Source organism: Molothrus ater, chromosome 8 (genome assembly GCF_012460135.2).
Source record: "Molothrus ater isolate BHLD 08-10-18 breed brown headed cowbird chromosome 8, BPBGC_Mater_1.1, whole genome shotgun sequence".
Taxonomy (NCBI): Eukaryota; Metazoa; Chordata; class Aves; order Passeriformes; family Icteridae; genus Molothrus; species Molothrus ater.
Genome location: NC_050485.2, coordinates 30,834,647 through 30,906,735, shown reverse-complemented (window position 1 = coordinate 30,906,735; position 72,089 = coordinate 30,834,647). Strand labels below are relative to the sequence as shown.

General features: G+C 40.4%; 1 protein-coding gene across 2 annotated transcripts; it reads right to left on the bottom strand.

The window, feature by feature from the left end:
* Positions 1-18,968: 18,968 nt before the first annotated feature.
* PLPP4 (phospholipid phosphatase 4) lies at positions 18,969-65,674 on the bottom strand. 2 transcript variants are annotated; one of them, XM_036385588.2, is made up of 8 exons: positions 65,275-65,498; positions 49,818-49,926; positions 45,888-45,978; positions 42,491-42,554; positions 41,161-41,285; positions 25,649-25,819; positions 21,741-21,929; positions 18,969-20,421 (listed from the first exon to the last, which is right to left on the bottom strand). In XM_036385588.2, exons 1-8 carry the CDS (start codon positions 65,328-65,330, stop codon positions 20,411-20,413), a joined length of 816 nt encoding a protein of 271 aa, XP_036241481.1. In that variant the 5' UTR covers positions 65,331-65,498; the 3' UTR covers positions 18,969-20,410. The 2 variants fall into 2 exon arrangements, with proteins under 2 accessions (XP_036241481.1, XP_036241483.1); XM_036385590.2 differs by lacking the exons at positions 18,969-20,421; positions 21,741-21,929; positions 41,161-41,285; positions 42,491-42,554; positions 45,888-45,978 and having other exon boundaries at positions 25,694-25,819; positions 65,275-65,674.
* Between the last annotated feature and the right edge of the window lie 6,415 nt (positions 65,675-72,089).

Genomic DNA, 72,089 nt, shown 5'->3' with positions numbered 1-72,089 from the left:
TTCATGCAATGTTTACCAAGAAATATTTGTACCTTTGGAAATATCTGTACTTTGATTAGACATAGCAGATCATTAGCTACTGTATTAGTCAGTGGGAAGAAGAACTGTAAGAAATATCATATTGTTACCTAGAGAGAATGCCATGGAAAAACAAATCAAATTTGTTGAGATTATTTTCAGGCATTTTACCACTTATTTTGCATAACTTTGTGTTTTTACCTCTTCTATTCCTCAGATGTTCAGATAATGAATGAAAATAATAATGTCCTCTCTAAGCCCAGCAAGGTTCCATGGACTCTTTTTTCGTCCAAATCAGTTAAGATAAGAGAGAAAATTGTGTCACTGAAGGGCAGCCAGTGAAGGATTATTTATTATTGAATTAAATCACACGAAAGTTCATCTGTGTTGCCTTATGTAAAAACAAGAAACACTTTGAAGCTCTTAAAGTCCACAGAGAGAAATGGGTGAACACATTCACAGGCAGAGAAGGGGAATATATCCATTGTAGAGCACAGAACTAAAAAAAGGGAGTCATAAATCAACCAAACCCTTCCCACAGACACTGGGAAACCACTGAGCACCAGTTCCTGTAATTTTGGACAAGATCTTACTATTTATGGAAAGAAAAGCCCAGATTTCCATGAAGAGCAACATTTTGTGCTCCACAGGAATCATTAATCCAAACACCACTGTAGTAAAAGAAAAAAATCACAGAAAAAAAAAGAATATTAAAAAAAAACAAAAAAAGGGGGTGGGGGAATAGAAAAGAAAGAACAAAAGCTTCTAAAAGTTCTCTGAGCAGCTTATCAGCTACATAAATAAACATTTGCATGGAGCAAATCTTGCCCCAGCCTGCCTGTACTTGTCCTCCTTAAGACCTCTGATCAGCAGCTCAAAACTTTGCAGATTCTTTTCCCTTGGTGTCCCACGTCCCTCCAGAATCCATCCAGATCTTTGGCATTACAGATCATTTCAGCTGTGTTTCCCATGGCTTTCCCTGCTCTCCAAGTGTAATATTCTGCAGCTGCTGCCACAGAATGAGTTTTCTCTTTTCCTGTCTCAGAGTGAAGAGCTGCCTGATTTCTGAGGTTCCTTTGCATCCTCCCCATCCTCTGAGCTTCTTTTTCTCTGGAGTGTTTCACAGAGGGCTGCCTCCAACTCTGCATCCATATCCTGAAATTTCAACCCCATCTTCAGAAAATGCAAAGAATAGCTGGTGAGGAAGTGAATGTTCTATAATTCCTACCATAAGTGTAAGTAAAAGCTCATTTGGCTTTAATCTTTCAGTGCCTCCTTTTCTCCATCTCAAAGCAGGATGCAGAAAGGGCAAGAACTTGTGGTTCAGAAATAAATTATGGTTAATGTTAACCCCTACCACCACCGTGTGAAATACTGTGCCCAGGTCTTAAATACAGAATATTTCTTTCATATATAAAGATAATACCCAGCTCTTGTGCAGTGTTTTCCACCAGCAGAGTTCAAAGTGGTTTATAGAAAAGCAAATAACATCTGAGGCTAATTTGGTTAGTTTGCTTAAAGGGAAGAAGTTGACATTAAAATGCAATAGTATGAGATAAATTGGAACTTTGCCACTGAATTTCCACAATTTCCAGGCTGCTCGAAGTTTTATCAGTGTGACCAGGATTTGAGGCAAGCTCCAGAAACCAGCTTTCTGTGGCTAGAAAGGGAGTTACTAGCAGAGGAAACCATTTACAAGTGCACTTCTTACAAACAGTTTTGTGAATTTGCCTTTCCAGCCCTGAAATTTATTCTCCCTCCATCCCAGGGGCAGCACCAGCCTGCTCCTCTGCCACTGGAGGGGGAATTCTCCTACATCAGTGAGCTCAGACTCCTGAGAGTCCCACTGGAATGTCTTCAACTCCTTTTCCCTACTTATTTTCCCCTGTTTGTTTTTTTTTTTTTTCTTTTAACACACAGATGAAAATTGCCATCTCTTTCTTGTGCAAAGTAACAGAAAGAACAATTCAATTATTCTTGCTGTTGAGCTATGTTTTTCATTTCTATTGAGTGTTCTGAGCTGAAGTCTGCAGGAAAGGCTCAACACAAAGGAAATTTTCATGCAGTGGCACAAGGCCTTCCTTGAAGGAGCAATTGTCATGCATAAATCAATGGACTCATATCCAAGGTGCAGAGACATCCAAGTGGAGTTCTGCAAATCTTCATTTCAAAACTGAAGTTAGGGTCAGATGTGTTTTCCTGGGCTCTTTGCCTCATTGTACCAAAATTTTCCTTTTGAAGCTTCTCTCTTATATTTGGCATGGGTAAATGATTAGACCCTCAGCTTTTACCCTCACATGAATTTACATCCCTCCTTTCTCTTGTAAAACGCTTTTTGCCTTTTCAAGTAGCATATTTGAGGTGTTTGTGTCCAGCTGTTCTGGGAGTTACCAATTACCATGAAAAAGATAAAGAAAATATCCCTTTGAAAAGCACAGAAACACAGAAGGGAAATCAGACCTTTCCCAATAATGTCTTTATAAAAAAATGTGTATTTTGGCAGTAACCTCTGGAAACCAATTGTATCTCTATTTTTGGTATTGTGCAGCCTAAACACATCTAATTATTAATTAATAACTGTTCACTGATTAACATCAGTGTCATTTTTTTCTGTACACTTGCAGAAATTACCAAACTTGTTATTGAGTCCATGCACATCCTGAAGTATCACAAGGTCATGATTCCCCATCTTTTCCCCCATTAACTTTCAGTTTTATCCTAAGTGAATATTTTTAGGCTAATCAGTATCTGTTAAATCCAAGGAGCCATTCCCTCTCTCATGAGCTCATGCAAGCCTTCCCCTGCAGCAGTTCTCTTGCTTATCAGCACTACCTATATTTAATGTAAGTTCAGGAATGTTTGTCATTTGAGGACAGAATATGCCAAGAAACTTTTTCTTAACATATGCAGCATTTTGCAACAAGAGAGCAGAACAACCTCAAATCAAAATACATTCATTTCTTTTCCTTTATGGTTTTTCATCTATAAACCTTTGCAATTAAAGAAGCTGCTGCTCCAGTGTGTTTAAATAATGCCTGCAATTCAGAGATACAGAGATTTTATGGATAGAGTGATAAATTTTTCATATACACAAGAGAAGATGCAGCCCTACAACTATGAAAAACTGAAAAAAAAAATAAAAATCATTGTTTGGATCTGATTTGTGAGGGCTTTGGGCACAGTTAAATTCCAGAAATGATGGAAAGTGTCAGAGAACTGGGCTGTTGACTCAGCTACTGAGGAATCCAACAGAGCTGTGTGACAGGGTGAATTACAGATCTGCATCTCTTGGTTCCTTCTCTCCACACTTGGACATCTGAAGGTTTGTACCAAAAAACCCACAAAAATTGAAGTGTATCTGTTCCTGTGTGTAGCTGTTCAGTCTTAAAAGGCTCCCTGTAAACCATTATGATATTTGTGCACAAAGAAATTATTCAGTTTTAAAAGGCTCCCTGTAAACCATTATGATATTTGTGCACAAAGAAATTATTCAGTTTTAAAAGGCTCCCTGTAAACCATTATGATATTTGTGCACAAAGAAATGATTCAAAGTGTCAGTATTAACTTGTCCCCCCTCTGCAGATGGCAATTTTTCACCCTCAGCTCCTCACAGTGCCATTAAGTTGGTGGCAGCTCTGACTGGAGAGATCACGAGATGAGCAATGGTGTTAGCCCTGTGATAAATCCCCAGGTTTTGTGCTGAGCTGGTGGAATTAATACAACAAATTGCAAGTGATGGATGTAAATGATCCAAGGAATCCCAGCCTGGAGTAATTGCCTGTAAATCTGCTGAGTGTTCCTGCCTGGGAGAGTCCTGCAGAGCACAGGGCAGCTGCAGGCTGGGCTGCAGCCTCAGACTCCTGCCATGGCCTCAGGTGACTCCACTCACTCTTCTGTACCTCAATTCCAGTCTTCACCTGGTCAAATTAATCAATTATTAACAAAAATCACCTTCCCAATCTAAATCAATGAAAGGCTTCCTTGTATTTGGTCTTCATTTCCATAAACATTTTGAAGAATTATTTCCCATTCCCTGTTTAGCTTTATACTCCATACACTTGTTCTAACATCACCTTATTTAATATTTGTTTTTAAATTAATTTATTAAGCTTGTTTAATATTTGGAGCTTCATTCTTAATCTGCTTAAAGACCAAGATAATGGCAGTATAATCAGAAGCACTTTCAGAGGAAAATCAAAATCTGAATACTTTCCATTTTCCCTTTCATGAACCTCCTATGACACAAAACTGCTGCTAAGCCACTTGGTGTGAAACACTTACTGAAGTGTTTGGGTGAACTCTCAAGAGCTTGCTCCATTTCAGATATTCTGGTGAATATCTCATTTATACCATTTATGGTGAATATACCATTCATGGTGAATATACCATTTATACAACTTATGGTGAATATCCCATTTATGGTGAATATCTCATTTATACCATTTATGGTGAATATACCATTCATGGTGAATGTACCATTTATACAATTTATGGTGAATATACCATTTATGGTGAATATACCATTCATGGTGAATATACCATTTATACAACTTATGGTGAATATCTCATTTATGGTGAATATCTCATTTATACCATTTATGGTGAATATACCATTCATGGTGAATATACCATTTATACAATTTATGGTGAATATACCATTTATGGTGAATATCCCATTTATGTCACCAACCTTAGCTCTGTAAGTTATCTTTTGTCCCTCTCACGGGTTTTAAGTTTTTAAATCAAATTACCTGATACAAAGCTATGGCTTATTTTTACAGAGGGGTAAGTTCATTCAGTCTTTCAACACAAATGAAGAACAAATCTGTATTTGCAACACAAATCCCAAATCCACCCAGATATTCTGAAATTTCACCCAATTGCCTATCAATTTCAGGAGTTCCAGGATTTGGCTGCTCCACATCACTTCCTTCAAAATAAAATATGTGGGTGCAAGGCTTTGAGCTACCTTATTGAGATCTATATTTACAAAGAGGTTAAAGGTTTGGAAGCTCTGTGTGATACAGGTTTGCAGGATAAAACCATAGGAGACAAACTCAGGAAGCTGTTTAAAACAATTTACACCCAATAACAGCAATTCACATCACACAACTGATGACATGAATGACATATGTGTTTCCCAGGTAATAGATTTTTTAAAAATATTGCTACTTTCAACTATACAAGAACTACACCTCTCCTAGATAATGATGAGAGAACAGAAGTGTTTCAAATTTCTGTATAAACAAGACAGCAAAAGAATGAAAATCAAGATCTGAAATAAAGTTATTACGTGAGACTGAAACCTGGAGAAGCTTTTTAGTTTTGTTTTTTTTTAATAGCAAATTTCAAATAATGTATTAGAAATAATTCCTAATTCAAATATCTCTCAGATTGGAAAACTTTACAGGAGGAAAAAATACAGATTTTGTTCTGTTAGCATGATGGACAAAGTTAAATATTTAATGCAGACCTTTTACAGACTGTAAGAAATTAGAGATAAGAGACTATTAATTAAGTGCAAATTTGCAATAGCCTGAAAATTGAACGTTCATCTGTTTGTTTTGTACTGGAGCCCCTACGTGCAAGCTCAAAAGAGCTGAGGAGGATTTAAGTCCCTGTTTGAATACAAATGTGTCACTAGAAGGGAAATTATCCATTTGGAACATGTAGGCAGAGGGTTCCAGGGCCCTAAATCATGCACTCACCAGAGCTCCAGGTGCATTATTAAAGCTCCCTTATGAAACTGGCTTTCAGCACTTTGTCAGTTCCCTTTTCTGATTTTAAATATGTTCCTGTAGATTATTAAAGATGTCTGTGTTTATTTTGGGCCAAGCTTTGAGATGTTCTTTGACTTGCTGGGAAAATCACCACGGCTCACTTGACACCACTTCTACGGCCCATGGTGGGATGGCTTAGAGCTGTCCCTAAAACCATTTTCTCCATTCAACCCTTCCCTGATTTTATGATAATATTCCTTAAGAATAACATCTCCTTAGCCAGTGTATTTATTAAAGTATCAAGATCTTTATAATTAGCATTATTGGCAAGGGGAAAGGATTTCTTCTAATTAAGCTATAAAGCTAAGCTAATAAAACCAATCATCCTGTGCACTTATGTAAAACTTTAATTTCATGTTCATCAGTTTTTAGCTCCCTTATAAAGTCCCCAGTGAGCTAATAACCTTTTGTGTGCTCTGGAAAGAAACATCCATCTTTCTTGGGGTTACTTTGAAATCCTCACACTGAAAGCCCAGATTTTCACCTGGGCCATTGCTTTATTGGGCTGTTCAGTGGCAACTCTTTAGTGAGCCCTCCTGGCTCTGGAAAAACTCAGCAAAATTCGCTTTACAGGAACCTGCCAAGTGCTGAAGGATCAGACTTTCTGTCCCTGAACCCAGCACACTCCCCAGTGAGGTTTGTGCTCTCTCACAGCTTCCTTGGCTGTGCCAGCACCTACAGCCAAATTCTGCATTTTATGCTCAATTGTGCATTTTATTCAAGCTCAAAACTGCCTCGGGGCTTAAGCTGATTGAAATCAAACGTTGCCTGGTGTCTGTTCGTCCCAGGGAGCATCTCCAGGCTTCACTTAGAGTCAAGGTCACTCCTCTGCCCTGACAGATGCTGCTTCTCCTCTAAAAAAGTCAACACAAACTGCAGAGGGAGCCTGGTAAAAGGACAACTTCCCAGTGCTCGTGGGCCTTAAGGCTGCCCCTCCAAATTCCATAATTACAAAGCACAATAAACCCCACATGTTTGCTTTCTCAGCATTTTATATTTTACTGAGCTAAAATGGCACAACTGGCTGTGTTAGGCGGGCAATAATCAGCAAAAGATTTGCATTCAGACCAAGATAACCCAAGATCCCTTTTCTGGGGGTAGATGCCATCTTTCCCCATTTATTCCCCCTCAGAACCACTTGGCTCCTTCACACAGGGAGCACACACCCTTTGCTTTGCAATGGGAATGGGACTTTGTTACAGAATTTGAAATTCGCTCTGCCAGAACAGAGAGGAATTTTCAGCTCAGGGTGTGCAGTTCTTCTGTTTGAGTTGGTGCTTCAGCAAGCACAGTCAATAACACATTTTTAGAGGGCTTGTAGATAATTAGATTAATGAGTTGACTCTCCTCAAACAGAATTTGCAGTAAGCCTTTCTGCTCATCTCTTTATTGACTGGCACAGTAATAATATCTATTGAACTCCACTCAACCATCAGGTAATGCAAACATATTTTTGCCCTTGGAGGCAGTCAGAAAGCACAGGCACACTATCACTGCAGTACATATATTTTCTGAGACAATTAGCAACCTCAAGGTGGTGTTAATCAGGAGGAAATAGGGGCCAACTAAGTATTAAATTATCTCTTCCTACACTAGATTTCCCAGAGGTAAGATGACCATGTTAGAATTGTTTTGTAGGGATCCATCTCACTCTTTGTCTTTCTATGGTAATGGGATGTCAGACAATCCTCAGGGTAAAAATCCTGCTCCCTCTGAAGAAGCAGCCAAGCAACAGAGATGGAAATGGCAAGATGCCTTTTCAAAGCATCTCATTCACCTCATCCCAACCCCTCAGCTGAATTCAGGATTTTAGCATGGAAACCTCTGCCAGCGTCCTTTGGTGGTTCCCAATGAACACCCAGGAGGAGCAAATCTCATTGACAAGAACACTGTGAGTGGAAAACTGTAGAAGTAGCAGGATGGCAGTTAAGGCCTTGGAAAAATGGAAGAAAAGGGGATGCAAACAGCTCCATCTAAATTGAGCCAAAGAAGCACTGATGTTTTCTTCCATTTCCCAAGGAAAGTGAATGGAAAAAGTCTTACAACATTGGCTAAGCAAGCCCTTTCTGGGACCTTACTGTGGTGAGAAAAGAAAAAAGCCCCACAGGAATGCAGCTGGTCCAGAATGAGCCCCTAGGAAGGCAATCAGCACCTGCAAGGCCAAGGGGACACAGCCCTCACAGACCAGGGACTATGAATGCAATGGGACAATAAAAATGACTCAGTGGGGAGGTCTAAGCTGAGCACATAATGGAAACCTCATTAATACAACAGAAGGGAAAGTGAACAAACAAACACAGGCTACACCTGGCAGTGCCCTAAGTGTAGAAATCCAAGAGATTGACAAGAAAAGCAAAGCACAAACCCCCAAACAGAAAAACTGCAGCACAGTTGGCTGCCAGAGGGGTTAATGACAGCACTGCCTTCTTCCACCAGCTTCTGCAAAGCTGCAAGGCAAAAAGCATCTGCTTTAGTGTGCTGGAAAGCAGCAGAGAGAGCAACACTGGGGCTGGGAGCACTTGTTTCTGAGGGAACCAATAAAACAGAGAGACTGCTCTGCACCCAACGTGACATTCTTGATGAAAAGCAGCAAACACTGCTGCAAGTGATGATGAGTGCAAGAGCAGTGGCTTGTGTGATGGGCTGGATGCTGGGGAATGTACCAGGGGGAGGAGAGGTGCCTCAGGCAATAGAGAGCAAACAGCCAGCTCTCGCTGAAACTTGGGAAATAAATGCTTATTGAGGTTTTGTAAAATATGGTGGCTGCCATGGGGAGGAAAAGGGTTCATTAGAACCCTTAGAGGTCGTTAGAAAAGCAGGGAAATAAAGCTTCCCATGCAGAGGGCAAGGATGGGTTCTGGGAGCAGGCAGAGAGCAGAGCTGAAGGGATCTCTGTGCTTCCTGAAGCCCCTGACTCCCCTGCCCCTAAAGAAAAAGAGCCTGATTTTTTACTTACACACTCAACTGGATCCCCAGCACAGAGGAACACATTCTGCTGCCTCCAAAGGCAAAAATTCCAAGAGGGAATGAAATTACCTAAAAGCAGCACACTACTGGGGTGTGGGCACAGTTCTCTTCACAGAGAGAAGCACAAGCGTCCAAGGATTTCTCCTAAGGAAAGGCAGTGGGAAGCTCAGAGAAGAAGAGAAAACAATTCTTATCTCTATTCACTGTTCCTGTTGTTTTGCACATGTGTGTTGTCATCTTATTGCAGGGGTTCCATGCTGTTGTCTCCTAGCACAAAAGTTCCACACCTGCTTGGTGTTTCTCATGGGAATCTCCTCAGAGCACTGACTCTTTCCTCTTCACAAAGCAGCCACTGAGTCCAGTTGCCCTCTCAACCAGCCACCCCACTCTTTTATAGCATCTGCTTCTCATTGGTTACAGCTGTGGCCTGTTAAAATCAGGCTTGTTCCTGATCTTTGATAATTGGCCCAGCTGCAACTCCTGAGGGGTAAGATTACTTTCTACACTATTTTTATTTTCTTATATTCTATCCCCCTACACTGTGGAGTGTGTTATGGAGATTGTTTACCAAAGTGATTTGTTGATTGGACACTGGTGAAGGCTGTTTTGATTCCTTGGCCAACTGGATCAAAGCTGTGTCCTGGCTGTCTCAGTCACAGGTTTTTCTTTAGTATCTCTTTCAGTGTAGTATTCTTTAATATAGTATTTGTTTAGTATGTAATTTAATATAGTATTAGTGTAATATAATATAGCTTAATAAAGCAATTTATTCAGCATTCCTGAATCATGGAGTCAGAGCACATTATCCCCTGGCTGGGGGATCACCTGCATCTGCTATACTGGGGTTATGGATGGTATCCCTAAAAAAAAAAATTTAAAAAAATTATCAAATTCATAGTATCTATTTTGAGCTGTGCTTGGTGCCCCAGAAAGGAGTGTGGCAAGTGGTATAAGAACAGGCAGGAGCCAAGTACTCCAATAATGTAAAAAGCTGGGAAGAGCAGCTTTGGGAAATGCCTGAGTTGTTAGGCTTCAGCAGCGATGGAAAAATCTCTTGACAGATGTCAAAACGCTCTTGAGGCAGCACTGCAGCCCCTTCCAGAGCTGAGGGCAGCCTCAGTGCCCAGAGCTGAGCTGGGCTTTGCTCTCCTGCCCCAGGCACACGCAGCAGCAGGTGCAGGTGGCACCTCCAGTGCTGGCACCTGCAGGAGCTCCAGGGAACAGCTCTGGGGGCTGACAGAGCCCCAGGATGGTCGGGGTTGGGAGGGACTGTGGTGGTGTTCACAGGGGTCACAGACAAGGGAAGAGATGAGGATCTGACTCCATGTTTCAGAAGGCTGATTCATTATTTTGTGATATATATTATATTGAAAGAAAATGATATATTAAAACTATACTAAAAGAATAGAAGAAAGGATTTCATCAGAAGGCTTGATAGGAATAGAATGGAATGATAATAAAATCTTGTGACTGACCAGAGAGTCTGAGCCAGCTGGGCTGTGATTGGCCATTAATTAGAAACAACCACATGAGCCAATCCCAGATGCACCTGTTGCATTCCACAGCAGCAGATAACCATTGGTTACATTTTGTTCCTGAGGCCTCTCAGCTTCTCAGGAGAAAAAATGCTGGCAAAGGGATTTTTCATAAAAGATGTCTGTGGCAAGGGACCTTAAATCCCACCCAGTGCCACCCCTGACATGGCAGGGACACCTTCCACTGTCCCAGGTGCTCCCAGCCCTGTCCAGCCTGGCCTTGGGCACTGCCAGGGATGCAGGGGCAGCCTCAGCTGCTCTGGGCACCTGTGCCAGGGCTCAGCACGCTCACAGGGAGGGATTTCTCCCATAAATCCAGTCCAAACCTACTCAACACAGGTCTGATAGCAATAAGTGAGCTGAGATGCTGCTTAAGCTGCTCTGGAATGCAAGAGCTGCCCTATTACAGTGATTGCTCTGCCACTGGTCATTAAAATTCACCAGTAAATATTAATGTTGGCTACTTAGCCAACTTTTCCAAGTAATTGATGGATTTTCTTTCTTGGGTGTTTCCAGACTTATCACTCTGGGGACTTAATTTTCAGTATATAATCTGTGCTGGATAATTCAGGCCAAATTAATGTAGGGGAAATGAAAGCTGTTTGTACATTAACTGTTGGTAAAATCTCCAGAGGTACAGAAGCACCACTTAAGAAGCCAAAATTTACAGCTCCTGCCAAAACCCATCTGGTGCCTTTGCTGCCCAGGAGGCAGAACCCCCTCGAGCACAGGATGTCTGTGCCCAGCCTGCCCAGGGGGGACCAGGCTCCTCAGGATCTTTGTTTTTGCCAGCCCTTCCCTCTCCAGAGGCACAGCAATGATCAGTTTTCATAGCACCATTCAGGCTTTCTCCGAGTAGAGCTCACATAAGCAGGCTACAAAATGTGCTGCCATGACAATGTCACTCTTTGAGCAATTGATTTTGGGTTTATGAAGTAGTATTCTCTTTAAAACATCCTGTTCTGGGGGTCAGTATTTCTTGGAGAAATACTGGTGTCACCTGCAAGGGTTGACTGGAGAAGTGGAACATTTGGTTCCATTGGCTTGGTTCTATGAAATTTAATATACAAGAAAAAAAATAAATTAGAGATGCCTCATTTCTAGTGCAGAGGTACTCAGGTAGTTCCATTCTGCACTGCCTTGGTTCCTGGTATTTTATTTTATTTTCTCTTCATTTCAGGCTTTGCCAGGTATTTTACAGGTCCAGGGTCAGATTTCCTGCTGCAGTCACGTTGTACAACACTATTGTACTTTACACATTGCTCTGATTTTAATTTTGGCCAGCAGCTAGAGAGACAAAAGGAAGCTTCACCATATCCCAAAAGGCCTGGAGCTGGGAGCCAGGCAGTCACTACAGGACATCCATCCAGCCAGGCAGAGACAGAATCATTTGCAAATGAGCAGCCCAGACTCAGTCTGCATGGTTTGAGGGATGGAAAAAGTTTGCAGGATAATTTATTAGTGCCATTGTCTGCAGCTTTCCAGATGTTCTTGTCCTGGAGCATACACAGAGGAGAAGCTCCCAAATACATCAATAAAATAGTTTAGAGATGTTTTTCTGCTAGGAGGCATGAAGCTGGAAAAATTAAAGGTGTTATTCCAGAAGTGATTTAAGTTAATGAATGACTTCATATCAAGGCCAGAGGGAGGAAAAAATGTCAGCACAGCCCTTCCTGCTTGTATCAAGGTAGAGCAGGTCTCTAAGCACTGCTGCATGTAGGGAAATGAGAGATAAAAATAATGAGGTAATAGATAAAATAATAAATAAATATAAAATAATAAATATATAATGATAAAAATGTGGATAAAAAATAACAGATAAAAATAGATAAAATACTAATGGATAAAAATACTAATAATAGATAAAAATTAATCTGTCCCATGGGATGGGAGACACTTCCCTAAATGCCCAGAGAGTATCCCAGGGATAGTTCTGTAATACTCAGTGCAAACAAATGCTCTCTAAGCTGATGATATTAATGCAAATATTTTGTTAAATGCTGCCACTCATCCAGCAGGAAAAAAAATATTTTCCTTTAAACACACCATTGGAAAGAGGAAGGCATTTTCACTGGACTCATTTAAACAAATACTTAAACAAAGAATGAACCAAAAACCAGCATCTGCCTGTTGGGGCTTAATGCCAGAAGAGTGAAGGGAAAGATGAGAGCTACTTTCATCCCTCAAGGCCTTTTCATGTCCTTTGGATGGCATCAGGAATCAATAAAAATCAGAAAAAATAACCCTCAGAGGTAATAAAGGTGATTCAAGGCATGTCCAACCCAGATGAACATCCATCCCTCACCTGCATTTACTGGGTAGCAGCAAAGAGTGAAAGCCTAGATCAGACCTTGAGAACCAGGTTGAATAATTGACATTGAGATTTGTTGAAATGGAACAATTTGACTGACCCACTTTTGGACTTCAGGTGAGTTTATCTCACGTAAAGAACTATTTTGAGTTTATGCTGATGTTTTTAGGAGCTCTGTCATGCCTGCCAGCTCACTTTCCTACAAATTCACAGAAAATAATGCACAGTGTTAATGCCAGGATCCCCCAGCTTGATTTGGCCCCCACTGATTTCAGCATTGATCAAAGGAAGCTCTTTTTCCTAATCTCCACATTAATTTTACTATAAACCTTTCATTGTCAGGTTTGTAGGCAGCTATCTGCATTTGCCCTAATCAGGGATTCACTTGCAGCTGTAGGTTTAAAACTCCCTCTAGAGCAATGCAAGTACGGAGCTGTGTGCTGGTTATGAAAAAAGCCCAAGGTCCCCAAACCTCATTTAAGGGCTGATGTTGACAGAAACCTGGCTCAGACCACACTCACATGAGCCAGTTCCAGCTTCTCTGGGTAGACCCTGAGCTGCTCAGCTGTGTGCCCTGCACTGCTGAAAGCAAAAAAAGGAAACCATCATTTAACTGAAAGAGTGAGAGCTTGCAGGAGAATCTCACCCTCTCAAATAATCCCCTTGGGGGATCACTGTTTAATAACAGAGAGCAATCACTGCACACTACAGATACTGAGAGAACATTTTCAAACCTCACACCTGAAAGCTCAGCTTTCAGACTTTATTCCTGTGTCATAGCCCTAACTCACAGAAGCTGCTGGGGGCACTAATGCAAGGGTTTAGAAATGACCCAAAACACAAACACACAATTTATCCTGAAGAAAAGCACGGGGTGTTTCCTGAAAGCACATCACTGGGCCAGAGAATGTGAGCTGTGATGCTGCATGGGGGGCAGGGACAGAAGAGAGAAGAGCCTGTGAATGTCTCTACTTCCCTGAGCATTGTGTGATTAGCTGCCCCCTTTGGACATAACCTTTATTCCTTTAACAAACCCAGAGACTCAATTACACCTCTTGCCTCACTTTGAGGCTAAGTGAAAATACATCAGGACAGGGAAGTGACAGAAAAGCTTTTAGTCTACTTCAGCTGACAACAAAATGTATTTTTGTCCCACGCTCCCAGCAAAGCCATTGAAATTCACGTCAGGGGATGGTTTTAGATCCTATTGCACCTGTTAGTTCTGGTGTTTAAACAAATTCCTCATGATGCTGATGTACCTGGGTGAATATCAGCAAAGACAGAGCAGAGGAAAGCAAACCCAGCCCCTCCTGTAGGATTTACCTCCCTAGGTTTGGAGGGGGCTGCAGATCATGCAAAATTCTGCACAGCAATATTAATTATTGCACTGACTCGGCTATTTAGTGCATTATCACAGCCCAATGAGGCACTCCTGCTATGATTTACCTTGTAAGATGTAAGCACATCTCTTCAGAGCTGCATTTACTGCTTTGTAAATGCTTCTTATTGCACAGCCATTACCAGTGCCATTAAGCTCATTTAACCATGCTCTCCCCACTGGAGTGTTACAGAAATGTGGCAGCAGAGGTAGTGTAACTTTTCCTCTTTATTTCTGCAAGGACAGCATTATGGCTAAACATGTATTTATTTGCATAACAGTTCTTTATAACTCCTGAGAAATGTCAGTATTAAATACTGTAAGTACTAAATAAATAGGTGTTCAAAAACCCAGTTGGCCTCTTCAGTATAATCACTTGATAAAAGTAAGGATGGAAGAGATTAATAATATGGATTGGTAATAAGCCAGTGCACCTTGTGTTAAAAGCTAGCCCTTTTTAATGGCAGATAAGAGAACACAAACACTGATTTGAAGGAAAAAAAAAAGCTATAAAAGTTTCTTAGGTGATAATTCTGCATTACCACCTGCTGCAGAAACCTCTGTCAAAGTAAGGGCCCTACAGAAACAAGGTCAATATTTCTGCTCCCTCCTTTAGCCATAGCAAAGAAGCTGCTCCACAGTTTCTCCACATTAAATCTTGCAGTCCTTAAACTTCACAAATTCCCAGCTGGAACGCACTCACAACTGATTTATTGCCATTTACTGTGGGAAATCCCAAATACAGCAGAGGCTGCTTTCATCACTTCATGGAAAATGTAAATCCACTTACTGATAATGAGTTCCTGTGGCATCTCTTCCTGCACCATCCACAAACTCTCTGTGCCTCCCCTGCCAGCTCTCACCCAAAATGTTGCTGCAGGAGCTGGGTTTTTGTGTGAAAATCCTTGTTCTCCATCAGCCTGAAATTAAATCAGCTGTGCTCACCCCTTTTGGGGGGGCAGTAGCACAGGAGTTCCCTTTCAGTGTTTAAAACGAGGAGACACCAGCTGGTGCTGAAAATAAACTGATCAAAAATCAAAATGAAACCATTTCCCATCAGGGCAATTCACAGAAGCAGAGGTGTTGCACTGAAGTTCCAAGGGAGGTTATTCAGACCAGAATGGAATTAGGAAAGGAGCAAATTAGGAAGGAGCAATTCACCCACTCAAGAATAACTCTGTTACTCTGGGCTTTTCTTGACATCAGACGGTTGGGAGCTTCAAAAGAGCAAGGGTGGATGCAAAATTGTACCTGGCAATCATTCTCCCACAGGCTGGCAAAGTCTTTATCCACTGAGATGTAACAAGAGATTATGGTTTTTCCATTAGCATATTCTTAAAATTATGAGTTTTATTAACACAAGAAATTAAAAATATTTCCCACCCTTTATGAAATGGAGTTTCTGTTTCCCAAACAAGCCTCAGGAAGAGGATCTCTCTCCCCTTACCCTGTGCAATGATTTGTTTGAGGGAGCCAGCTCCATTCTTTTCCACACTCAGTGATAGAGGATGTTTAAGCTGCTTTATCTTTGTTGAACAATGCTGCAGATATGAATCCCATCACATTCACTCCATGGACAAGTTTACACTTCTTAGATTACAGTGACACTGTGACATTGCTGTAATGTTCTTTTCCCCTTTCCTTTTTTACTGTGTTATATTGGTTTCAGCAGGAGCCCACATCTGAAACTTTCATTGTGGCTTCAACCTGTAGGGCTGGGAATGAAGATGAAATGGGTTTTTCTATACACAAATGCTCTGTAATGCTGATAAGGGCTGTGAACAGAATACAGACTAACAGAACAGAATTGTGTATTCAGCCTGCTTGGTAAAGGGGATATTTTTCAACAGTCTGTTGAGTAGCAATAAATTATTTGTAAATATCACCCTCAATGGAATGGGGAGTCCTTTCTCCTAATAACACTGACAGACACAAAAACAACTAATAAAATTCTCAAGGAGATTTTTGACAATAATCTGCCTCTTGGGAGCCTTCAGAGCCCCCTCCTCTGTGTGTCCAGCAAGGGGCACTGGGCAAGCCTGTTGGAACTAACAAATCAAACTTTCCCTGGCTGAGATCTCTTCCAGCAATTATGTGATGGGCTTGGATCTTAATTAGCAGCTCTTCTCTCTTAGTCTGAATGGTGTCAGAAGGCCACTGAGAGTGATGCTAGCTAGAAAGTTTTGAGCTGTTCTCTCCAAACCAGAAGTGTGACAGGAGACTCACCAGTCCCTCCCAGATCAGGTGTGAGTGTGCTCAGCCTATAACCTGAAAAATGGGAAAAACAGAAATCTGCTTTTGCTCCAGCTGTGAATCAGGGGGAGAATTCACTTGAACTCAGGAGTGAAAGTGCATTTGGAAACTTCCCTTTACTGACTGCCCTTTCTCACTGCAACACTAAGCATCACTGTCACATTTTCTGGAAAAATCCCCTTGCCCAGGATTCTTCTCCTGGGAAGCTGGGAAGGCTCAGAGAAAAAGGAAAACAATATTATCTCATTTGCTTCTCCTGTGTTTTGCTGCTTTGGATTGTGGTTTGGAGATTGTTTATCCAACGGGTAAATGTTTGCTTGGTTTCATGTGAATTGTTTTAACTTAATGACCAATCATGGTCCAGCGGTGTCAGGACTCTGGAGAGGGTCACCAGTTTTTAATTATTATCTTGTTAGGCCTTCTGTAAGTATTCTTTCTCTATTCTTTAGTATAGCTTTAGTATAGTATTATTTAATATAATATCATAAAATAATAAATTAGCCTTCTAAGGCTAATTGGAGTCAAATTCATCATTTCCTCCCCATGATGGGGGACCCCAAAAATACCACAACTAAGAGCTGCAAAAGCCTTAAAATTCTTTAAATGCCCTTTGGCTTAAAAAGTGAGAAATTCTGTGTATTGGACAATGGCAAACTGAGCTCTCTGGCTGGAGCTTGTCTGGATTCAGTTGGGCAATTCTGCAATTTCATCTTGTCCTTTTTGGAGCTGCACTCTGTCTTGTGGGTGAATGTTGCTTATATATTAGTGCATTTATTAGACTTGGAAATCTAATTAAGATGAAAAAGAAGGAAGACAAACATCATCCAGAAGAAGGTGTGTACATGTCACCATCAATTCTCTTCCCCTTCTCATCACCAGGAGAGAAGCTGCTCTGCAGATGGAAAGAGCCAGGCACCCAAAGGAGCTCAGAGAGCACAGTGCTGTAGGATGTAATTAAGCACAATTACATCTGTGAACAAGAGGCCAAATAAAAGCAAGCCATAGATAATCACTGTTATAAAAACCAGAGTGTCCTTGTGCCCCATCTACTCCTAGAAATAAACTTGTTTTAGACCACGTTAAAATCTAGTACAATAATGCATGGCTGCTGCAAATCTGCCAGTCAAATTAAGAGCTTTTTTGGCAAACTAACAGAGAGACTCAGTCCAAAGGTTTAAGGTTTCTGGAGCTGCTTCAATTGGGTTTCATGCTTGACTTTCTGCAGTCCTCCTGAACTGGCTGAACACATCACTCTGCTGTTTGCACCCAGCCAAAGCACTGAGAGAGGATTTTCTATTTCACGCCCCATTCATACCTTGCTACTCAGATTATGCAATGTGAGTTATCCCAAATGCCTCTTGCTTTTCCCTTTGGAAAGTTTTTTTTTTTCAGAAAATAATACAGGGCAGATCTTCACTTCTGTAACTTCAGCATACATCTGTTGCAGCTCAGATGTTTTTATTACAGTTATCTCAGTTCAAGGTTTGGACCAGTTTGAATGCTTTTTCTTTTTCTTTTTGTTATTTCTGCAAGTTTCAGCAAAAATCCTGTAGCATCTGCAAAAAGAATCTCAGTTAATTCAATGCATTTGGAGTTACCTATCCGGTCCTGTCATTTTGATTTTATATATGTTGAGCAAATTTTAATTTAATGGCAAAATGATAATGTTTTTTCTCTGTTCAGACCATGTTCCTGAGCAGGGAGTAATTTGCGTACCTGTAGAACAGGAGTTCTCTGTATAATAAACTGAATTAAACTGGGTGCATCCCAGTGGAAACGTCTAATTTAATTTTAGCCCCTTAGGACAGCAATGTAGGCATTCTGCTTATCAGATGAGTGTGAAATGTACTCTGGGTAGCAGGTGAGACTATTTATCTTGTAAAGATGAGTAAGAGTAATAAGAAATTTGATTTCAGATAATGCCTGTGGATGCTACTCCTAACTGTCCAACAACATGGTCCTGTTTAGCAATTTTAAGACAAAAAACCCATGTAAAGGCTTTATTCCACCTCCAGAATGTGATGTGCTCAGTGATCCAGAGCTATTCTCCAAAAATTATTAGAATTTTAGTACCACAAAACAAAAATATGGCTTTTCCATAGGTTTGGGCTTTTTCCCCCCACAGTCCACAGCCAAGTATTTTTTGCCATGGATAGAAGGAAGGAAAATGAGGTTCTGTTTTCACATTAAATAAAAATAATTTGTTCTATGCACAGGGGAAAAAAAATAGAGGGCCAAATTAGAAAAAGCAACAAAATCTGAATGAATCAGCACAAATGCTTTATTCCTAACCCAGAGCCTGAGATTTCAGTCACTGTGGGGGCATTTTGCTGGTTGCCAGTCTCTCAGGATATCCCTGCTGTGTTTGATTTGATGTTGTCCTCCTGTTCTAGCCCAACCACGTTTGTTATTAAATATGGCATTTGCAGGGTTATTTGGGATATGGAATGGGAGCAGGGGAAGGAACCTGTTGGGTTTAGCTGGGTAACAATTGCAGAATTTCAGCCTTGCAGTCTTACACTCTACCTTTGCCTGGAGAAAAGCTGAAGAGCATTATTTTGGTTAAAGGAGGGAGGCTGTTCCATTTTAACAGCATCAGTAATGACTCTTTATCAGTAACACTGTTTCTTTAGGGCTTTTTTTTTTGTGTGATGCTCTGCATGTTTAATTAATGAGAATAACTTGCTAAATTATATTCTTCTCAAAAAAATGATAACACACAGATGTACAAACCCACATTCATGTGTTGTTTTATTGGTGCATTACAACATTACATTTCCTTCACACTGAGAAAGCATGAGAGTAAAATACATTGATCCACAAAAATGCCTTCCCTACGCTGACTTTGCACTGGTGATTGTGGCACCTACAGATCCCTCCACAAGTTTCATTCCATTAAGTCTTTCATAATTTTAATTACATTTTAATCAAACCTTTTACATTGTCTCCTTTATGACTCTCGATTGAATTATTCCCATTAAAATGTGTTATTCTTTACTGCTTTTCTGAGATCACCAATTACTCCAGCAATTTCAGGTTTTATGCTGTATTACACTTCATGTTCCAATCTTTTAGCAGCCACTACTCACTTGAGGGCTGGAAGAGATTTTCCTCATCCCAAAGACAGCCTGTCTGTACCAAAAGCCATTAAAACATTCAGAATGTGTACATCAGTTAGAAGGCTCCACTCCATTTTGAGAATAAGCCAGATCTATATAAAAACATGCAAAATGCTCTATGCATCAGTATTAAACTTCTAATTTTGATTGAAGATTTATTCTTTTTTTAACATTTGCATATAACCTGGAAGACTAGGGTTCCTGCTGAAAGAAAGAGCTGATGGCTAAACCTCACCCTGGCTTCTGGGGCTCTCAGTAATCCTCCCACATGAAGTAATAGAAAACTATATTTGTTACAGAATTCTGTAGGGTGGTTTAAAAACTTCGTAGGAAGATTAAACCTCCATTGCACTCTGTGGATTTCTAGAATAAGATCTCAACCACACCAGAGGAGTGTTCTGTCAAATCCAGTGCAAATGCCAAGTAATTTTGCTTTGCTGATGCTGGTATTGTGAATTACTGTATATTCACCAGGAAAACCAGAGCTAAGTTCAACTGTCTCTGCTGTAGACCTCAGAATTCTGTAAGTGAAACATCCTCCCTCTGGCTCAGTTAAACTGTACCAGCTTTGCTTTTTTCTGGTTTCTACAGAACCTCCCGGGTTCACTCCTGTTACCTTCTGTTCCTTAATGTCACTTCCTATTTATAGCCATTTCCAAATATCATATAAATTTATACACAGCAAGGTTGCATCCTCTTGTACACAGTTATTAGGTTTATTTTTAAGGGGACCCTCATTTACTTGCTTTTTATAAAAATTCAAGTGTTGCCAATCAGGAAGCAGCTCTTCTCAAAAAAAAAAAAATCTACAAAGCTTAGCTTTGAGTAAAGTAAATGACAAGCCTTACATAGAAACATTGAGCTGTTTGAATCACAAAATGTCTAGGAGGCTGATGCATATTCCAACAGGAACACAGAAATTATAATCATGGCAGCAGTCTCCTCCAGTCTGAAGCACCGTAATTGTGGTCGTTGATCAACATTATCTTGATTGCTCCAAGAAATGTTCAAATGCCAGGGTGTGGTCTGGAATATTTTGCCTTCATTTTTCACAGGATACCTAAGGAGAAAAAACCTGGAATCTGACATTCTGCCATCCAAAGGTACCTCATCTCACAGGAATGTGATTTATACTGCATAGTGCATACCTAACAAACAGAATCCTACTGATAATAAATTACCTTCGGTCACACTCTTGTCAACCTTCTCCATACCAGCAGTGGTTTGATTCAGGTGAGTTCCAATTCAGGTACCAACCTTGGCAAGCACCATGCCCAAGAGCATGGTGAGCTGAAAATGTGGGATGGGATTGGTGGAAAACTGTCTCCAGCCTTCCTCTGGGTATGTTACAGTGCTGGAAACCACCACAGGCATTTGTGGTTGTGTGCCCAAAGTCACAAATGAGAATCTTTGCATTTCCTCAGGTCACCAATGCTGCAGTGAGTCACTACACAAGAATGAACATGGCACAACGAGATCCACAGAAAACTTTGTGTTTCTTTATCCTCCCAGTTTTAGGGGGTTTTAAACATCTGTTTGAAAGACTTCAGCTTGTTAAATACAATGCGTGTTTTCTTTCAAATTTGTTTTGATGGTAAATACTGCAAGAGTTCTCAAAAATTGCTGATGGTCAATACCAAGTTTCTAATCCATCCTGTATGTTGTTGTTCTTAGTTGGTAATTTTAACAGCATGGAGTTTCTTGAAGGTGAGAATCATCCTGTGGAACTACTAATGCACAAGGCTTGGCTCTCACAAGCACTTCACCAGCCACACCTTTTGTCCTCTTAGTCATTAGTAGCTCAGAACGACCTTGGCAAAATTTGATAATTAATACAAAGTTCCACCAGCATGTGGAGATTTTTGTTAATGTCAGAAGGCAGCAAGATAAACGTAAGGATGATGCCCTAAATTATCAAATTACAGATGTTGAACACCTGATGAAAAGTGCTCTGTGTACTCGCCACCCATCGAAATCAATGAGTGCTGAAGATGACCAGAACTTTGTAGAAGATACTCAGTACTTCAGAAAATCTGTTTCCAGATCTAGTATATGCTCAACCACACCTCAAAGTTACTCTCTTGATCATTCCCCACGAGATTTTTTTAATAATGTTCTTTCCCCTTCCCTCGAGTAGTTCTACCTGCTTGCAGTAGACTGAAAACAGATAATTCAGCAAGTCAGTATGAACTTAGAATTTACCTTTAAAACTATGATGGTGCTATGGCATTAAAAATAAAATATTTAAATTCCCTTTATAAAAAGGAAAGAAACAAAAGAAAAAAATGTACATTAAGAACCACTGTTAAGAGACCAGTTTGGAGGAAATGTGAGAAGGCTAAAAGTTCATTCTGCACATTTCTCAAAGTCATACGGGACCTTCAGTAATTCCCTCCAGAGGCAGCCCAGTAGCATTGTCTGCTGTGGGTCTCTCTTCTTTCTTCACTGAGGTCTGATCCAGCAGGCTGACATAAGATTTGTGACAGGCTGTGTTGCCCAAAGGAGGGTAGTGCTGTCTGTAGCAAATATAAGCAAAAATGAGGCCAATCACCCCTCCAACGAAAGCATCTGCAGGAAAAAAGCAACAAAACCAGGAGCACATTACAAGGGGAAGCGCAGCCAGGAGTGAAAACTGCAAATAAAAGACATTTGGTTGATGTGAAAGTGTTTAACACAGAAAATGTGGATTCTGAATTTTCCTAAAGAATTTGGAACCAAATACCACACTGGACACATAAAATCCATCCTTGGGGACTTGTGCAATATTTTGAACACCCAAACTGTAGATGGTTGGCTCAGTTTTGGGAGATGAACACTGGGAATAGAATGGACTCCATGAGGTATCAAACACTCCTGATGTTCCAGATCACAGCTGACCACTTGTGGGTGGGCAACCCATGGACCTTCCATTTAAAAAAGCAGACTGCCAAGAACAATCTCAAGCTGGATGAATTCTTACCAAAAGCATCTAAAAGGTCAAAGAGTAAGTATGCCTGTTAACTGATTTAACACCTCTTGAATATCTTTCTTTGATGTTTTTTTTAATATCCCATTCTCCTATCAGAAAATAAAGCAAGATAAGTAAGGCTATTGGATGAGATATTTGCAGCTCTCACACTTAGGCAATTTAAAATTTTCTATAGAGGATTCCTTCTGTTTCTGGTTATTAAAAGAACCAGAAAATACTCACCTCGTCTTGTGTTTCATTTACAATCAACAAGAGAAAAATTTCACTGGACATACACACTCTGTGAAAGCCTCAGATTTAACATGAAGAATAATGAAGTGAGGCAAAAGGAACTGGTTAAAATGACCTGACAACACATTTTATTTTCACAAGACTGATTCAGCACCACATCATCTGTGTGTACCTGTGATTCCATTCTTTTAATTTCAAAAAACCCAAAGTATAATAAAAGTGGTGAATCATTTAGTTTACTGGCAAAGAAGGGTAAATCAATACAAATTATTTTTGGCTAAAGTCCTTAAATACAGATTAAATACCCTGGTTTGGCATTGTTATTTTCATTACAATAAAGGCCATGTAGTTCAATTTTCAATGCATAATAGATGGTTTGTAATCATTAGAGATGTGAGATGCCTTTTATCAGGAATGGCTGGAGCAAGAAAACCTGAAAAATTTAATAGTGAGGTGGATAAATCTAAGAAATGTGACTGTAAGTCACATTTGAACAACAGGACTACATGGAATGACCCAGGAGATGCCTTCTAATCCTATGTTCTCTCCTTCACACAAAAGGACAAAATTAATCCATCACAAATTAATATAACAGGGGCTCAAACAGGAATTTAAAAGGTGATTGTGTGCAGACAGTAACTTATCCTACCCACGCTGGAAGCTGACTGATTTCATCAGCCTGGCTCTACCAAACTATAATGATATTAAAGGTACTGAGGGCAAGGATTTTCACTGTACAGCATCAATCAACTCGTAAAAAACTTAGTTATTGTGACAAGATTAATTTTCTATAAGCCTGTGTTAGGTGCAATTCTCAGATAACTTGCACCTGCATAAACTGTTTTTACACAGTTAGACAGAAAAATGAAAACTATTTTTCACAACCAACTGTCCCTGCATGTAGACACTGAGAGTTTGAGTGACCAATCAATACAGAATAACAACTTGTTACTAACCAGTAAAGGTAACTGGCAAGAAAACTCCTAACCAATTAAGAGTCCCACACAAAGTCTGTTAATCTGTATAAAAATTAATTATGTGAATAAAGAATGGGCCTTTTTCCACCATGAAGAAAAAGGATTCCCATGTAATTTATTCCCATAAGTTTGCAGCTCCATCTCCTTAAAATTCAAAGGCAGAACAGGAGCAGCTGTGATGAGCTGAGTCCCAAGCCCTGGGTGCAGTTTTCCTCCACCTTGTACAAAGCACATCACCATCACCTGCTCACCTTTCAGCCCATCAATAATTCTGGCAAGGGACAGTTCACACTGCAAACACCTGCTCCAAACCTGTACTCTCCACATTTCTTCCCACTCCTCCTTTTCTCTTTAACAGGGAGCTCAGGCCAAGTGTTTTGTGTGCCTCCTGCCAGCCTGGCAAGGCAGCACCTCATGCTCAGCAGGTTTGTGCTGGAGGCTCTCCCCAGCCCCAGTGTCACTGAGAAAAGGAGAAATGGGTCCTGAAACAAGACAAGGCTCTGCTGGAAAGCAGGAGGCTCCTCAGAGAGCGTGTCAAGGCTAATGGCTGGTGATGAAGCAGCTGCAGGAGCACAGCAGGGTGAGGGAAAGCATGGCTGAGATTGGTTCTGCTGCTGGGTGAGATGAGAAGGTGCTCAGGGGGACAGAGCAATGCAGAAATTAATTGAAATTATATGAGGAACCAACAGAATGCTGTGTGTTTGTGCTAGGATTTGGGGCCAGGCTTTGGTAGCAGAGGGAGCTGCAGGGCTGGCTTCCATGAGAATCTTCTCCATGTGCAACAGAGCCAGCACCAGGCAGCTCCAGGATGGGTCTGTCACTGGCCAAGACTGGGCACAGCAGGGACGTGGGAGCACCTCTAGGATAAGAGATGTAAAAAACTGGAAAAAAAAATCTGGACAACTGAAATAACAGCTGGAGAGAGGAGTGAGAACATGTGAGAGAAACAGCCCTGCTCACACCCAGGTCAGTGAGGAAGGAGGGGCAGGAGCTGCTCCAGGCACTGTTACAGCAACTGCTGAGTGATCTCTCCCTCAACTTAACTTGATTCATGAACTTTTCACTGCATTTTCTCTCACCCTTCCAGCTGAGGAGGGGAGTGACAGACCTGGTGTCCAGCCAGGGTCAACCCACCACAGTGCTGGAAAACAGGAAACAGCATGGAACCAGTATGGAACTGAAATTTCAGGTAATTGAAAGGAGCACTCAGGACCTTGAGGGGAGCTCAATTTGCAGGGCCAGCAGTACAGTCCTAGCAATACCACAGAAAGCCAAGGTGATCCACATAACAGCATCAGAAATAACCATGCACGGTATTTCTTATAGGAATTCAGGGACAAATAGGGGAAAAGTAATTACAGGCTGGTTTACTTAGCAGAGGACATAAGTAAAAGCAAGGAAGCTACAAAGGTGGCCATAAAGAAAGTCAAGAAATGGGTAAAGAAATAATTGATGGCAGGGTTTTCTGAATTGTCACATGAGTGAGTAATTGATAAATAGCACAACCTCCTCCATCAGTTAGAGAACTTTGAAGGACTCTGAGACAACAGTGACAGATGCAGTGACCTGATGGGTGTTGCACTCCAGAAGTGCCTGCTGTGAGGGAGGAGAGGATGCTGTGGCAGAGGCCTGAAGCTCTGAAGGTCAGTGCTAGCTAATCCAGCCTTGCTAGGAAACCCCAGCATCAATCCAGGAGCAAGGAAAATCTATAGCACAGCATGGTATTTTAACTCACACTATGCACTGAAACAGAAAAAAATAAAAGAAATATGTCACCCTGTTCTTCTAAAGTTCTTCTAAACCTTCTGATGTTTACATTTTTGTAATAGAGTTTCTCATGCACTTTTCATATAAATCATTGTTTTACATTCCTTTCTAGAAGAAAAGAGAATTGATAAACTGTTAGTTTGACCAGTGGAGTTAAAAAAGTAGCAATTTCATCCTCCAATCCATAATCACTTATAAATACCAGAGTTCAGAAATGAACTACCCCTTTTTTACCTTAAACATCTCAAGGCGCAGTGTTGCTCATTTTGTGTCGCGTTACAACAGAAATCCATGGCTAACTCAGAAAAACAAGAGTAGGAAAATGGGGCATGTCCATGTCTGACCTTGCCAGTGGTGTTTGTAGTCACACATCCGTGACAGGGCGATCATCATGGCACAGTAGAGGGGCAGGATGGCTGCACAGAGCCTCCAGCTCTTCCCCCGGCCGCTCTCCGTGAAGCAGTGCAGCTTTCCAGCCAGGTAGAAGGTGGTGAAGCCCAGGCCTGAAAATGCAACTGATACAGCAAAGCACATCACTGCAGTGAACTCTAATTAGTGCTGGTCTGGTTGATTGGTTGGTTTTTTGTTTGTTTGTTTGTTTTTTTAATTATTTTATTAAAGCAGTCATGATCTTGCAAACTTTAAAAAAATCACATTTTTGGGGAAGTGAATGAGGAAAGACATTCCCCAACAAGATCCATGTCATACATACATTCTCCACAGCAGTGGTGTTACTTATAGAGCAATGCAAGCAACCAGGAAAGGGAACACTCAGAAGCAATTTGATTTTTTTCTAATATATACACTCAGCTTTCACATAATCTGACATGTCTGCAAACACCGTGTTGCCTCGAGACATTCACCTATTCCATAGAAATTTAAATTTTTTTTTTCCTTCAGCAATTTACCTTTTTCCTCTGGGGGAGACATCAGACACTAAATTAAACATTTAAGCAAATTTTTAACTTGAGTCACAAAAGCTCTTTCATGCTTCAACCTTCAGCACATCTTTCCTGATTTTAGACCTATTCTAAAACGTTGAGGTTCAAAGCAGAAAAGGATTCAGACAGTTTGCACTGTAATTGAATTACATTTAAATGAGATTTTTAGGTTCCATTACCCAGTTTCTATAGAACATGCACAAGTGGCAGTGACAAGAGAACTCAGGCACCAAGTTTCTGCCCTGAGCTTTCCTGTTGCAGCTTTTACACCTTTCAGAGAGACACTGGACAAGGAAAGGACTTGTTTGCATCATTTCATCTTCTAGATGAGTAAATGGAGCGATCAAAATGAAATCTGTCTTGGATATGCAACATCAAATGCAATCCTGAAGCAAAATCTTTCCCAATCCAAAAATATTTTTGTCTTCATATTTCTATTTTTCACCTCAGGTTATTATTTTTTAGGTGAACTGAAATCTGAAGGCCGCGTTCCCAGGCAGAAGAATGAATTGTTTTGTGGTTTCATTTTCAGGCAATCTGCAATGCCCAGCAATTTAGAGGGCTTAAAGGAATATTGCCCAAACTATAAAGTAGGTGTTCAGTTCACACAGACTCATATTTAGGATTAATACCATTTACCAGGCAATTTTACCAGCAATTGTCAGCCTGGTGCACAGCAGCAGCAGATGTAGCCAAAAGGACTTCAGAGAAAATCTGGTAATATTTTAAAAAGACTATTTCCCCCAAATTTGTGGGGTTCTTTTCAGGGTCTTCCACCTTTTCAGAAGGAGGTGTTCACGGAAGAACATGGAAGTGCAGTAGGATTTATATTTGTAATAAACACAAAGGCTGATCTTGCCTTAGGTGGTGGATGTATTTCCCTAAATTAAAAGGCAGAAAGAAGAGAGACACAAATAGTCCTTCAGGGGAACCCATTCCTAGTATAAGAGGGAAAATAAATATATCTAATATACTCTCTATATATATCTTATATATATATATTGCTATATATCTATATAGATATATCTAATATACTATACCTATATCTAATGTACTATATCTAATATTCTCTAATAATACATTAATATATAAAACTGATATTGTGGCTGTAGAACTACCATAGTGCAGAGAAGCCTTACACTGCAGAATTTCAGATTGACTTTCCTTACCCTGGAGTGTGCAAATCTAGAAAGAGCTGCTTGACCCAAGAGACCCAGTGCCTGCAGAGTCAGCAGCAAAAAGCATGGAATTAACAGCAAAATGTTCTGGGATGTGGGATATCCATTATAAAAGTAACTGCAGAATTCAGGACAGCTCAATTGCTGTGCAGCCCATGTGGGCAGCTTTGCCTGATGGCTCTGTTCTGAAGATGTCAGTCAAGAACATAAAGAAAAACAATTCACTCTTCAAGAATCCTGGGCCTAAAGGTGATATTTACACTGAAGAATTGGTCCATCAGTAGAATATATTTGAGCACTTTTTCCTGCACCAGCTGGAGTCCATACATCACTGCAGCATGAAGGAAATGCAAATACACACATGCCCTGAAGGGTCACACCCTGCCTACCGTCCTAGTAAAAGTTATTAGGAAGACAGATCCCAAAGATTCAGCAGAGCAATACAAAATCACTTCTAAGCTGCCTTCTTCCAGAAGATAAATCAAAATCTTTTTATACAAAGAAGGGAAAAACAAAATAAAATACCAACCAGCCCTTTTTGGAGACATTGATGTAAATGAACAGAAGAAAATCAGTCTCATTTAGTTTAAAACAACGTTAAGACAAGAAACATGTTGATACAAATTCCAGACACAAATATTTAATTGATTTTAAATGTTGTAAGAGGAGAAAGGAATGAGGAAATGAGATATTTCTACCAATTGGTGTAGCTAACTCAAATCAAAGTCCGGATGCCACAAGTTGCTGAACTCAGGAAAAACTCTCATGAGACAAGCCACAGGTTCTGCCATGGCTTGTTAAAATGCTTTAAAATGCATTGTCATTACTTGAATAAATAAAAATACCATGGACTCAATTGTTCAGTTTGTTTCTATGATGTTCTTTTTTAAAAAAAGTGAGTTCAGAAGGAATAAGGAGGACGACAGCATCTGGAGACACCACAGATCCCATCCTGAAACCTGATTCCCTCCAGACAGGGAGTTCAGGTGAGCTGAAAAACCTGTCTGTACAGACCAAACAATTACCAAGCTGAAATGCATAAGGTGAGAAACTGTAAACAAGAATCTGATCTAAAGCACCCCAAATAAATTATTCATTTAAAAAGGTAATTGCTTTTGTGAGTGTTTTTCTGAAATTTAAACTATGCCAGGAGGATTTTCAGCCTCTCAAGTTTTAATGGATGCTTTGCTAAGCACGCAATAAATGACTTTTTTACATTAAGCAGTTTTTGAACTAAAGAAAACCCCTCAACTTACTTAAATGCCATCAAATTACAAAACAACCATCTGAATGGCCTTTTTAAGAATCAGATAAAATGATCCATCCCTTTGTCTGCAAGGCTTTATTTTTGCAGTGATTACTGTGCATTTCCCAAGTGCAAACACAGACTATTCATCACTGGAATTGCTTATTAGCCCACTGAGGAATTCCAGCAGCTAGGGCTACTGCTGAATGTTTTCAGTTTCACACTGTTCAAAGACTGAAATATTTATCTTTCTTGAAGGAAAAAGTATGATACCAAATGAGTGCATAAATTTTAATGCTGAAATTCAATTCAAAGAGCATTTTATAGGAGTACAATTCCCAAAGAATTTTATGAGCTTATTCTCACAAAGTATTTTTAAATTCTTTTTTTCCCAACTGGGACAGTCAATCACCTTCCCTTTGGCTTAGCTTTATTAATTTCTTTTCACAGAGAAAGACAGTTCAGCAGCAGCAACATGAAAAGCACATCACAAAATACAAATGTATGCAGGGACTTGGGAAACAAAAAAGAGATGCTGAAGACAGAGACATGTTAGAACAAAAATAGACTTATATTATCTGAAAAGCAAGAGCATTAGTCATTAGATTGTTTTTGCACCACTGTCACAGTGAATTCTTATGAATTTTTTTGGGTTTTTTTGGTGGCTTTTTTTATGTACCTTTCCAGATACCTCATCTCACCTGAAATTCCTAAGGTGGCCTCAGGATGCATCTCATTGCCACCAGAAAATGAGAACTAAATTTTGATTTGTTCAGTTCATGACACCTCTTACAAAAGTCCTAAAAGCAACCTGTTCCACAGCCTACTTTCCCATTTCTGTGGGTAGAAACCTTGAAAAAATCCTCATTCTCTGAGAACATAGTAAAGAGAAGATTAAACCAGCTCAGATCCTGGAATTACTTTTAATAATTTCTCTTTTTAAGCACAGCCTAGGCACAAGCCTTAGATCACTGCCTCTTCAGCTCTACTACAAATTATGGCCATGGGGACATTTATGAGATATTTAACAACAAACAGTCCCTACAAAGAGAAATTTTTTCTTTTTCAGGTCAACACTGGGAGACATCAAATTCCAACCAATGGATCAGGGTAACTTCTTGCTTTCCTGTTTTTCTGTAATTACATTATCAGTAACATCCTGGACAAGGATCACATCCTGCTCGACCTCTTGTCATGCCAAGTATTTGCATCACTCATTCAGGGATAATAATAATAATACTACTAATAATACTACTACTACTACTACTACTACTACTACTAATAATAATAATATAAATATTACATATTACTATAAATATATTATATTATATTATATTATATTATATTATATTATATTATATTATATTATATTATATTATATTATATTATATTATATTATATTATATTATATGTTATTATATTATATTATGTTATATTATGTTATGTTATGTTATGTTATGTTATGTTATGTTATGTTATGTTATGTTATGTTATTATATTATATTAGTATTAGTATTTGAAGGAAATTGGCCCAAGCATACAGACTAGCATGTAAAATACAGTTAGAAGAAAGGCTGAAGAGTTTCTCCATGGATAGAAATTTTTGACAGTGGAGGATCAGAAGGCTTCTGTCAAACTCATGGTCAGCAGTGTCAAAGAGTTTACAGTTTTAGTGCTGCAAATAATCCCCCTTAATACTTCAAAAAGGAACTGGGGAAACCCCAGGACTGTGCCCAGCCTGAGCAGGAAGGGTTGTACAGAAAATCACTGCTTCTCTTTTCATGGTGTGACACACAGCAGGAATAGGAAAATCCTATTTATTCCTGAACACTGTGAAGTGCAGAGCAATGCAGCCTGATCTATCCTCCATCTGAAAGAAGAACTTTTAATTTGGGTTTTATGGAGAGAAGTAGAATTGGACGGGGGGAAGGCAAATGACTCTGAGCCTTTTTCAACCCCACTTTCAAAGTGGGCCAGGACACCAAGGAGGAAGTGGCTGCACAGCAGGATTGTGCTGTCACTGAATCCACTGGGCTCCAAACTTGCCAAAAACTCTCTTGAGAGAGACTTCTAAACTCTCTTTGGAAAATCAGGGACTGGAAAATTGGGCATCTTCATTCCCAATTCAGTCTGGAATGAAGTTTGCTAGCTGAAGAGAGCAAAACTAGAGTTGCTCTCTGTTCTGGAGTACACAGTAGATTTGGGATTAACACCTTTAAACATGCAAAGAAAAGGGAGAAAATACAATTTTTCAAAGTGCCAAATAACTGAGTTGTTCAGCATGGAGAAGAGAAGGCTCTAGGGCAACTTGATCCAGTGGGAGCTGTCCCTGTCCATGGCAGGGGGTGGAACTGGATGAGCTTTAAGGTCCCTTCCAACCCAAACCCCACAGTGTCCTACATCCTTTGTGTAAAACAAACTCATAAAAATGTTGGCCAGGTAGGACAAATCCCAGTGAGGAACCACTGTTCTACAGGAATCCTGCATTACAATCTCACTTTTTTTTTTTTCTAAATCCAGAAAAAAAGGAATATCTTTTTGAGGCATACACATAATCTGAACCTCAAACAGGCTCAAAAGAGTTGATTTATAATTAAGGCTGCAAAACTGAACATTAAGGAGTTCATTTCCCAAGCCCCTCATGAATTCCAAGAGCCCTTGTTGTTGAGTATTCACAGGTAATTATGTCAGAGAAGAGGCAGAAACATTAAACATAACCATTCCTGAGTATACTCAGAGTTTGAATTAAGAAGCCAATAAACCCCTCAGGACCTTTTTTTTTTTTTTTTGCTTGCCTATCTAAGAAATCCTTTTCATATTTCCCTGGATTCTTTTATAAAAGGATGAAATATTTCAGTGAGACAGTGCCATACAGCTGTTAATTAAGAGATTTATCCTGAAAATAGGGGAGTAGCAGCAATTACTGCCAAAAACCTCTGGCTTGTAGCTCATTTGTTACTTAAAATGTTCATTTTCAAGTGAAGGAAATATGATTATCCTCCATGAAATTGCTAGCTAAAGATAATTAACAGTTCAAATTTAGATACCCAACTATAATTACAAGTACTGAGGTAATATTTTATAAAAATTATCACAGAATAGCAAACATTTCTATTGAAATTCAATAATTTCTCCACTCTGAAGCACATAAATCACTTTAATTTTTCAAAGGAATGGATGTCTTTTAACATGTAAAAATATTTTCGTTCTTACAACTGACTAATTTTAATTATTTAGTGGAAAAGGGGGGGAGGAGCCACCTGTCCTTTAATTCTAATAACATCATATTTTCCAGTCACCTTTTTTCTTTGTACTGGCACAGCAAGAAACACCACAAATGCTGGGTTAATTTAATTAGTGCTTCATCAGGCAAGTCTAGAGCATAGCTGATATAATCAGCTTTAATATCTCTGATGACATACAGTGACACACACTGAGTGGAGCAGTCAATTGTGAAGAGACAGAGACAATAAAATATTCACAGCCAGCCAGTCACCAGCAAAGTGCTGGGATGTTCTGAGAGCTGCTGTGGAGTCTTTACCTGGCTAAGAGGAGAATCCACACCCAGGCTGCTGTCACAGAACTTATAAATGGCTCAGAGAAGCAAAAATTAAGAGATTTTTCTCTTTTTCTCCCAAAACTGAGGAGGGGGAGAATCCACAGCCAGGCTGGCTAAGAGGAGAATCCACACCCAGGCTGCTGTCACAGAATTTATCACTGATTCAGAGAAGCAAAAAACCAAAATATTTCTCTCTTTTTCTCCCAAAACCGAGGAGGGGAACTAGATGGAAACCTAATTTAGGAGTAATGCTGAGAATGCTTTCAGCCCAGATCAGCACACTGCAGCTGGGGGGAATGGGACACACCCAAATAAATGCAGTGCTGGTCTGTGAACCAGATATCAGGACTAGAGCTGATAGAGGTAAAATCTCATTTCCAAGAAATACCATAGAACAATGCATAGAATCAAGGCCAGATCTATGGGTATTCACACCCAAATTATTCTCCTGCTCCTCATATTTAATTCCTACCCATCCCCTGTCCTGCTGCAAGAGGCATTTCTGCATACAGTGATATTTTTCCTTGAGATTCCAGCCTCCTTGCCATAAACAATACCAGAAATTGATATCATATCCTACTGTTTGACAGCATAAATATCTTTTAAACATTGCCTATTGACTTTTTTAATATTTACATCAACTAGTCATTCAATTTGTTCAGACAGGATCTTCCTCTGTTCATCCACACAAACTTACTGATTTCAAGTAAGTAATGAAGGTGGACAGAGCAGGGAACATGGAGAATAGAACAGAAAAGAGAAGAATATTTCAGCTGGAAGGGACCAACAATTATCATCTATTCCTGCTGCCTGACCACTGCAGGGCTGAAAAAGCTAAAAAAATAATAATTTTCCAATGAATTCTTAAATCAATTGAAATTAGTGTTAATTTTAAAATTAATTAATTTTAGCTAATTATTTTAAATTATTTTTTAATTTAAAAAAATTACCAAAAGCTAAAGCAAATTTTTAAGAGCAGTGTCCAAATACCTCTTAAACAGTGACAGGCTTGGCAAACACTGCCCAGCTCTCTGGGAAGCCTCTTCCAGTGTTGGACCTCCCCCATGGGAAAGAGATTATTCTGATATTGAGTCTGAACTACCCCTGGCACAGCTTCTGATCATTCCCATGTGCCCTGTCACTGGATCCCAGGGTGAAGAAATCAGCAAAGACAGGTTAATAAAATGAAGAATAAAATAGCTTATCATATGGTAGAGAACGTCTTGCATGACTAAGCAAGTGATGTTTTAAATATTTAGATGTCTGTGGAATGTCTGTGGAAATGCTCTGATAGCCTAAACATTGGGTCAATCGTTCTGATTTCCATTTTCTGATTTATTCCCTCTGTAAAAACATCCAGAGATTTTTTCCTTCCCCCAACTTCCCCTGTGAGTGAATTTTTTTCAATACTTCCCATGCTATTTTATCCACAAATCCACCTTGCATTGCCTTCCAACATGGTTGGAAACCCTCAACATCATCATTCTCCAAAAGTTCCCAGTTGCTTATAAAAAATGTAGGAACCAGACTGAGAGACTTCCAAACCCATTGTCTGAATTCAGGTTGAAACAAAGGAAACCTAAAGTCTCAACCAAAAAAACCACCAGACAAATCAGTAGTTTTCAACAAAGCAGTATTACTTTTAAAATTATTTTGCATAAATAATTGTCATGTAGGCTTTGTTTGAGAAAACACTGAGGCCATTATTTGCTCAGTCTTCTGCAGAAGGTAGGGGAAATAATTTACCTAATAACTCATGTTTTCTATGTGGAACTGACAGCATTAGCAAAATCCAGATGAGGCTATTGCAGGTGCTCTTTTTCTCTTTCTGGCATAAATAGTATACTTGAATTCCTGCATTTATCTCACAGCTTTTATCTCAAGAACCTTTTAATATCCCCTTGCTTTCAAGAGACCTAAATTAATATTTTCAGAAAATGTTATGACTGAGATTTCTGCTGTTTGATAAATCAGTCAGCCACCTCTAAAGGAAGCTGCCTGGCATTTTAACTTTATCATTCAATTTCAAGGGTTTTATTGAGTTATTTTTCTTTTGCTTATAGCAGAACTGTAGTTGGCACTCCTGATTTTAATGAAACTATTTGGGATTCAGAGTTGCTTGCATTAGAAGAACATGATCTTGTGTGAGTCAGGTCCATCCCTTTGGCTGCTCAAAGGGGATTTGAGTGTGCAAGGAGGATTTGGAGACTGATCACAACTAATTCTTTCAGGGTGGAAAAGACCTACCCCAGCTCACAAAGGTGAGTGCTCAGTAGGGAGTTTTAAAGTCCTCATGGACACAGAGTATTTGGGTTTCCTTCCAAGTAGCTCTAATACAGGTAGAACACTCTCCTGCATATTCTGATTTATGTGCTGCAATGGCAGTTTCAAGGAAGCTCAGTATTTGCCAGCTCTGTAGTGAGATTTCTTCCTCAGAGATGGTCAGAAAGTGATGTGCCAGCCCCCCCCCGAGTTCACAGCCTTCCAATCTCAAATCAAACCTCTGCTTTCTGACCCATTTCACTCCAGAGAAGAGCTGTCACCACAGTTCACAGATGGAAATTGATCTTTAGATCTCTGCTGTGACTCAGAGAACTTTGAACAGAAAAGGTCAGGCAGAAGAACAGTGCTCTTTACTTTAGATACAGCTGAAATCTACAGCAGCACAACAAAGCCTTCTGCAGCCTCTGAAACCAATCTTAGCTTACAAAATTTGCCTAAAAAGTCAGAGTTTGGCAAAAAGAAAAGAAGAATTAAACTGAAAGGTAATTAAGCTCCTTCCCTGCACAGATGAAAGCAAACTGAACAGATATAATAACCAAGAAACAGCAATTTAATAACCCATAACCAGCAGCAGCTGCTGGCAAACCTGGTTTATTGGAGCTAAGATCAGAGATTTACTTACACTTGCAGCTCAATTTTTTAACTTCAGCTTTTTCCATACTTCCATTTTGGCTGTAAGTGTAAACTACAGCTCAAAAGGCAAAGGAAATAATTTTCTTCTTTCCTTCTACAGGGACATTATTTTCTCAAACACATCAAGACACCTTTGTTCATCAAGGAGGTAATTAAAAAACATGAGAACACAAGTCACTGCTATTGTCCCCACAACCTCTGATTGCATTCTTCATTTCAGATTCCTGATTGAATTCTCTGATTTCTTCAGCAATATTCAACAGTAATATCTACAAACCTCTTTCAGTAATATACTAAAAAGAAGAAAAACAAAAACACCCACATGAGAAATGAAAGCTCTGGCACAGCTCTGTGTTAACATTAATTCTGTAAATATAAAATTGAGATGCTACCACAAAAGTATTTCTACAAAACTCTGGTTTTTCCTTGCAAAAAGGCGTCTCTAGACTCATTAAATAAAGATTTTTATTTAAAAAAAAGGACACAATTTATCCAAAAGTCAACTTTTCAAACTAATTTAAGTAACTAAATTGCAGATAGAATAATAAAAATCATGAGTGTTTTATTTATTGTGCTGCTGATATAGCAATTTTATACAGGATATGTTAATTTTTAATTGATTCTATTCCCTTTAATCCATCCAATCCAATGTGAAATTGAAAGTTCAACTATCTCTGCAGCCACTGTGTTAAAATGGTTAGTTTTTATCAAATTGGGCTTCCAATCAGTTGATGGGATCTTTCTCTCAGGGATCAGTAGCCAGCAGTCATCTCCTGAAGTCCAGCACAGGGAAATGCAAATTCCTGGACTGAGGGAAGAACATCCCAGCTCTGCTGGGTGGCAGCCAGTACAAGGTGAATTGGCACCAACTGAAGCACAGGAAATTGCATTTAAATATAATAAACAACATTTTCACTGAGTGGTCAGGCACTGGACAAGCTTCCCTGTGAGACAGATTGTGGAATCTTCACCTTAAATCAAAACTCAACTGGGAATCGTCCTCTGGAACCTTCTCACCCTGACCCTGCTTCGTTGTGGCTGGAACTGCACAATTTCCAGAGGCACCTTCATCCTCAGAGTTCTGTGAATCCAACTATAAATTGACATGAACCAGACTAGCAAGTGATGTTCATTTTCTTTTCACAGCAGACACATCAGTTTCAGGACGTCTCTGTGGGTATTGTGGCCACCATGGGCTCAATCTGCCCCTGACCACCAACACTCAGCAGAACAAGCCCCAAGGAGCTTGAATTAACCTCTCACCAAGCCACTATTTTTGCTTCACTAGAAAGGTACCAAAACCAGTTTCAAGCATCTTCCTCCAATCTAATTCCTTAGCTGAAAAACACAGCTTCACGAGTTCTGGCCAATTCAGAAATAACACGTTTAAAAATAGTCATTAAATAAAGCTGAAGCCAAAACTGGCAACTGCAATTTGCTCACAAATGTTTTGAGCAGAATAAGAGCCTAAAGGGAGTTACATCATGAAGAATTAATCACTTCCTCTAAGAAAGCAAACAGGGTCAAGAATCTGGCATTAAATTCACAGAGGATTTTTGGTGTTTCTAAATAAATTGTGTTTTGTTACTATTATTTACCCATATTTGCTTGTACAAGGACTCCATTGCTACAATCACAGCAGCATATGGGACACCTCCCTGTCTAGGATTTAATTTTTTCTTTTAAGCTAAACAGCCCATTTTACTGAACAATATTTGAAGCAAGCCTGTGATGCTGATTTGCTGCTTACTGTTCTGATAGGCAACATATGAACATAAACATTTCAGATGTAGCCATGAAGCTGTCCTGGCTTTGGCAATAAATCAAGACTCATTTATTATCCATTTTAACATAAACCCATACTACTTTTGCAGCAATTTTTTTGCTGCTGGTGGCCTGTCCTCATTTATACAGGTGGAATCTGGGTCAAATATTCAGTTAGAATGCAATGGATCAGCTCTTTATTCCTTTGATTTAGAGCTCTGTATCCAAAACTTGGAAAGATGATCTGGATTCATATTTTAAGCCAAAATTCACTTCAGACAGCAACTGGAAAAAGACATGCACAAACCCAACTCATAAAATTTGGGGGAACCAGTTTATATTTGTGCCATTACCAGGATATAAAGTGAAAAGAGAATTTGCCCCATTATTTCCTCCCTCCTTCCAAACACCCAACTGGTGATGTGGCAACATCACAGGAAATTTAATGCTCATATTCTTCTGCTCTCTTCTGAGAACTCTTCAGAGGTCCCAGGGCGTTGCAACAATTTTTAAGCTGCAGCTCATGAACCCTACATGCTTTCAGAAATGTGAGCTCTCCAATGGAAAACACGCTCAGTATTCCTGTCACCTTAATTAAATATGTTCTTGACATGTGGTCAAGCAGAATCAGCCTTCCTTGTGCATGAAAAAACCCTGGTGGCTTCCAGGCTGAACATGTTGCCTGAAAAAAATTAAGACATATTCTCCAGACAAAGAGATTTACCTAATTATAACCAATTATAGCTAACTGCAATTTAAGACTAACACAGGATTTAGAAATCAGGCATTTTCTCTCATTTCTTCACTGGATACAAACCTGGATTTACAAGCATTGTAAATTGATTTTTAGATAAATAACACTCCAGGACTCCTAAGTTCCTATTTTGTTTGTGGAGAGATTTTGTCAGCCTGACACAAATGTCAAAACGACATCAGGCATTAGATGAAAAGGAAGAAATCAATTACAAAAAGCTGTCTATCCATCCCATTAATACAATGTATGCCTGCAAATTCAGTGATCTTTTCAGCTCCCAGTTGTGTACATGGCTTGTCCAATTAATTGTTCTGTGTTCATTCACCTTAATTTTCCTCTTGCATGTGTTGCATTCAGTTAAATTCTCTTTATCCATACATCACATTTTTCATCAGCTGGTATGCTGGATAATCATTGCCAATAAAAGGTTTTCTGCTGATTTCTACACAATTTGCTCTGTTTGTTTCATTGAATATGCTCAAACATTCTGTCTGTATGTCCATCCATTTGGTTGTTCATTTTTGGTCTGTAGCTTGCTGCTGCTGTTTCCATCTTTTGCAAGGAGGGGAAAAAGCATCTGGAGTGGTGGGGATGCCATGAAGGCTCTCCAGGGCAGGCTGTCTAAAGGTTCTCTGCAAGAAAAATCTTCAGAAGGCACACAGGAAGGGCACAGGCAGGAAAAAAATGCTGCATTTATGATCTTTAAACATCACTGTTTTGATGAAGTATGGGCACAGAGAGGCTGCATGGTTCCATCACAGGTGCTGGCTTTAAATTAGCATAAAATTGCCAATGGATTATAAAACCATGGAAATGCTAAATATGGAATAAAAAAAAATGTATATTTCAGAGATATTTTGGGTGTCAGAATAGCAACATTTGTGCTATTCTCAGGAACACCTCTGAGCTACTGGACACAGGCAGGAACGGAGCCAAAGATCCATCCCCTCTCACAAGATTGGCAGCACACTGGAAAAGAAGCAAAATGGGTTCCAAACAACCAAAAGATCGAGATTTCTTTGATCCAGTGGAACGTGCAAGTCTCTTTCTGGCTTTATGAAACAGCCTGTGCTCCACACATTTCTTCTTCTTTTATGACAAGCTCTCCTCGGCCCAGGGAGGTGAAGCCAAGGAAATCATCTGTGCTCCAAGAAAGGAGAACTCTCCTTCAGGGCACAAGTTGGCTCTGAGAGTGGTAACAGACTGTTCACAACATTTTTATGGAGTAAGCAAGGTCAGGCCAGGTCATCTGGGAGTGCCAGGGCTGTCACTCTCGACACACATCCCCGCATTTTAGCCTCTCACAGCTCCCCATTTACAGCACCACAGATTTTCTCGTTAAAGGCCTCGTCTTGCATGGATGAAGTTTTAGATTCTGGTATAACAAAGCTTGTGATTGACAGCCTATCCTAGAAATGCCTTAAGAAAAACTGTTTTGAAGATGAGAATGGCTCTTGACTGAAGCTTCTAACCCCTCTTTATGAGCTGCCTGGCAGCTTTTACTTGTGATTTATTTTCCCCATGGGTTCAAGTGAAGTAGGAAATACCAAACTGTAGTGGGCTACTTAAAACCATCATACCAAGAGAGGTACTAAGGTTTATGTCAACTCTCATCCTCACCACTTACATTTCTGCAGTCATGAAACAGAAAAAATAATCCCCCAAATGCTAACAGAAACAAAAAAAACCAACCAAACAAACAACCCTTTTTGGTGCTGTTTCATGAATTTCTCAACACACAGTGAGGATGACAGAAATCTGAAGAGTGGAACTCCTTCACTTTACCTCGTAACAATCTCGTGCTGAAGGAAGGGAGAAAGGCGCCAAGGAAAAATTTTGGACTGAGATTATGGAAGGAAACTTCATAAATATTCACACGTTAGGAAGACAGGAAAAGCTAAGAGTTTTCTTTGAGCTAAGAAAATGGAAAACTACATCACAATTTGCAAACATGAATTATTATATCCCAAACATCCTCATTGCTTCAAAGGTGTAGGAGAGCAGCATAATATGTATTAGCATATTAAAGCACACATTATGGTGTGCTTTCCCATAATACTTTTTTTGGTTACCACTCTTTATACCACTGGGAATGAAGTAATAGCAAGAAACTAAATTTGAGATCACAACTATAAACTGTTCTTGATAAAACTGACAGTTTTGGCTATCAAAATAATTTTGCTGCAGAGAAGCATTGTATGATTGTCAAATTAAATGCTTTCCTTCTCCATTATGAGACTAAAATATGTATGGATTTTTAAAGCTTGTCAGAGGCTTAGATATTATAACATCAGGCTTCAAACAGCTAAGTAGTTCAAGCAGCTGCAGAATTGCCTCTAAACTCTAACATACACTTACCAAGTGATAAAAATTACTGAATATACACCATCTCTTCATTCTTATCACATTTTAATAAAAGGCTATGTGGTGGGAAATACAGTCAACTCAGCCACACTAATCTTATGTCAGTGATGGAGAAGCTGCTCTCATAATTTAGATCTAAGTACTCTGGGACATCATTCTGCTCCAATAAATTAGGTGTGAGCTGCAGCAGCATAACTCAGAGCTTATACAACCAGAGCCAGGCAAGAGGAAAACCCCAGGACTCCTCCTGTGGCTGCTCCCCTGGCTTGGAACTAAAGCTTATAACACAGCCACAATCAGCTAATACTCTATTATTTATTTCTGTGACTCACACAAGAAAGAAGGAGCAAAATCAGCTCACAATTTCATTCATCTCATCACCCAACTTGTATGCAATATATACTTCTGTACAATTAGGCAATTTGAAGTTAGCAATTGCAAAAAAAATCCATAGATACAACCTAGTTGTTCTCAATTGGCAGCTCTTAGAAACAGAACTGTTGCTGAAAGCAACAAACTGGCCAAAAAAAACCCCAAAGAAGCTTACAGTAATCAAGTTATTTTACAAATGAAAAGAAGTTTTATCAGACATGAGATAAAACGCAGTAGAACTCATCTTCTCAAGACAGAGAAAGGAACCTTTACAAACATCTAAGTTAGTAAAATTAATTAAATCAGGTAGATTAATTCTCAAAAAGCCACCTAAACACTGTCAGGATGCAGCACAAACTGGGGGTACCTGACCAAACCATGAGACCTAGACCTCAAAGCCAGAAGAGTGACTGTACTGTCCTACTTCATTGGAATAGAAGAAAATAAATATCTCCTATTAGACAAAGGTCTGCACTGGGGAACAGATGTCCCTCAGAATCACAGTGTTCTGGAACCTTGAATATGCTTCACTCTGCTGACAGTCCTGCTGTGACTCTGAATGCTCTCAGGTGGTTCCCAAGATGAGGAAGGGTCACAGGCTCACAATTTTATTTCCAGAAGGAAATTTCTAACTTTCTGTAAGTCAGAAATTCAGACTCCTCCAGCAAAAATCAGGTTCACGATCCAGAAGAAAAAGGGCAACCCCAAACCACAGAAAGGACAGCTTTTTACAAAAGAGGCACTGTGCTCAAGTGAACTTACAGGAAGAGTGGATGCTTGGAAAGCTTTTTCTGCCTTCAGAGACCAGGTCTGGATCACCTGTGCAGTGCATTTCAGAGTTCATTACTCCATCTGGAAAGCAGCGGTAAAAGAAATCGGGACGCGGTCTACAAAAAACACCATGGGTATTAAAAACACAAAAAAAGCTGTAGTAACAAATAAATCTCACAGTGATTATTACATTTACTGCTTATCACACACATGCAGGCTACTCTTGCCTAGAGTGATCAGTTTTGCACAAAGTGTAATGACTCCCAAATTTTCACAGGTCTTGCTGAAACACGCAGCACAGAATATCCAAAAAAAAGCCACCAAAATCTAAACCAGCCTTGATGCTGACTGTCTCAGTGCATTGAGAAAACCTCTGAGCTTCTCCTGACCCTGCTGTGAGCTGGGCCTGTAGGTTTGACTGGTGTCACACTGATCCAGAGCAAATAATCCATGTGGAGAAGAAAAGTGAATGATCACAGATTCAGAGACAAGCTGACAGCAAAATACTTGGCTTGGAATGCAGGATAAATGAGCTTATTCCTGTCTAAAGAAGTGGGTGTATTATTAATTATTTTAAAAGCACCCATCAAATGAAAGTGCCAAGTGCCATTACTGTCAGGGCACCAGTTCTGCAGCAGAGAGGGCTCATCAAACACAAACATTGCTTTCTCAGTGCTGCAAAACATCCCAGCAACAAAAGCAGCACTGGACTCTATCAACAGTGAATGAACTCAAGTGAAATGTGCATTTCCCAGCTGAAATTATTTAAAATTTTGATAAGGAGACAAAAAATACCTAAAACATATTTTCTAAGCCCTTCATTCAAAATAATGCTTCCCTAAAGAAATGTTCTACCAAGGAATCCATTTACTGCTCAGCTGCCAGGTTTTGTTTGGCTGTGGATGTTGATGTCACCTGGACACAGAATATGCTTCTCACAAAATGAACTGATTCCTATTTAATCAGACAAGGGGCACTGGCATCTGAGCTCCCGCACGCTGTGGCTCTCCCCTCCCATGCTGCCAATTTAATGAGCTGATTTCAGCTCCCACCACTCCTCCCAAAGCCCTCTCTGGTCCGGGTCTGCCAGCCGCTCAGACAAGCAGCAGAACACGGCCGTGGACTCCTGCCACAGCGGGGTGTCACCTAATGAAGTTGTGCAACACCTGCAGCAGGCCAAGGACAGCCCCACAGGGCCCCTCTGACTCCGCGTGCTCTGGAGCAGCAGCTCTCTGTTTACTGGGATTTGCTGTAGAAATCTGTCAGTCTGCCTCCATTCCTCTCAAGTTAAACCCATCGTTTAGAACATGACAGGACTTACCTCCCCACTATTAATTTAATAGTATTTGTGCAGACGCCATTCAGGGCTAGAGCCAGGGAAACAGCTACAAAACACAATGAGCAAAGAGAACAATAATAACCTAAGTACCAAGCAACAAACTGCAGCACTACAGCATTCAATTTACAGACTTAAACCATTACTGGACTGAAAACTGAATGATCTTTTTTTTAGCTTAGTGCTTGTTTTCTTGTTAGCCAGACTAAGGACCTCAGAGCATTGTAATAATCATTACTTACTTTGTTCTTATTTCATTACACAAAGCCAGTTTTCCTACCATGCCATTTGAACAGGCATAAGTCGATAAATGGGAAAAAAATAGAGAATTAAGTCCTGTGGTTTGCAATTTTTGAGTTTTGTAATTTACCAGATTAAACTCTCATGCTCTTTATGTCAAGCAGAATTCCTGTATAGACCAATACACAAGATACATAAATAAGTCTACACACACATGTCTATATGTATTTTATATAGAATAAAGAATTTTGTGATAGAATTAAACACTGTCAGGCTAAAGCATTGCCTTTTGGCCAAAACTACAATTGGATGACTTTATTTCACTTTCAAAAGGATTTGGATGTTTTGATTAAATATTTCAGTGTTTTCCCCTTACATTTGCTCCCATGATTACCAATTTTTTCTAATAAAATTGGAAAACAAGAAGGAACTGTCATACTAGGTGAGAACTGATCATCTCTTCTATTTGTGCTTGCATGCCAAGTCCCCAGACTTTCCAAAGAACCTCATCTCAAGCCTGTGGAGATCTTTGCCTTGATTTCACTGGCACTTGGATCCTGCACATACACACATTTTAGATTAAAAATGATTTAATTTTGCAGTCCACACTGTAGCTCCCTGTTGCAAACCAGAGCCAATTTATTTTTATTTTAATTTATTTCCCATCAGAAAAAAAATTTTAATTTTATTTCCCATCAGAAAAAAAAATTATCAGGCAAATGTCTGATTTCCAGCAGAACATTTACAGTAATATAGCTTTGATTATGACAGCCACTGAGCTATTTTCTCCTTGGGCTGCTGCCCCAGATGCTGCACTTCAGCAGCACTCATCCTGCCTCCATAAAACCTTTGCCTGAGGATATTACAGATCATAAAAACGTGTTATAGTGTTATATTTTTTTAAAGTTAAAGAAAAGAAAAAAGTGGGACCTTCATCAAAGCAAAAATAAGGGTTTTCTCAGAATATAACAGTAGCTGCCAGCAAAATGAAAGAACAAGTCAATCCTAGAGACACCCATGCTGTTAAATAAACTCTTCCTCTTTCAACACCTGTGTTGGCAGTGACCACTCAATCCTGTGCTCTGTTTTTCCACCCTCCATTGTTTTGTCTCAGTTTTTTATGGAAATTCCATGGGGAAATTTTCCATAAAGTCAAATGCAGATGACCAGCAATGCCACAGCACTACACTGCCCTTCTTAAAAAACATACCTGCTTTTGAAGACAGGCAGTAAAATTCAGTCTTTTTTTTTGAGTTTGGTCTTGACTGTTCCTTGTACACCTGACAGAGCTGTGCCTTCACTGTTGCACATTCCTTACACTGGCAAGCCAAGCATCGAGTGAGAGTGTGAATGTAGGATGGCAAAAAAAAAAAAATCTGTTTGTTCTGCTGTTATTTCCTTCAAGAAGATCCATATTGCCCATCTAAAGTCATATAATCCAGTCAGTGAGAGATTCAGGCACTCCCAGGGGAAGACTTGAGGGCACCTAAATTAACTCCTTCCTCCAGGTGCATTGAATCCCCTTCTCTGTATTAATGGCTATATGAGGGGCAAAGAATTTTCATCTCTTTTTCACCTTTTCTCCCCTCCATGCATCATGCCAAAAGAAATCCAGCATTTGGGGGACTCCCTGATCATTCTTTATGGACATTCTGTGCCAGATCTCAGCAAATCAGAGGCTCACCACCCCTAATGAACCTTCACATCACCAGATACTGAACTTTATTAGAGTACAGTGCACCTGAACTGGTAAATAAGTGGCAAATAAGCCACAAGAAGTTCCACACTTATGGCACAAACTGAACAGAACATCAGGGTTGGTGTTTCCTTAGTCTGGGCAGCAAGGGGAATGCTGGGGAAGCAACTTTTCTCCTAGATCTTATAGAGGGAATAACAACAGAAGGCAAAACAGCAGGAAAAAAAAAATAAATGTCTTTTTAAAAGAAAAAGGTGAAAGTAAGGGATGGAGAAACTGAGCCTAAGTTTACACAACAGGAGGGAAGGCTCAGAACTGACTGTGTGTGTTTCATGAACGAGGAGTTATTTCCACTGAATGGATTTGTCAGTGAAGTATCACTCTACGACATTTCAGAACTTACAACAAATGACTGACAGCAGTCAAAACAAACCTAGGATCATTTCACACTTGTGTGAGAGCAACTAGAGAAAGAATAATCTATGGGAATTAAGCCTTGTCTAAATTTTTTTTTCCAATTACTCAGTGCCATTTACATCCTACCTAGCTAAGGCAAGGCTGAGTATTGCTTTGATTTTACCATGTAAGGGGCAATAAATAAAGTGTAAATTAACCAGTAAAACAGAATTTCAGAATTATGAATATTTCAAACATAAGGCAAACAAAAACATTTGCAGTTCTTAGTGGTTCAAGGTATCCCTTGCCAGTGAAAGTGCTTGAATCAATATTGGTCTCTGGTAATATCTATATATATAAAAAGGAACTGAGCACATACCACTGTAAGATTTCAAGAGATAGGCACAGCCAGAATTAGCTGGAACAGCTTAAAACTTACCCTTTTCATTGTCCTCTGCTCCAATTTCCTGCCTACAACTGTAATTAGACTTCACCCATAGCACAGCCACTACTGCTCACAGTCCAGGATTAAGTGCACAGCTAATTCCATTGGCAGTTAAGGATGAAACAACAGCTTCTAATTAGAAAAACTGAGCCAAGAGCGTGGATTTTGCAATGGGTAACAGTAAATTGCAGGAGAAGATCAGAGAACACAATGAGAAGGGTAATTTCCTACACTAAACAGCTGAGCTGCACAGGACTTTCCAGTCAAAGCCTCGATTTAGAATAGCTTCAAGTATAAATAAGAGGTAAGTAATAGATTGGGTGTGGCAGAAAAAATATACATCTGAGCAGTCTCTCAGATGGACTTGTCTTTGCTGATCAAATTCCAGTCCTTGCTGGCTAGATTGTGGAATTAAGGCACAGAATTTGTGCATCTACAAACTCACAGAAACCCAAAGGCTTCTGTGAGATGCCCTGAAACTGCACTGAAAATTACTATAATGGGCTGTAATGGAGACAGGTTTTCTTCAAGGCTTGGACTACACTTGGAATCAATCTCTGAGAGCCATCAGACACTTTTCCACCTTGAAGAATGACACACATTACCTAAGAAAGCCTCTTTAATTTCGGTCTTGTCTGTTCGACGGATTATTTTCACCACAAAAATGACTGCGAGCGGCGTGAGGAAGGAAATTGCCTGTGAGAGATAACAAACACCATGTGTGAGAGCATCAATTCCTTCTCTGCCCCACTGATTAATAATTAGCTGCAGCCAGCCAGCTCCATTTAAACTGAATGATCTTTATCAAACTCCTGACCTTAAGCAAAGCGGGATGATTTGTCTTTGCAACTCTAGGGTGACGAGCACATTAATATTCCAATATAGCCCTCAGCTATAATTGATTTGTAATTGCCCAGAGATGCATTTAAAATTCCAGCTCCTCCAATGAAAAAGTAACAGTCCATAAGGTCCACAAAATTCCAAGATACAGATTTTGGACATTTTTTCCTCAGGGTGCATTGCTGAGGAAGGCAGCCCACCCACCTGGGCTCAGTAAGCCCCTACTCAAAACAACAGACAGCAGCACCAACCTCCTGGAACTTTAAAATTCTCTTTATCTTTCTTTTTGTTTTCTTTTCAACTGTCATGCTTGAATGCATTGGGAAGATTATGTCTTTATGATTCCTTTGTTTACAAGTGTTCAGATGTGGAGCAAACTGTTTTATTTTGTTCAAACTCAGAAAAACAACACCTGAGAATTTACAGGTTTAGTCACTGGTTAAACAGAATATCCTGTAATTTTCAGTGCTAGAGGACAGGAATCCTCCTACAAGGAACCTGTAATGGCATCTGTGCATCAGTGCACACACTTTATTTTCTTTTAAAAAAAGTGAATATTACTGGTTGAGGTTTGGGTTTGTTGATTTTGTTTTCAAACAAGGAAAAAAATCAAACTTTAAATGGCACGAGGGGTGCCAGGTCTTAAGTAAGATTATGCTCTCTTTACTGAAGCTGAATTGGGCCTTACTCTTAAATAGTCCCAGTGACGGAAAAACCAGACCAGACAGATATATTATGGCAAAAGACACATGACTCAATCTTCTTTTTATGCCACAGATTAATCCCAGTCCTCACTTTATGATTTTAGACAATCTGAGTAGGAACCAACACGAGAGTAGGCTGTGTTTGTAATTCTGGCTGTGCATCTTGCACCAGATTGTCCTTGCCTGCATCTCCAAAATACTAACTCAGTGAACCATGCAGATTAAAACACAGGCTGGAGTCTGTTCCCCTTTTCTACATTTAGGAAGGCAGGCACCAGAATTTGTGCAAAAAGAGGAGTCACTTCCACTTAAAATCTCCCCCTGTCTGTGTGAAATTCAAGTTTGGATGCCAATGCCACATTACTGGTCCAGAAATACTCACTTCTCTCTCCTCATCAACAATTTAATTTGTGCTTTCAGAGACAGTGTGAAATCAAAAAAAAAAAAAAGATTGAAGCAAATCCTAGAATTTCTAGTTTCATTCTTAAAAATAAGGATTGCCACCAGGGAAAAAAAAAAAAAAGAGATGAAAAATATCTTCGTTCCAGGACTGAAGAACATGTAGAAATATAGCTAAGGCTGACAGGCTCATAGTGGTGGTTTAATGAAATCAGAAATCTTTTGAACAAGCAGGAGCATCAGAAATTATCAACAAAGAATAACATTCAAGTGGCAGCTTGCTCCAAACCACTTCCCCATCCATCTTCAGAAACCTGGTAAACTGCAGATTTCCTCATATTTCACAAGCATGTGAATTTTTTAGGGAGATGAACTATTCATGTTCATGGTGTATTGCTGCTCCTTACACAAAAGCATTAGCTGGAAGGTGCTTTTTATTCTGCAGCAAAATGCACACACAAAAGAATTTTGGCTTGTGACAGACTCCTTTTATTTATTTTGCAAATAAGTTTCTCTATGGCTCATATCTAAAACAGATTTGGCAACATTCTAATGAGCAATACTCTCTTCAGATGCATCTCAGCTATGTTTCCTTTCCCAGCAGTGAAATATTCCAGCATTGCCAGGCTTTTGTGAAACATGGACAAAATCTCTGTCATTTATTATTCATCCTGGCAATGCTGAAGTTACAGGGACACAATTCCACTTTTCCAAGGGAAAGCTGGCAGTTACCTGCACTTTCCAAAACAAGGAATATCCTTTGATAGAGAGACAGAACCAGGCTCAGCTCATTCCAGTTTTTGCTTCCCATGCAGAAATCAGCTTTGTTTAATTTGGATGTGCATTCACAACATTGCTCTTGAATTCAAGTCTCTCATAGCAAATAAAATAATCCAGCAATTCATAAAGTCTTAGAGATTGATTTCTGATAAGCCATAGCCATAATTTCAATATCAGAGTACAGTGGTGGCAACAAATTCTTTCCATAATGAAAGCTTGCGAGCAATGCTAGAGCCAGATATTTCTTTTAAATTTAAAAAAATAAGAAAAGAATATAGAAATTACCCATGTTTCTTAATTTAAGAAGCTGTTGACTGTTTAAAATCTGAGCCAGAAAGAGAACACAGGCCATACAAATTCTACTGACACAGAGTTGCCTCTAAGTTTCACCCACCACAAACTTTGGCAAAATCTGGAGCTATGGGAACATATTAGATGGGAATTATTATTATGGGAATATTATTATGGGAATATATTATAATTTTATAGCAGAATAGTGCTTCCCAGTGCCTATTGCCTGGGGAGTAAGAGGATGGAGTAATGATTACCCCAACTGGTTTCAAAAATCATTTCACCTCTGCAGCAAAACCCTGTACAATGATTCACTCCTGGTTCTTGCAGAGAAACCATGTGGCAAAGTAATGCTGAGCAGGAGAAAAAAAATAATTAAAACTCAGTCTTTCCCAGCACAACAATTTAATGTTTGGCTTGGGGGTTGTTTTTTGTTTGTTGTTTGATTTTTGGATTTTACGTTTTTTACACAGCTGTCTTCCATTTCAGGAAAAACATATATTTTCTTCCATCCGATATTAAAAAGTCCAAAATAGAGCTACTTCTTAATGCAATATAAACAAAATGTTTCTTGTTTATAAAGGCAAATTTAAAAATCAGGCCTTCAGCCTCTGTCTTAGAAGGCTGAGATAAATGGTTGCCTCATACGCAGGAGGTGCCTTTAAACTGTTCCTTAATTAAAATTTTATTATCAATGAAGGACTAAGCATTTATAAAAAAAGTTGAATAGAAATAATATAGCTGATTTGCATTTAATTTGAATTCAAGTTTAAAAAGTAAAACCCTGGGTTCACTGAAGACTCAGGAAAAGGTGACTTGGAGGCAGCTGTTGGAAGGACTGAACCACCACTTTTACAGCCTGAACTGCAGCCATTATTTCAGCATTTCTGAGTTGGTCTGTTTTACTGCAGTCACATATAGAGATTATCATGATTATTAATCATTGCTAGTGAAAGTTATCAAAATTATGAAGTTTGATAACCAAATTCAGCCATCCAGTCTGCATGTGCTGAGCAGGGGAGAGCCAGGAGAGCAGTGACAGCAGGGCAGCTCTGTGATATATTTAGTGTTGGCAGAAGCTAAAACAAAGGTTTTGCCTCTAGGGAAAAAAAAAAAAAAAGATTATTCAGAGTCCAGTATCTCAGTGCCTAACATGACTGAAACAAATTGGATCTCAAAATTTAAGCACTTAACCTTCTAAGAGCATGGCAAGGTTTTGTCAGGTCACCCAACCAGCTAATTGAAAAAACTCCTCTACTCATTTCTCTCACATCCCTCTCAGCTAACACTGCTCTCAATCCTAAACTGAAAAATCAACATTCATAAATTCAGTCATCTGATAATGCTGCTTTTCAAAGACTTCCCATCATTTGCTACATTTTGGACAACATTGGCTTGGAAAAGAATTGACTTTAGGTTTAAAGGAACTTCCTCTATTTGTGAAATATTTCCTGCTGCTTATCAAAGGAGCATTTACTCAGTTTGCAGCCATCAAATGACCCAGGGCCCTTTGGTACTTACAAACATGAGCCGTGTGGGGATGTTGTCTGATTGCACCAAGGGATTTTTGTACAGCCAGATCTCCTCTGGCTGGATCACTCGCTGGAATGGATCCAAAAATTCTGTAAAACTGAAAAAAACCAATGAAAGATACAAATGTTTCACAATTTGAGGTGATGACCAAAAACCCCCAGAAGAGTTCTGCTCGTTTAGAACTCCCCCCAAATTTGACTATGACAGAGCATGCATGAATTATCCTTATTAATAAATTGCTACACTGCCATCCTACCTCACTGCATTTTAGTCAGAAACTTTATAAATACACCCTTCAGAAAATGGGTTTTAAAAGTCTACACCTTTGAAGTTGTTCTACAACTTTATAAAAGTTCCATAAACACTACTGTGGAGAATAATTTCTTTCTGGGAGGGGATAGGTGTGCAAATAACACTGTGAGATTAAATAAATAATGTAGTCATTTATTATCAATTTACAGTCATGTAATCCAGTCTTTTATAATTATTATTTATAATTCCTGAAAAAAATATATAACAAATGTAAAATATTAAATGCCTTTCAAATGTCAAGATTCAGACTTTGAAGCATGACAGTTGCATTTGCAGGATCACAAAGCAAAAGACAGCAGCCTATAAAATTTCTTCTACTGATAGAAAAAAGAGATCACTTCAGACAATATCTCCAAAAGAGACTTACTCCTAAAACAGGATGGGCTGTCAAGCTTAAGAAGAATCTAAGTCTATCAGAAATGTCTCATTCATCCACCCAAACAAACGCACTAAAAAACCTCATCATTCTGTAATTATGTTATTTTGCAATTAAGAGCATCAAAATAAAATGTTGAGGTCCCATTGTTCTGTAGAAAGCAATTTGTGTGGGTATCTTTTGTCATGCACTGAAAGAAAAAGCAAGAATTGTGATCTGTGGCTGCAGGTGGAAGTTTCAGAAGCTTCTCATGCTACCTAAATTATCTCACTTCATGCAAACCATACTCATTTTCCCATAGAGCCCTCCAGTGCTCTTTTACTTTTCTTGGCTTTGAATTAATATCAGACCGCCTGGGAAGTTTGGCTTTTGCTTTCCAGTGCTCATTTCAGGTCTGGTAACAAACCAGCACTTGAGGAATGGGTGCTGAAGAAGGACACAGGGACAGTTTTCTGCAGGTTGGTCTCACCTGGTTGGTGAAACCAGAGCCAGAACTCAGAGATGTAGCAGCCCAAAGCTTTATTTGCTTGAAGTTTTCCAAAGCCAAGGGCTTTAAACCTCTCCAAACCCAGGTTTTACATCAGTAGCAGCCGCATCAGGTGACTTTGTAAAGAGAAAAAGCCCAAAGCAATTTGCAGAGCAGAGTGAAATTAATGCAAACTCACACATGCAGCTCTCCCCAGGGAAGAGAAACCTCAAAAAACCCAGCTGGGTCAGCAATTTCCTCAAGAGGAGCAAGCCACTGCCACTGCCCATGGCAGGGAGAGGAACTAGGGCATCTTTAAAGGTCTCTTCCACCCCAAACCCCTCTCTGACCCCATTACCTGAGCACACTCAGACTCCCTGACCTCTTCTTCCTCTCCTTTCCTGTAGTAATTTCATATCCTCTGAACAGAGAGAGACGTGGTTCTCCCAGGAAAATCCTGGGAAGCTGGGGGAAACTTCAGAGGAAAGAACTCAAACAACGATTATCTCTCTTTCTGTCACCATTGTTTATAGACATGGTTCTCCAGAGTGTGCTATTCAGCAATAGTGTGAGAGAAGATTCCTGAAGGCCAGCCAGGTCTTAAATCCACCATTGTTTCTGTAAGAACTGTAGATTTCTAATAATCAAGTGTTTTTTCATGCCTTCTGATGATGGAATCTCTGCATCACCTTTGGCTGTCCCCTGTACCCCTCCAGTGATACTTTCCTAAAGGAAAACAACCAAATTTAAGGACCAAAGAAGGTCAAACAAGACTTGCCACTTGTAACAATATTTCTGTTTTCTATACTGGCCTACATGGACAAGAAGATTGTTCTGGGAGCTTAAGGAGTCTGGTTTTGCAAGGGGAATATTTACTGTTGCACTCAGCTTCTCCAACCCAGAGTCTGAGCCTGCTCTCTCAAGGAAGGTGAACTTCAGAAGTGCCAAAACAATTTGTTTCAGTGTTTTCAAACTGAAAACAATGTTTTTTTTAAAGTTTAAAAGACAATGGCTTGTGCAAGACATGAAAATAGGAAACATTTCTAAAGAACAGTTCCATATCACCCATATGAAAAATTCATTTTCTAGTTTTCAACTAGAAAAATAAAGGTCGACTCCTAGATAATGCAAGCAGGTTTGGCTCCAAATTTCAAATAAGAGAGTCCTAAAGTACATTATTTGAAGTATTTCTTGTAATTGCAGAGAGCAAACCACACACAAACATCTGTGCTTCAAGGTGATCACGACACATCCGTGCACCAGTGCACTTCTGGAAAATTTGTCACATTGGATCAGAAATGCAATTAATTTGATGTTAAGACATTTGACATTATGAACAAATGCCAACAGAGTTAAAGGTTTGGGGCTCTTCTTGATCTTTTGTTTCCTGCCCCTCATGATGTAAGAAAGCTGAAATTATTTTTGTTTCAATCTGAGGAATTTTTAAAAAATCAAATTCAGTTCTCACACAAAACACGCTGGGACACTGCAGATACATACTGCCATAAGATTGATGCCTTTAAGAGCAAAATAACTCATGCTAAAGAGATGAAAATGTAATAAATAACATAAATAGGATCTGGTTTCAGGTGAGGACTGATTTTTTGATTAATATATACTCATCTGTACTCATATAAAGAATGAGTAATTTCAACAAATCCATCAATGACTGCAATTATTATTATTTTATGCAACAGCAGCAGTTTTGTATCCACTATATATTAAGTCTGATTAGGTTTCATCTATTTCTTTGACTTGTGTTCTGAATATCTTCCCAAAACTGTGTTAAAATTTAGTGCAACATAATGCAAAACAAACCCCCCCAGAAAAAAAAACAAAAAAGTTTTCTGAAACTGGCAAAATAATTTCAGAATCACTGCTGAAGGAGAAAAAAAAATAGCTGCAGAAGGCAGCAGATGTCTCTGTGAAGAATACAGAAATAGAAAGTAAACAGTTAAAGGAAAGAGACTGTAAAAAAAGAAATAACTTTTTTTTATCTTCCCAAAGAGATCAACTGCTAATTAAATTTTTATGCCAAGACTCATAAGAGAACAATTCTCCTCTTTTTTGAAGCATCACCAATGGGTGAGTGGATATGAGATTTCACTAGCTTGAAGGCAATTCCCTTTGTACTCCATTAAGCAATCATGAGGACATACTGGCTTCTAAGCTGCCTGACACTTGGATTTATGTTCCTTTGTCCCAACCAGAAGTACAGTCTATCACTGTTCAAGGTCAGCTCAAGCTTGTTTAAAGGACTGGATGTGATGAGAAATGAGTGCAGGCCTTGGACAGACCAATCCAATGGTTTTGATCCCTTTGTGTTATGGCCCAAAGTACAACCTCAGCCATGGAAGTGTCCCCTGGTGGGCAAAAAAACTTCCTTTGTTTTAGTACAGAAAAATTTAGTCTTAGCTTTTTGGCCTTTTTTCTTCCTTTTTACATATTCACCCAACATTTTTAACAGCTTAGCAAGCAAGATTTCCAACACTTCAGCCTGATGACATGTCTTTAAGGCACAAAAGCATTTCCATTAACTTGGAGAGCCTTTAACTGTGACTTTCAAAGCAACCCAAGGGAAAGAGGAGCTCAAACTCCATTAAAAATATCAATGAGCAACAGGTGCCCCAGTCCCTGGGGTTGCTTTGGCCAGTGCCAGCACTGCTGCTTACAGCTCCACACTGAGTAAAAACACTGCTCTTTTCCAGGTCTTCGAGGTACATTAACTTCATTTCCATTTCACAGCGTGCAGCCCTTTAGGATCATTTCGTGCCAGCACCACCTCATAGCCAGAGCCAGGTAACAGCTCACTAAAAACAGTTGTGTGATGTTATGGACAAATAACTTGGGGTTATCTTTTTATGAAACTATTCACTGATAGTGGAAGAATCAAACAGAACATAAATATCTTCACAGAGGTTTTGGCCTGAGTTTCCACAGTGGTTTTCATCCCCCATAAGCAGCAGCAGGATATTGTTTGGTACCTCACCTTATTGTTTCCACCACTCAGCTGCATGAATCACAGCAAAGTTTAAATTTCTGCCTGGTCCTGAGCATCAGCTAAGAGGGGTTGGTTGGTTGGTTGGTTTGTTGGTTGGTTTGCAGGAGAAGGGGGAAATTGAGGTTTTTTACCTTTTTCTTTTTCTCTCACAGACAAATCTTATCCCAAACACCAAGTGACAATAACTGAGAGGACAGAGCAGTACACATGGGATGGCAAAGCACCAGGAGAGAATGAAAGAAACTTCAAACTGGTACACCCAGACTTTCATCCCAGACACCTCATGAATGCCCCTCCTCTTTTCTAAGCTTCATCTGTTGATAAGCAGATTTTACCCTCAAATGGCTCTGTCTGCATGTCCCCACTGGGGCAACCAACAAAGAGATAGCAGATGTTCATCAGCTTCTCTTATAAATCACCTCTGGGGGCTTGTGGGGAACAAATTTGGCTCTGACCACCATTCCCTGCCTGCAGAACTGTGTGTGAGCAAACACTGCTGCCTCTCCCAAAAACACAGGTTAGCTGAAACTCTTGGAACTCCATTTTGCATGTTTCTACATGGATATTTCCGCTAGTATTCCCCAAGCTGGGTCTCAAAGCTAGTAGTAAAAGCTTGTCTGGTGTGCCTGCCATGTTAAATTGTGCAATCAGCTGCTCTGCAAAGGTGAGAGCGGTGTCAGTGGTGCTGAAGTTGGTAACAGTTGCCCTAATTACAGAGGATGTGCACAATTCATAACTCAGGATTTGCTTTAGGGGCTTCCCAGAAGTGATCCAGGCTGAGAGAGAGAGCCCAGAGTTTGCATCAGCATTGAACACTGTTCACTCACCTTGGCTCACATTTGAATTCAATGCTTCAGTTCACCCTTTCTGAAACACCCTAATAGTGGGGAAAGCATTCATGTCATGTTATTTGATGTACCTGGAGAGAATAACTGATGCTCAAGCCATGAGAAAACCTAGGTTTGTTTTCTGCCTACAAATAATGTTATGAAAAAAAAAACAAACATAAATTCTTAGAGGTTATTTTACAAATCCCTGCAAAAACTGACAAAATATGAAAAGCTTGAAAAGTTCTGTGGCTGGCATGTAAAAATAACAAAACTGAAGGAGAGGGGATAGTGATGAGGGGAGATAAGAAGCAAAGTCTGTGGTTTATCACCATGATTCTGCTCTCCAAGGAGCTGGAGCAATTCAGACTCTGAAATGCTGCTGGCTGTGTGTATCAGCATGATGAGATAGCTTTGTGTCAGCTCAGAGGTTAGCACAAGCAAAGAGATCTGAGCCATTTAATATCTAAAGCAATTTGGGAAATCCACAGCTCCTCAGCCATCAAGAAGGGTTACAATATACCTGGCCAAGACTCAATTATGAATGATGAGCAAGGGAGAAGCTGGCATGAATTAAAAATAAAACTTCAATAATATAAACTCTACTTTGATAGAAACATTCTCTGTACTTAAGGTGCAACACTGGGTGTCAAGAGATTTGATGTTTCCTGATATGATTTTACAAAGCTAGGTTGGGCAAACCATTCCAGTGTCAGTAGCACAGTAACTCTGAATTCTGCAGTTTGTTTATTAACTGGACTTTATTAACTACACATGCCCAGTAGGCACTGCTGACAAACACGCAGCAACAGCTTTGATTTCTCTAGAGAAAACAAAGAGTTAATTTTAACTATGTATCCTAATTTATATTGCAATAGGTACTGAATGCAAGAGATGTTCCCATCAGAACAGACCTGAAGTTTTACTGGTTCCTCACAGACTTTTATGGAAACGCATTACTGTAAATATCATTTTTTAACTGCACTACAACCAATTAACTACTGTATACTCACACTGACACAGAAACATCAGTATCAATAAATTATCCCTTTTTAACAGCTAAAACCTTTTTATTTCCCAGTACAATGCCATGCAGTGTTTACATCTGATTAACAATTTGTTTCATCTGATTTACAATTTGAAATCTCCATATAAAGCTTTATTGGGACTGATAAACACAAAGGGCTTGGGCAATATTTTTGGGGTTTTTATTTAATGTCACTGGCAACTAGAGGACTGGTTCTGGAGGGTAGCTTTGGCTTCAGATGAATCACAATTACTTGATGGAAAATGTTTCTGAATACTTTAAATTAGCTAGCAATTGCAGTGTGACATTTAATTAGCACATATGCCTCCATTAGCCCTTCAGATATACAAGAAATCATTTTGGTTAAGAAAAGACGGAAAATAAATTCTGATGTGGTTTTAAAACACACACACACACACATATTACCAAAGCTGTCATATTTCCCTGAAGTTCTAAAAAAGGAGAGCTTCCAGTATTTTCCTTCAGCTTTGCCTGACATATCCACTGATCTTACAGATTTATATCAGGGTAGAACTTCTTCCAAAGATGAATGGCCTCTCCTCCTTGCAGCCAACACTGCACCCAGCAAGGAGGCAACAGCTGTGGAGCCTGGGCTCACTTAAAAGCTCAGATCTCAAACTAAAAACAATGCAGCTCACAACAGGAGTCCTGGAGCTCATGAAATCTCATATAAATGAGATATATACTTAGAATGCATAATATGAAAGAGCAAACCAACAATCTTTTCACAATGCTGACAAAGAAAAAACAGCCTGGAGAGGAGTTTTAGAACCCAATGTTAGGTTTCTCTGCACTTCAATTACATTGTCCCTGTTTTCTCAGCCCCTGGCATTTGAACTCTTTCTAAGTAAAAGCTTTTCACCCTGTGACAGAGAGGAAAGGGAAAGGATTATCTGAGCATGCACGAACAGCACAAGAACAAGAGGTTAACATAGCTAGGAAGTTATTCTTGTGAACCTGAAAGATTCCAAAAACTTCCAGTCCATGCATTGTCCTTGTTAGAGGCTGAGCCTTTGATAGCAAGTAGAGCTAAATATCATTAAGCATCATTATTGTGAATCTAGAAAACTCCCATTCCATGGGAATAAAATGGGTTTCCAGGCCTTAGAGTACTCAATTATCTTCAATGCAGCATTTTCAGCATTGTATCTTCCTCACAGAAGTGGGATATTTGGAAGTGGAAGGAACAAAGAGGGAACAGTTGGGCATGCAGCATTGCAGCTTTGATCAGGAGAGCAGGAGTCAGGAGTGACTATACTGAGCCATGAAAAAAAAACTACTGCAAAATGACTCTAAGTTATATATTTTGACTTGTTTTTAATTTTTACAACTTTCCTTGATTTAATATTGAAAGTGATCTCTTGTATTTGCGGGGCGACCCATGGCAGGAAGGAAAGATGAATCTGGCTCCAAGTTCTCAGAAGGCTAATTTATTATTTTATGATGCTATATTATATTAAAGAATACCATACTAAACTATACTAAAGAATAGAGAAAGGATACTTACAGAAGGCTAAAAGATAATAAAGAAAAACTCGTGACTCTTTTCAGAGCCTCGACACAGCTTGGCACTGATTGGTCATTAAGTTAAAACAATTCACATGAAACCAATGAAACAATCACCTGTTGGATAAACAATCTCCAAACCACATTCCAAAGCAGCAAAACACAGGAGAAGCAAATGCGATAATTATTGTTTTCCTTTTCCTCTGAGGCTTCTCAGCTTCCCAGGAGACGAATCCTGGGCGAGGGGATTTTTCAGAAAATATGACAGTGACCTTTGCAGCTTTGCTTTCTGGTCAGCAGAGTATAAAATAAACCATTCTGAAACAAAACTGACTTTGCTTTGGCATTTAGCTGCTCCTGGGGTGAAAGAGCCATTCAGCCCTTGTGATCCCTGCTGACATGGAGCAGTGCTGCCCTTGGAAAACAAGGCAAGGAGGTCAGAGCTGCTGATTGTTGTGTCAAGGTGCAACTCTTCAGGCCATCCAGTAATGTACCAGAAATAATCAACAGTGGTAGCTTTAAATAGAAATAACCAATTTAAATAGAAATAACCAATATCATCCAAGTGAAATCTATTGGCTCCTGCTTTCATTGCATTATCTCTTATTTTATTTATTTAAAAATTATTTATGGTGTTAGCTGTTGCCTCTATCCCCTATGTTTATAAATGTACCCTATGATACAAAATATTTCACAAAAGCCATTTTAATGTGTGTTTGGGGAGGAGAAAGTAGAGGAAAACAAAATAATGAGTTCTACAGCCATTAGAAGTGTCAAAGCTGGCAGCTGTACTTCATCCTAAAGTGAAAAACAGAATTCATATTACAGGCTTAAATTAACTAAGTGCATGCCTGAATAATGAACCCAAACACACTGCAGACAGTCAAAATTTTCCTCTTGATGTTTTTAATGCTTATTTTGATTACTTCTCAAACTGTTTTCAGTCAAGCTCTCCACAGTTCCCTGCACAACTACACAGCTTCACAGCAAATTGATGGAGATGAGTCTGGTAAAGTTTCTTTTTTTTCTTTTTCATATCAGCATGTCACACACTATTGATTATGTTTGGAGCCAAAGTGAAAGTTGGGGAAAACTCACAACCATGCTGAGTTTGTCTCTGTGAGAAAAGCTCCCCCCTCAGTTATCTCATCTCTGTCCCTCCCTCATTCCTCCTCCTAATGATAATGCAGCACTCAGGCATCCCCTGTTCAGGACCAGCACAATCCTCACTACACAAAAAAGCTACAAGACATGCTAAATATTATCTTAATTCATTTTTAGCATCAATAATTCTGCCAGCTATTTCCAAGAATGGGCTTTTCAAAGCCACTGACAGATTGGGAGAGCATAAAGATCTTGATTTACTGTGCCAGATATGAGTACATTTGCAGCAGTAATACTATAATTTTTATTAAATTCTTTCCCATAAGAACCACAGTTGTGCCCTATCTTGACTATGCTCAGATCAAAGTATAAGAATCAATGTATTAAAGGAAAATTTTCCCCCCAGGAACCCTATCAGTAGCATTCTCCCTATAAAACATCCTCAATCAGGCTAGAAGCAAATAAACACAAAGTGCCCAAGCCTGTGAGTAAATGGGATTCAACAACAAGATTCAACAAGAGACACAAAGTCACCATTTACTCCTCAAAAATCTGGAGCAGATGCTTTGGCATTTACAATAAGATCCTCTTTTAGCATGTATTCAGCTGTGAGTTTAGCCATGGAGATCAACTGTAAATCCTATCCTATTAGCTGGACAATTAGAATTCCTGCCATTAAATCCCCTTCCCATCCTTTCACTCCCTCTTTCCCTCAGACTCAGGGAAGACAAATGAAATAATTCAGCTCCACAATCTAGAAGTATTGGTACAATAGTCTGTAAAAATAATCTGTCTTTTGCTCAGACCAGAGTCTGCACAGAAAGACAGGTAGGTACAATTTCTCCTGAATAACTGTTCTCAAAGTCAGTAAAATCCTACCCTATTCCAATAAATAAAACACAGAACAATGGAATCAGAAGATCCAGCTGGCTGAAGCACCAAGCAGCTGAACAGCAGGATGGCACTGAGGGGATGCTGCTCCCCTCCTCAGCTGGATGGGGGAGAGAAAATTCACTGAAAGGCACCTGGGTCAGAGTGTGAGCAGGCAGAGATCACTCAGCAGTTGCTGTCATGGGAAAAACAGACTTGACTGAAAGAAACTAGTCTAATCACAGCAGGAAAATGAGAAAATAAAACCTAAGCCTTAAAACAGCTTCCCACCCTTCTCCCCAGGCTTAACATGGAATTTTTTTCTCCCTCCTCCTTGCAGTGGTACAGGGGGTGGGGAAATGCAGGCTGAGATCAGATCACAGCCACCCCTGCAGCCCCCCTGCCACCAAAACCTGGCCATAAAACCCAAAACAGCACCAAGTTTCATGTGAGCTCCCTGGTAATTCATACACAGGGCAGGCACACAATCATTTTGTTCTGTGCCTCCTATGACATCAGGTATTACTGGTACTTAGGGCCTTTTGTTTTCACAGTAACCTGCCCAGGACACAGAGCAAAGTTGAAATTCAGCTTACTTTGTGGTGTATCAGGGAGGTACAGGAGCTCCATTCCAGCTCTCCCATCCCTTCAAAGGTGTGACTGACTCTGCTGAGCACTGGAACAAGTCTGCTGCTCAATATGCAACCTCTGATAGGTGTTCTCAGGTCCCAAGCACCAGAAAAGCTCTTTTCTACAGCAGGTCTTGCCCTTACCTCTTCATTAACCCTACTCAGCAAATTAGACTTCAACCTGCACCACAAAACAAATCTTTCCATCACTTTAATCAGATGTAAATTACAGTTTACAACGATGCACCTGCTTTAAAGCAGGTTAGCAAGCATATTGATGTTTTCATTTCCTATTGTCATTACTGCTTGTGAAACTAACACTGAAAAAACTCCAAGACTGTTCAATGTGTTTGGCTACCTCATGACAAAGAATTTATCAATTGACTGAAGGATTAAGGTGAGAAAAAGAAGGATTGCCCTTGTTTTCTTGATGAGAAATTAGGAGACACAGAAATTAAGTCCAAGACTGAGGATCAGAAGCCAAAGATCAGGTTCCAAACAGAGTCAGATTTATGGGGTATTCAAATTGAGAACAGAGGGCACAAAACCAGTAAGAAGTGGCCAAATACCTACTTTGAAACCTTCACTAGAGAGCCGAGGCTTAAGGGGTGCTTTGAATTCTTGGTCCAACTGATTTTTGTAAATTTGCAGCATTTGAGTCAGAATAAGAAAATAAATCTTAATGTCTCATTCTGCTGATCTCTTCTCAATACCATCTTGCTTTTGCCACCTACAGTCCCAATTTTCAGCTCAGTCTATCCTCCAAAACTCCCGTCCACAGGAGAGATAAAAGGCAAACCCAGTCTGGGAGAAGAGCAATGCAGAAGTGCAGCACTGTAGAATCTCCTCAGGTAATTGATTTTCTGTCTGTGTTAACAAGACAATACACAGTATCATTTATAAAGGCAACATATGTAGGATATCCAGGAGACAACATCCCCTGACAAAGAAAGCTACTTGAAAGAGCTTTGCACACCAAATTATTTCATGCATATTCATAACTTGATTAAAATATTAATACTGTAAACTTGTAAGAAACACAACAGGCGCAGGAACAGCTTTTATTTACTTACACCAGAAACTGAACATGGCACACACACAAAGGATGTCAGCATTACTCAGTGCTGGAAACTCACACATGTGCAATATATATCTGTATATTAGCCTGCAGATAAACATTTATTCCCAAGGGAGGCTGCTAATGAGACTCTGCTGTGGGGAAGATATCCTATTACTCCAAATGACATTTATATTTTAATCACATCACATGCACTGAAGAGCTCGAGGTTTGATGGAGCAATCCTTGAAAGACTTTGCCTTTTTAATCAATTAGCTCTCTAAACATCAGTGACGTGCTGTTGACAAGTCCTTGGGTTAAATATACAACAACACACACAAATCCTCTCTCCCTGCCAGGAGGAAACAGTGTGGTCTTCCAAAACTTCTGAAACAGATGCAAAAAGTTTTCCTCCTAGAAAATACCTCAAACAGAACACTAAGAAATAAAGACACCCCTCAGGCTGGCTCTGAGCTACCACTCAGTGAATTCATTTTAGGACAGATGAAAACCTTTGTTTTAAGAGCAACACTCCTGTGTACAACTATCAGACTTGCTCACAAATCCTTTTATAATTGGCTTATCTGAATAAAACCAAGTCAGGCAAAACAAGCCTTTCTTCAAGCAACCTGTAAGTGACAAATGCCAATGCACACATGGAGATGAAAGTTTGGTCATTTTTAACATGTTTTAGCATTATCAGGCATTTTAAGATGCTCCAAGTCATAGAAATAAGTACAAAAATGAAGAAAAACAGAGCTGCAAGACCCTAATTCAATCTTTCTTCAAATCAGCAAATTAGCATTGGAATTTTCCTGTAAACAGTACATCCTCATGGCTGGTATATTAAACAACAGACCACTTCTACTTCTGAGAGCTTACATGAAAACCTCACTTTAAAAATAAAACTCAGTTCTGTACTCACAAATATTCCTTAGTAAGTAAAAACCTAAACAAATATATGAAGTGGGAATTAATCAAAGTCAGGATTTGATTGGAAAATATTTGAAACTTCATAAAGTAAGAGTCAAATTATAGCATGAGAATTTTCTTCACCTTGGAATTAACAAACCACCCATGTTCCATCAGATCAGGTCAGCCCAATCAAAAGGCGCAAGGATAAATACTTTGAAAGCTAAAAATTAATTTGATAATTAAGAAACTGGGATAAACTGTGGAGCAGAACAGAAACAGCACTGTCCTTGCAGTTGGTAACTTGCAGTCTGAGAGCTATTTTGCTGAAGGTACTCAAAGAATACCTATTTAACTTTGCAGTAAAGTTTGTATTTAGGTATTTTTTTACTGCAACCATTGTTTTTGGGTTTTGACTCTTTGTTGTTTGGAGTTTGGGTTTGTTGTCTTTTTTTTTTTAATTCCTGCTTCTCAATTTCAGGCAGACACAGTCCTTCTAATAAATCTCTTCTAACTAATCCCTCCTTCAATACCACTAAATCCTGAGGGCTAAAATGCCCTTTAGCACAGATCTCTGTTAGGGCAGAGAAGCTTGAGTTGCTAAATTTCAATACCTAATCTAGTCTTTAATTGCTAAATGAGCTCTCAGCAATTGCCATGAACACAACACCTAGAACTGAGTCAGTTGTTATCATTACCCTCCCTAAATGGCTGCTGAATTCAACCAAATCAATACTCAACTACCAAAAATGTGCATTGCTTCTAAGGGTGCCCATCTGCAGGATAGAAGAGATCTTATATAACAAGTACAGGTTTCTGCCTTTGATGGAATGACTGACATTGATAATTATGGCAACTGGAGGGAAAAAAATTTGCCAGTCTTAAACATAGAAAACATGGTTGTTCTTGATCTAAAATAACATTCAAATTGGCAATACATTCAATTTCAGCAATCATCAACAGAAGTTTTCACACCTCCATTTTTATGAAATGACATTTATTACCAAGCAAAGCTCCAGAGTGGAATGTGCACCTTTTTCTTGTGCGTTCTGTGGTACAAAACATGCCAGTCTATTGCTGTGAGTGACATGAGCTGTTAGGTTGAAGCCCAAAGACATCTGGGAGGCACAGATGGTTCAGAACTCTCAAATAGCTGCGGAACCATTCCCTTCAAGGTCAGGCTTCTGACACTGCAATGGTTGGTAATGACACAAAGCCATCAAGACCTTTTCAGAAAGAGCTCCTTCTCTTCTGTCCAGTTCCTCATTTCCTGGCACTCAGCACAGAGATGAGCTCAGACCCAGCCCCAGCTCATTTCTGCTAATGGCACTCCTCTCCCAGGGAGGTGGAACCTGTACAGCCTTTCCATTCCTAGAAATCTCTTCTGCAGCAGAGCTCAAGTTGCTGCCGCCCGGATTCCAGTCCCAGGGTTTCCAATTTCACCAGTGAATGTTCACTCCTGAAAAGATATTCCACTGAACTCAATGTTCCATAAAAACCTTTGCACTGGCTGTCTGTAAAACCACAGGAAACAGAGTGTTTAAACCTCTGCAATGGAAAAGTTTCAAAATGTAATTGCCACTTTAGAAAACTAAGAGAGCTACTGAATACTATTGCAATAGCAAAAGATCACTTCTGTGCTAATATTATCTGAATAGGAAAGGTCTTTTCTTTTGGTCTACCTAGAGATTGTATTCTTGCAACCATTACCAGCAAATAAAGTGCAGTTCTTCAGGAAACGAAACACTGGCCTGAATTTGGAACACTGCTGTGCCCATCACTTTCAGATGTCAATGAAAGCTCTGAATGACCTATTGAAATACCAGAAATATTCCCCAAGAATCCCAATGAGGCAGGAGTTGAGCTGTGTGAAAATATGAGAAATTCTTCCATGGGCATTTGCCATTAGGGTGACTCTACCAAGAGCTTTTCTGTTAGCCACCCCTCCTCAGAGGATTTTGGAACCAAGGCAAAAAGAGTGGTGAAAATAATGGAATCTTTTAGAGAGGAAATAAAGACAGAAGAGAAGCACAACCAAGAAATGACTGATTATCATGGCTCATGATTTACATATCATAGTAATAAGCTACATGAGGAGATCTCCTGCAGGGGTGGTGCAGGTGATGAATTACACACACGATCATAAAGAATTGAAAGGTTCTGATGTAGCATCAGCCTCTGAGGTCTTTGCTCACCCTGTAACTCCACATATTCCAGAAAGGAGTTCTGTTGACAGGAACAGGTCTACTTTCAAAGTGAGATGCAACTGAACTGACAGATATCAAAGGCACCTCACAGGGTTTTGTTGGAAATCAAAAGATTTGCATCAATATTCAAGAGAAATGAGCACGGAGGAAAAAATCAAACACCAGTAAATTGGACAAGTTATTAATTAACCATGAGAGGTTCAGAAAGGACTCATCAAAGCATTCCGTGTCACCGAGTCTAACTCAATATCACAGCTTAACAGATGTCCTACACTGCCTGCACCTGCGACCAGCAGCATCCATCCTCAGGAAAACAAACGAGCAAACAGCAGAATCTGATCCCGGTTCTGTGATGCTCCTGAGAGATCACAAAGACTGAGAACACTCCTCTTTAAACATTAAGCAATGGAAATGCAAACTTAGATAGAGTGGAACTTTTCATTGTTCAAATGCACGCAGAACACAAACTGCATGAAAGAAAGGGCTGAAATACACAAAGCAAAAGGATGCATAACTGCTGTCTCCTAAAAAAAAAGGCTAAGGGAAAGAATGGTCCTGCAGCGACAGCTGCACATCTTCCAACAGCCAGATTTTCATGACTTTCCTCCCTGCCCAACAGCGTGCGGAGAAGCTTCCCAAACCCTTTCTCACAGGTTCCACCTCCTGCTCAGCCCGCGGTCCCTGCTCAGCCCCAGCCCCGGCGCTGCAGCCCCGGCGCTGCCGCTGCTGCCAGCCCCAGCTGTCGGAGCGCATCCACAGCCCCGCCAGGTGAGACTTCAGCCCACAGCCACCCCCCCGGCACCTCTGAGGCTGCATGGTTCTGGCCGGTCGCTTTTTGCACACTTCTCCCACAAACAGCAGCTTCTCCAGGAAAAATTCCACTCGGCTCTTCGGCAAAACGCCGCGGCTGGGAGAGTTCCCTCAAAGACTCACCTGGGCGAAATATCCCACCCCCGAGCATCCCAGAGAGAGCACCGGAGGCAGCTCGGGCATCCCGAGGGCTCGCCGGAGCTCCCCGGGCGAGCCCCGCACCGCCATCCCGCCCCTCCATCCCGCCCTGCCAGCGGCACCCGGCTGTCAGCCAGCCCCGGAGCGAAGTTGCCGCGGTGCCGCCGCCCGGCGCTACTCACACGAAGACCCCGAAGAGCAGCACCCGTATGCCGATCTCGATCGCCAGCTCCCGCATGGTGGGGCCGGCACTCCGCAGCCCCCTCCGCCGCCTCTCACGCCCGGGGGCAGCGGGGCCGCCCGAGGCCGCCGGTCCCGGAGCGCCGGGGCCCCGCGCAGAGCCCGGCCGGACGCGGCCCCGGCCCCGCCATCCCGCGGCCTCCGCGCTGTGAGGGGCGCGGCGCTGGCGCGGCGGAGCCGAGCGCCGGGGGAGGGTCCCGGTGACGGTGCCGGTGACTAACGCGGTGTCCCCGCTCGGGGGGAGGGTCCCGGTGACTAACGCGGTGTCCCCGCTCGGGGGAGGGTCCCGGGGATCCTGGGGATTTCCCCTGCCCGCCTCCCCGCCCGCCCCCGCGGCGCTGCCGAGCGGAGCCGCAGCCGGAGCCGAGCGGGTCCGTCCCGCCCGCCCCTCGGGGCCGCCCTGCGCCACCGCCGGCACCGGGATGCCGTCCCCGCCTAAGGCGCGGTGAGAGCGATTTTTCTGCCCCTTTTAGCGCAGAGCTCCCCATCCTTCCCCGGAGGGCCATGAACCCGTCGGTGCGAGGGGCTGACATCCCAGGGCACCGCCGCCACAGGCTGGATTGCAGCTCCGGCCGTGGGCTGGCGTTCCGGTGCTCATCTCTGGCTCGTAATGAAACCCGCGCTTCGAAAAGATGGAGAAGAACAATAATAATTGGGGCCGGCGGGAGGGAGCATCACCGCGCCCAGATCCAGCGGTGTTCACAAAAACCCCAATTGCTGGCCCGTTGTGCAAAGGGCAGTCACACACTACATCACCCGGGCTGAGCTTGGCCCATTCTGTGCTTTATCTTTGTATAAAGGATTAACAGCGTTTGAACACGCTCTCCTGGATGTATTTATGTAACAGGCTTTTCACCTGCTCACACACGCGTGCCGTTTTAAACCCTACTCCTCATTGTTAATGCAGATAACCCAGCGTGGCACCCCGGTGTCCCTTGGTCAGATTCTGCATAGTATGTGGTATTATAGCCTAAAGGTGTCATTAATTCGGTGCCTGCTCTTTCAGAGATGAGTTTAGCTAAACACGCAGAGGTTGTTGTTATATGGGACCCCAAATTGCTGGGATGGGACAAAGGCAGCAAAACAACCAATGACTTTTTTTGCTCCTGTGATCCCTCCAATCCATCCACCATCCCTCTCAATGGAGTTCTCTGAGCTGCCCAAATACTTCTATTGCCCTTGTCTACTTTTGCACAGAGTTCATTTAACTTCCTCTTCCTTTAACTTCCTAAGCGTGGAGAGACTCCTGAACATCTTTAGTGTAAGAGAGTTTCAGCCTTAAGTCATGAAATGCAGCAAACTAATTCACATTTAAATGTATTTAATTATCTGCTTTCTTGGGGCATTTGAAGGGGATGTCCTTCAGGAAAGTGTTCATAGCTATTATAACTGCACATAGCTACAAAACAGCCATCAGGACTGCAGCAGAAATCCAATCCACTTTACTACATGATTATTGCTGGAGAATTAATGCCAGAGAGGCTTTGTTAAACCTCTCTGCCTAATATAGGCACTGTGCATTAAAGGGAAGCTTTGAACTCTGAATTAACTACTAAGCAGTAAAACTTTTATTGACCATGTTTGTGGAAGAACAGAGACATGAGATTCTGTGCTAAACTTGTCTACAGAGAAGTACACCAGTGCCAGATTTGTTGCAAGGAGTATGACTGGAACCCAGAAAACCCAGATGTGTGACTGGCATTGGAGAGAACACTAAAAATGCTACTTAAAAGAGATCTCTCTCCCTTGTACATCTTACTTCATTATTTTCAGACAAAGCTCAGTTAACTACCTATAGTCTGGATTTTAAGAAATGTGATTCACTCTCAGGAAGCAAAGCTAAATTGTGAAATCTCTGTATTCAGTGGTGGTGGTGGTGGTAAAGGACATTCCACCTTCCTTTGAGGACACTTAGTTGGTCTTCTGTTGTCAAATACTTGTACTTCCTCTGGTTTGTGCCCCCAGGCACTGAATGTGTACCCACACTCCTGATAGGTGTGCACAGGAATAATCTGTTTTTATTAATAGACAGATGTAGCCTTGTAATTTGTGTGAATAAAGCCTCTCATGAAACAAGTTCTCCTTACAAATGAAACAAGATTTGTCCTGCTGCAGAGATCTGCTTGCAGTGTTCTGCCTCTCCAACATGCATCAGCTGATGGTGATTTATGAAACATAAATACTTCAGACTGATTTTTTTTTTTTTTAACTAGACCCAGCTTGCAGCTGGCTGCTGAACAAAAACTTGCTTTGACTTTTAAACTGAGCATGAGCTATAGTGGTAAATAGCAAGAAAAAGATTTTAGGCTAGATTGTGGAATTAAGCAGGAGGTACAGCACAGCCACTGCACTTCAGCTCATTCCTAGAGCAAACCACAGCGACCCTGGGAACATCCCAGATTTTTATCCATCCCTACATCAGGCACAGCAGCTGCCCTCTGTGCTGTTTATGTTTTTAGGAGTGACTGCAGACTGATCCCACCCCAATGGAGGCAGCTATTGATTCCTTTAGGTGGCTAACTCGGGTTCTCTGTACATTTCTCTCACCAAGATTAGTTGCTCTTTCAGCCACCTGCAGCCAATTTTCAGTCCTCAAAGAGATGTCCATAGCCAGAAAGAGCAGCACAGCTGACCTGGCTTTTCTGGAGATTACAGCCTTTTGCCAGGATGTGTGCATGCTTCTTACCTGCCTTGGGGCAAAATCTTAGAGCTCATGGTAAGCTGAGCTTAAAAAAAAGTTGATTTTTTTCTATCAAAGCAGGTAAACGTAATCCTGCCAAAAGGCTGTGGGAAATAGCAAGCTTGCAGCAGAAGGGACATGACAAAAACACAGGTGGTAGTAACACCTGACACTCTGAAACCAGGCAAGAGTCTCAACACAACACATAAAAGTGAAATAATTTTGTATGTTTTAAGAAGCATTCAAAGGATGTTGAATAAAGTTTTCATACCTTTCATAGTTCTGGCACAAAATCAGGAGCCGCTTGGCAGACAACTTTCATTTTGGAGTGATTTACACTCAGATTTGTCACAGGACATAAAACTGATGAGGGTTCAAATCCACTGAGATCCAATATTAAGACATGTCTGGATGAACAACTTTTCCAGTTTTTCATTGCCTGAGCCTGTAGACAACCAGATGTTTAAGCAAAAACTGCTGGTCAAAGAAACACTAAAATCCACCCTGACACGACACCAGGGCAGCTTTTTATTCTTTAGCAATTCCAGTCCACTAAACAACCTACTTATTCTGATATAAATAAAGGGTTATTTTAGTTCTTTCTTACATTGTCTTTACTTCTGTCAGTATTTTTTTTTCTTTTTACCTTTTACCACTTCTTTTCCTGCCTGTTTGAGTATTTAAATCTAGGAATAGGCAATTCCTAGATTTAATGAGGAAAATCCCTTTTCCCCCTTCCTTTCCTGCATACCTGTTCCCTGTGCACAGTCTGATCTGTGCTGCACACCCAGATGCAGTGCACAGGCCTTGGCTGGAGATTCAGCTCTAGAGCAACTCCAAAGCCATGGAGGATTTTATTAAAAAAATCAGAGTCGAGGCTGAGATAATTTTATTTATTCCGCACATGTCTACACAGATGCATATGGCAATGGGAATTTCCCATTATCATTGGATTTGGCTGCTAGTCCACATAGATTGCTGCTGGTTTCTTTCTTAAGTAGTTACTGGTGCTCTGATGGACAAAAGAAACTTCAGGCAATAAAACTCCAAAGGAATTAAAACCCTCAAATCAGCCTGATGCAGCTATGCACATCTTAATTGCCCTGGATATCATATTTAAAACATTTATAAAAGCAAATCATTAATGCTTCTGTTTAGTTACTGTGCAGGTGCCTCCAACTGGCTCCTGATTGTGCCTAATTAAACAGTTCTAAACATTAATGCATCAGCGAGCTTCAGCAGCTGCCGTTTAATGGAGTTGTGTCGAATGTTTCACCCGGGAGTTTTTTTGGGGGGTGAATGTATGTGCTTGGGGCCATCTGGTGGAGCAGAACTACAATGCACGGAGCGCGATGCTGCCCAGCCCGGGGCGGACTCACCTGGCCACTCCCGGGCATCCCACCCTGCCAGGACAGCCAGCCCTGGGTGCTTTCCTTTATGGACTCACCTGGCCACTCCCGGGCATGAGGAATGACTGAAGGAGGGAGCTGAGGTGTTTATCCTGGAGGAAAGGAGACTCAGAGCTGCCCTCATCGCTCTCAGCAGCTCCTGAAAGGGGCCTGTGCTCAGCTGGGGCTGGGCTCTTTCTCCAGCAGCACTGACACAACCAGGGCACTCAGCCTCAAGGGAAATACAGGTTGGATATTGGGAAAATGCTTTTCACAGAAAGGGTGATAAAGCTCTGGAATGGCTGCCCAGGGAGGTGCTGGAGTCCCCATCCCTGGGTGTGTTTAACAAAGCCTGGATGTGGCACTGGGTGCCAGGGTTGAGTTGAGCTGTTGGGGCTGGGTTGGACTCAATGACCTTGAAGGTCTCTTCCAACCCTGTGATTCTGTGAATTCTGTGACATCCCACCCTGCCAGGACATCCAGCCCTGTGTGTTCTCCTTTATGGACTCACCTGGCCACTCCTGGGCATCTACAGAACAGCCAGCCCTCTGGGCCCTCCTCTATCTGCTGTCCATGGAATTTCTCTACTAAACCCTGACTTGTTTCAAACTGTGTCCTTTAGAACTCTTCTAGGCCAAGAGCTGACATATTTTCAGCCAGCACACCACTGCCCCTAATCATCAGCATCTTGGGGAAATTTGATCAGTCTAAACAATTAAATTCATGTATACATGAAACTGAGATAAATTATTTATGAGCCAATTGACATTTACAACACTGGTGCTGTTAGTACTCAATATACTGTGTACATTGTTATGAGGTTACTGTTGTAAAAGTATTCATGCTCCCATAATAAACTTGTGATATATTCAAGTCTTTGACCTTTACAATATTTAGGGCTCTTGGGCAGGGTTTAACTGGAGGCTGTGACTTAAAGCAGACATCTGCTATCTTTAATCTTGAGTAACACTTCATGCCAAGAACGGCCTTATTGACTTCAATGAAATTGTTGTCTAATTACTTTTTTCTCTTTTTCTTTTTCTTTTTTTTTTTTGGTCTACTAATTGTAGTAGAGACTTGCCAATCATTGCTGCAGTCATTTTAAATTGGCCTTGACTTGGAAGGGAGCACAGTGATGCAGGATAATTAAATAGAAGAGGTAAATGGAAGAACAAGCTCTAGATGAGTAGAGGAAAACAAAATAAAATGGCCAATTGTCTTGGACAGGAGGGAGCTGCAAAACAAGCACTCCAGAGTTTGAACATGGCCTCATGGTTTGCTACTGGTAACAATAAAGGGCTGTTTGTTCATCTTTCACTTGGATTCTTGGAAGCCTCTATCCATTTCTCCTGGATTCTGTGTAATAAAGAAGCCAGAACTTTGAAGCTGCTCACAGCAGGAATTTGTTCTAACCCAAATTTACTGGAAATAGCCCCAGGAAGGGTAAAGTAGGGTGAGATCGTGTATTAATACACTTTCAGGCTGCACTCCCCTTTAGGAATTTGCCATTTGTTGCTCTGCCCCAGGAATCCCACACTGTGACTGCATTGATGATGTTTTGCCCTGGAAAACACTGAATTCTGGGGGCTGTGCTCACTGCAGTGCTGCCTGAGGGCTTGAAGAGCAATGTGCCAGGGGTTTCCCAGCAGGAATCACGTCTTGCTGCTCTTCTGGGGGCTTCCTCAACTACTGATCATGTCAGTGATTTGTAGGAACAGAAAAACAGGATTTTCTGCTCGATGAGAATGAGACCAATTTCTAAGTTAAAGCTCTGAGCAACTGCAAAAACGATTTCCTAAGCCAGGAAACAACACCAGGGACCTAATTCCTCTTTAAATTCTGTGATGCTGTGAGACTGAGTGCATTGTGGCAAAAGCAGCATTTTAGTTTTTCCTCACATCACCTGCAGGCTGAAGTGCCTGGTCAGGAAGTGCAGAAGTGGAAGCACCCTTAATTCCATGGCTAATTGGGATACATTGATGATGTTTTGTCAGACTCATAGCACAGGTCAGAGGAGAGCTGAAACATCCTGGTTCCATGAATGCCACTGAAGGCAAATTAAAATCATACATGAACCCTTTGTGCTGTTTGGAACTGAGGTGGCAAAACTTTGTTTCCCTTCTTGAACCCTGGAATTTATTCTTTTCAGCACTTACTAAGTCATAATTTATGTGCTTATTTAAATACCAAAGTCATTTCTGTCTGGCCCATCTAGCATGATGTAGGCTACTGTCAAATGAAGATACTTGGTTTAATTTGTATAATTTTCAATATATATTAGAGGAAATACTTTACCAGTGCTCAAGAAGATGAAGGGTAGAGAAAACATTGAGGAGTATTAACTCCTGGATGCCTGGAAAATGCATTCACAATTTCATTATTTGCTGAAAGATAAGCTTGGTGCTTATTTTTGCACTGTGACAGCCTCATTTTCTTTGCCTTCTATATTATCTATATTTAAAAAATCAGCAGCTCTGCAACTTGAGTAGGCTAAGGAGCTGATTGAGTCTGTGTGTATCTGCTAATTTTGCACATTTTGCTGCAGTTCCTCAGAGTAAAGACTGCTAATTAATTAAAGGGTGATAGAGTCCCAAGCAGTCAGTGTTCCGAGCCAGTTTTGTCATTAGTGTTGCCTAGCAGGGGCAGTGTACAACATTCCTGTAATAATCCTACAATTTTGGACACCACC

Bases quoted from the DNA above. Each gene is read 5' to 3' on its own strand.
- PLPP4 (XM_036385588.2), bottom strand. From the start codon at position 65,330: ATGCGGGAGCTGGCGATCGAGATCGGCATACGGGTGCTGCTCTTCGGG. The intron at 45,979-49,817 runs GTAAGTACCAAA...TATCTCTCACAG, and splicing joins TCCCCACACGGCTCATGTTT to GCAATTTCCTTCCTCACGCC. The intron at 21,930-25,648 runs GTCAGACATGGA...TTTTTCCTGCAG, and splicing joins CTACAAACACCACTGGCAAG to ATGCTTTCGTTGGAGGGGTG.